Consider the following 72,089-nt stretch of genomic DNA (forward strand, 5'->3'; position numbering starts at 1 on the left):
GGCATTGCTTGTGATAGCAGTAGAAGCGAAACTGGCTAGTTTGTCTAGATTCATGGTAACACTAACAGTGTGTCGAATACGAGGCCAACGGCGAGAGAAGCGCGAGCGCTGAACTATAGAAACGTATTTATTCAGAAAAAGGCTAAATATTTACACGTTAATGCACAAGCAACACAGTGAAGTAAACATGCCAGTATACACAATTACAATTACTTTTACGAAAAATGGAAGGGAATTCGATAGCACAATCAAGAGGACGCGGGAATATTTTAAGATTGCATCGTTAGAGCAGAGTTGTGTGCCTTACAGGTTTTTTCAGGCTTTTACGTCTTTAGTTTTTTTCCCCGTCTTTTGTAAAACGCGTCACCTTATCATATGCGCAAACCTGTATTTCAGTCGACATGATACGCGGTGGTTGTGCTTGTCACTCTAGATATAGCAGAGCAACCCCTGGTAACTGGCAGTGTCTAGGTTTTATGCTTGTGGCTCGTTGCCTTTGGTCTCAGCCTAACGGCTTTGGCATCTTCATCGCTCGTCCCTCCCTTTCTGCTGGGGTACACCTTCCATATTCGAATTATTTCACTTCGCTTGATTCCTTGTCCAGCTGAACTCTCATGACAGCATGTAAACAAATATTCACAGCCACACTTTCAAGCATTCGCTCACGTTTTAAGCGGCAGCGCAACTAACTTCTAACGGCTTTAGACGAAAAATAAGTCGGCTAGATCTTTAGCTCTATGTCGTATACATTCATTTGCAAGGTGAAAAAGTCAAGTGATCCTAAATATGTGGCAACAGGCTATTGAGGATATATGACAAGGCCTTAATTGCGAATTGCGGATGCTATACTCATGAGCCATCTATTGGCTGTATTCTTCAAAACTGGCAATTATATATTTAGGTTATCTTTTCCAATCCGGCCAAGGCTGCTAATCATGCTCATAGTGGGGGATACCTATACCTGTAAAGTTACCGAGCACCATTATTAGGGCATGTTGAAATCGTGTCGAAAGATGGCCTTCTTGGGAAACAAAAGAACACTATCGTGTAGAAATACGCGCATTCTATTAAGAAAGGCGACATACGCGGCCCTGCACGGACCAGACGTTTTCTCCGTTACGTTAGTTCCTTGGTGTTTGTCGCAAATTAGAAGCCCTTACGTTTTGCTTAAGTATACAATCCCGCCCGCCATTATACAATAAAAATTATACATGCGCACGGAGAGACATTTATGACCGCATATGGGGTGTGAATATAGTGTTTTATTGTTTAATCAGCAATGACAAAACCAGAACAATTATAATTTATGTTTAGTCTTGTCATGTAGAAGAACCTTGTAGGATGGTATGAGATTTTTTTTATATTTGTTAGCACGATAGCTTACAACAAGCTATGTTTTTGCCTTTCTTATACTTGGCGGGATGGTTAATAGTATATGTTTTCCTGCAATAAATGCCTTGTATTGCTGGTAAGAAATTCAGCGCCATTTAAGTATCAGCCTAGTATATTTATACGTTACTAAATCTTAGCCACGATATTGAAAGCAGACACAAATATACCGGCCCCGTGCGATGCAATGATAGGATTGAAGGCGAAAGTAAAAGGGTGAGGTTAATTTCGACAAAATAATACGGTGTAGGTATCATGTACGCATTGTTCTACCTGCTGATCAGTGAACTAAGGGCGTGTTATAAGCAACAAAGTAGATGTATAGTAACACAGCCCTAACCACACAAATTGCAATGCTGGATAAACTTAATCTGCTGTAATTCTACCGAAGTTATTAGTATGCATCAACTACAGACACGCCATCATACTCTCGTCCTCAGCTACTGCGAAACATCAGCAAACTGCGTGACTCAATTTATCCTCTCTCTTATCTAATACACTGTCTTTCTTCGACAAAAGTTCGCGCGGGATCGCAACACCTACAAATTTACCGCAAATAAGGCTGCCTTTCCTATTTGCTATGCTCTTCTACACCTGCCGCAAAATATATTTCGATCACCCATTGTTGTCCTCGCACGCCGAGAAAGAGATAAAACACTCTTTTTTAATAAAGTGGTTTACTTTCCAGGGCAATCCAGTCCAGAGCTTCGCTAGTAAATTTTGTCAGGGCCGACTGTATAAAGTACACCAGATTCTCGTGGTCTCCCGGTATGGTAGCTTAAGCCAATCACCTGGATCTCAAGGGTAGGGTGAGGTTGGAAGTTGGGAGAAGGCGTGCTAGATATTGCAATTGTTCCCTCTACAACGGTTTTATATATCTTTATTGAATACTCGCATTCTGGTGTGCGGCGCTCACGAAAAAGGTGAAGAACTCCATGACTGTTATCCAGCTTTTCACATTGGCCGGTCAAGATTTCTTGTCCTCTTCATCTTTTCCTGCAGGAGAATTACGCATATCCGCTTATATTACGGGCAAACTTAGGAATTCTAAATATAAAGATGTTTTACAGTCAAGAAAATGGAACACTATGTGCAAGCTGATGAGGCCACGATTTCGCATCATGTCATTCCTTGAATAGGATGCCATACGTATGCAAGTTCGTGCTCTTAAAGTTGCTTTCATTTCCTTATTTAAAACCACGAAGCGAAAGATCATAGCGCACAAACTGTTTGTTCACCTTTCTATGAGGCCATGGGCTGTAGAATTGTACTAAAAGACCATGAAATCGTATTTGAGCAAGAAGGCAATTATCAAAGCAGCTAAATATTTATTAGTCACCTCAGTTATCTAGGTCTCCAGCGTATCAGAACACTGCTGCGATGTTTGCAATAAATTTCTACGCTTTAATTGGCAATTTGATGTAACAAATGCACCATAGCAAGAATGATAGACTGGGTGTTCAGACGTTAATAAACTTTTCGACTCGTATTTATAGTTCTCTCGGTGGTATTTAAAAGTATTCTGAACCATTGCAACTTGAAGTGTACAATTTCACGTCGTTTAGCTAGTGGAGATATTGCGGTGGCAGGAGGTACACCATTGATACACGTCCTTATTCCTTGATTACTTATAGGTAGATGAAGTAACCTGAGCTACAAAAGAAGAATCATGTCTCAGCACACAAATGGTGTAGAAAAAAAATCTTTTTACTCGTTCTGCCAGCAATTGCTGTCTCTTGACACTAACCTCGTAAGCTGAGAGAAATAGTTGTTTTGTACTTGCCTTTCGACTGACCACGCATGTAGCGTTCAAATTTCGTTACAGTAGAACCAGATCGGCCTCTTCACCACAAGAGAGCTCTCGCCCGATGCGTTCCATTTATTTGCGTGACGATGAGGAGCAACTTCGCAGTACACACGCACACAAAACATGGCCTTCGAGATTGCGGCCCGACGCGATTTGCGGGACCGCCGTTTTGTAGCGCTGTCTTTAGATCGACTTCATGCCGCTCTTATCGTCCACCGATCACGGCCGGCTGATCGCATCTGTATCGCAGGCGGAGCGTCGTTCTGACTACTCGTGAACCTCGAAATTGGCGAAGAGGAATGGCATCGGAAAAAGCATCGCTTCAATATCGCGGCCCAGCTGCGACCGGGTGTAATCTCGGAGTCCGCGCAAAACTTGATGTACACTCAGAACTTTGCATTTTTGTTATAAACGACGGGTAAAGAGACACTAAAAACTAACCATAAATTGAATAAGTGCAGCTCAAAATTTTTGAGAACCTAATTTTCGGAGACAGTTTGACTACAGTTTAGCTGAAAGAGCTAGAGTTTAGCTAGAGTTTAGCTGAAAAAAAATTAAGAGCAATGTTTCTCACCTAAGTTTCTCGCAACGATGCTGGTGCACCATTCTCGAGTTTCATCACTCCCTTTCGCACAGAAAGTAAAAGGTGGTTGAGTGGAGCCAGTGTTGTTAAAAATTGAATATAAGCTTAGAACGAGAGAAAGTTGAGCTAGTTGGTAAGGATTCGTTATGCGAAAAGGTGAGGCGTGCAGACAGGACACAAGAGAAGAGAAATGGACAACACGTGTTGTCCACTTCTCCTCTCTTGTGTCCTGTCTGCACGCCTCAACTTTTCGCATTATGAATATAAGCCTTCTTTATATCGATACTCCCGAGCAGATGCTCTCGTAGTCCATACGGCCCGAACAGTCGCGGATTCAGGTATTTTTCAAAGGACTTTGGGGTGACAATTGGTAATGATTATGAGGATGATTTATCATTAGTTTATTGTGTGCTCTGCGGTGTTCTTCACTAATCAATAAACGTTTTTAGTCTCTGCGGGACAAAATAACAATAGCAGCTGTGTAGAAGGACTTCCTGAATTTGTCCCGTGCCGTACGCTGGCGCTGCGCACAAAATTGTTATGAGGGAGGCGGTGGGCAGGATATCTATACCTCCCCCCTTGTTCCGTACACGGGCGCGATGAGCACAGTGTGAGATTGCAAAATGGCATCGCCAACTATGTTTTGTTTCTAGGCCTTTATTTGCTTACGAAGCCTTCATTCACAGAAAAGTTGTCACTTGTGGCTTTACAGAAGAACAAATCAGAAATGCAGTTGCATTTTGTATTCATCTTTAGTATGCCTGTAATAAAAATAAGGCCTTATATCACGTCTTCGACAAGTGACTAGCATGCGAAAGTCATGGTGAAGTAAGAACCATCCTTATGTTTATTTCTCTCGCTTCGAGGTCGCGGGATCGAATCCCGGCCACGGCGGCCGCATTTCGATGGGGGCGAAATGCGAAAACACCCGTGTGCTTAGATTTAGGTGCACGTTAAAGAACCCCAGGTGGTCGAAATTTCCGGAGTCCTCCACTACGGCGTGCCTCATAATCAGAAAGTGGTTTTGGCACGTAAAACCCCAAATATTATTATTTCTCTCGCTTCTCGAAAATCAGTCTCCTTGCTTCGACTTCACCAAATGAGCCTTTGCTGAAGTTTGCTTTCTGCACACTACCTATAGCTATTACAGGCGAGTGCCGGGAGTTCTCCGCAAGTTATGCAGGCTACGTCCTAGATACGATCTTCAGCCACCAATCTTATAGAAAACAGAGGTTCCACTGTGGCTCGAAAACATACGCAATTCTTTATTGCATGAAAGGCAAAGAAAACGGTAAACAAAAGCTGTCCTTACTATTGCTGGAAATGAAAACGCCAGCAAGGTCAAAGTTGCATACTGCGCAACTTACAGTTGCTGAGGAAGAAAAATCAAAATTTCTCAGGGCCTCATCACCAAGAAATAAAATAAATTCACAAATAACTAACACTCCGTAAAACACCGAGTAGATCTGAGTAGACAGGCTTACTGTCCAAAGTGCACGTTATTTATACGTCCTCGTCGTATGTAACACTACGAAGACAGTCCCTACTTCGCTGCCTGCTTCCATGGAACAGCCAAAGTAACCGACATACCGCGTACTAACCCCACGACTTTCAAGGTGCATTTTGTGGCAACGCTAAACGTAACACCCCCCCCCCCTCCTTCCCCCAATGATCCTAAAGAAAAAATGGTGTTCGTCAATTATTCAGGACAAAAATAAATACAAATCCCTATGAAAGCGCCGCAGCTAGCGTTGACCATGTCGTCTTTGTCTTAAGGCCTTGACCTAGTTAAATGCTCCTCGACAACGTTTTATTTCATTATTTATTTATTTGTATATTTATATTTATTCATTGGTGTATTTGCGTACTGCCTCGTGCAACAGATCAGATTAAAATCGAACAGTCGGAATGAAACACCGTTACGCGCGCTCTCATAATTTAAATAATCTTTATATCAGCCAATAAGCGAGAGATATATAGTTAACGTCGTATAAGTGTTAGGAATTGTCATATATCGACACTTGTCAGATGCGTGATGCTTTATTTACGATTCCTAACTATAGGCCGTCAAATTTTCTACTGCATTGCGATTGTGAATTCACAATACAGTTGTATTAGGATCTCGGTAGTTAGAAGTTACATTGGGAATCATATGGGTAGGATTCAGCATTTTCGGTTTACGATTAAGAAACCTAAAAAGGAACTCCAGATTTTCTGAAAATATAAACTGAAAACGCCATTCCTCGAGCAGCATAGCGCGTGTACTTTCTGTTGGTAAAAATATCAATCCGGAGGCTTAAAGTCAGAAGTCTTTTATAAAGCGCTAGTAGATTATATTGTACTGAAGTAGATGCAACATCGCTGCAGGCTAAAATGGCATGGTATACAGTGTTGGACTTACGCATCGTCGTCTGAGATTCGCCTGCTTTCTCGAAGATTAGTCCGGATGCGTAAAGCAATAGCAGTTAGCTTGCAAAAAACGTTTAGGCGGAAGAGTGGCATTTCCAGCATTTTCTCGACTATATTGAAAAAGTCTTTTCCTCAGCGCCGTTATGAAGGGTACTGAGAACAGGTAGAAGTGCTTGAATAAGGTTGTTGTAACGTCTCTTTGCGCAAAATTACTTAGCTGTTCGAGAGAAAATCTGACTAAGTTTGATGGAAAGACAGCAATAATTTGTGCTCATAATTAGCTAGCTACGTGGCACATTTTCGTTTAGTTTGCCTTCACATGGTTTTCCTTTTCATTTATACTGGAAAGGGAACGGACGTTCTAATAGTGCCACAAGAACAAAGTTGGAACTGCCACTGTGTAGTTTCTTTTAATTTATTTAGGCCGAACATGTTTACCACGACCACTCTTTCCATGCTTGTAATATCAGTTAATTCATTCGCGCATATATTCGATACAAATCCATAACTGAAGTTCGCCCCATGGTACCTGCTATATTCAAATTCCCAAAATGAGGGCCGTTTTCAAGTCTGCAACTCAATTACAAGTATCGACAAGCAAAGGTGATTAAGTTCAGTAGTTTATCTGGTTAATACCTCATTTTATCGGACAGGTATAGTTTTTACTTCATGCAGTCCAAATAAACCGGCTATCCCGATGGAAATTCTCATTACGTTCAAGGCGCAATCTACAAGTATCTAGCACTCAACATAAATTTATTTGCTCTGCGTTGCGTCTGTAAATCAAGAAGGGATTACATGCTCCTCCAATGGCCACAATATGTGGAAAAACTGATGCAGAAAGCAAATGTTTAAGAATTGGCGAAATTATTGTTTTCTCCCAGACTTTCATCAAAATAAGAGTTTCATTCTAACATGTGTGAAAGTTATCAGTTGGATCTGGCCTATAGTGTGCTGTAACTTAAAAATTGCAGTAGCTTTGATTCTCTATTTCAATGTACATTTCTTTACTTATATTCATCTTCCCGTCAGAGGTAGCCCAGGCAGAGCTGTGAACCATGTACTACTCCAAATTTATGCTTCCTTTGACAATGGTTACCTACTTTTCTTTATATAATGATGCATTTTGATTCTTAGGGAAAATCTTCTGCCCACACAATTACGCTGCGTCAATGCAGATTGAAGCCAGAAGAAAGGTAACAAAAGACATACGCACCTGTGCCAGTTGCTCCTATTTACCGCTTCGCTGTGTTCCATTCCTAGGTTTTGTTGTTCTAGGATCTCCTTTGACGGCATTTCGCCTCACAAGCATTCTTGCGGCACTTGCCCCAGGACATCCGAATGCTATAGCTGATAACGGATCCGTATTTTCTCTTCTTGGCATAAAAAAGGCAAATATTGCCAAGGCGATCAAAATGGTTAAGCTGGAAACCTTCTTCATCGCTAACAAATTTAGGTTTGGCGATGTCGAATCTAGCCCCGACACATTTATGCTAGTGCATCAACAATGAAAATAAAAAAGTTCTACCTTACACCTTTCTAGCAGCTGTGTTTGCTTTGTTCGACAAGTTTCGCATACTTCTGGTGTGTTCATTCACATTTGTTATTTGTTTTTTATGTAGCGCAGTTTCTTAGTAGGAAGGTTGCAACCCATAGCCCTATTGTATTGCTGAAGAAAAAAATGCAAGCAACGCTGTGACGCGATAGCTGGCTCAAAATTATACGCGGTTTGCCTTGCATGGTTTTGCCAGCTGTCGGATGGAGCAACGTTTTAACAGGTGCATAATGAATCTCCTTTCCAAAAGAACGAATTTTTTTTTCTATGGGGACTGGAGGCCATGTAGCCATATGTGTAGGTAGCGCTCCCCGGGTGTGAAGACTAGAATGGGCACACAATTTATTCTTTTCTTTTTCTTTGCTGCTTTCTCATTTTACATGCTGCTTTAGTTTGAATCATTTCTGCTCAGTACTTGACAATACACTGACAATGGAGCATCGCCTCGTCCAATCATAGCAGCTGGCGACGCGACGATGTTCAGCTGCCGTATTCTTCTTCTCTGCTTACCATAAGCATAGACATACTCTTAACCGTCGCAAGTGTTAAAAAAAGTGTGGTGTTTTACGTGCCAAAACCACGATCTGATTATGATGCACGACGTAGTTGGGGACTCCGGAAATTTGGACGCCCTGGAGTTCATTAACGTGGACCTAAATCTAAGTGCGCTAGTGTTCGGCATTTCGCCCCCATAAAAATGCGGCCGCTGTGGCCGAGATTCGATCCAGCGACCTCGTCGTCGTAAGTGTTGTTGCACTGTTTCGTGCCGGATCTCGTGAAGTGAAAAAAAAAATGCAGATGCGTGCCAGACAATATTTTGTGGTTAAAAGAAGAAATCATCATCCCCCTACGACTCTAGTTCGAGTACTCTTCCTTTGTATAGGTGACGTACCTCGGCGGTGAAGTGTAAAGTCACAGCGAGTTGATCGGCCCCTTCTCTGTCATATTTTATCCTGCCCTATCGCTCGCTTTTTAAGCCAGCTTTCTTTGCCTCGCCCACCGTGGTTTGAAGTCTGTCGATCGCTTTCTTCAAGCAAAAGCTGCGAAAACGACGACGACGACACAGATAGACCAAGCTTTGCTGCAAAGAATTGCTTAGTTCTGCGGAAGCCTGGAAAAAATTCAGAGCCGGCCCGCGACCCCTGCCGACCACTAAACCAAGAGTGGTTGGGAAGGGGTTCCTCAGGACCCAATAAAGTTCTTTCCTCCTCCATTCCACTCTGTCAAGGTGGATGACCAGAGTAGTTGTATGTGTGGTGATACATGTGTTCATAGTAAATGTGTTGATTGAAAATAAACGACACGTACCACAATGAATTGGGTTTCTCACAATTTGTTGCTGTTTTATTAAGTTGCATAGTCGATCCCTTTCTTTATTTTAACCTTCTTTTGTTTGCTTTTTTTTAGATTTATCATTTGGTTACCAAGGTGACTATTGCTTAGGATCGCTATTAAATACGGCCAGTGGCTCCGTGGCGACACTGGAAAGGTGCTTGGCCAATGCGAGGTCAATAGACAGCCGATGGCGCATCGTGGGCACAATGGTGTTTGTGTAACACTGAATGCCGAACTTTTCCAATAGAAACGCCACGAACCCCTTTCCGGCTGGCCGAGACACGTTTATTTTGAAATCGCAGAATATTACGATGCATGTTGAGTCGGTAGGGGTGATACTACTAAAGGTGCATGCGCTTGGCGTTTGCGGCACTATCTTGGTCCTTATTATGTGCCGCCCGCCGTCGCGGCGCACATTCCCGCTTATGTGCACGACGGTGTTCTTTCTTAGGCGCACTGTTCTTCCGCAGTCCTACCTGCACGCGTCCTACCCATTGCACGGGTGGAAAGGATTTGACATAAGTTCACGTGGTTTGCCAATAGAGCCAGTGACGTCAAACCGCAGTACATACTAAACAGCGTCTATTCAGGTTTTACCTTTTTTTTTATTTTTCCCGGCCGCGGCGGCCGCATTTCGATGGGAGCGAAATGCGAAAACACCCGTGTACTTAGATTTAGGTGCACGTTAAAGAAACCCAGGCGGTCGAAATTTCCGGAGTCCTCCACTACGGCGTGCCTCATAATCAGAAAGTGGTTTTGGCACGTAAAACCCCATAATTTTTATTTTTACCTTTTTTATTACAATATTTCTTTTATCACAATATGCTTTGATGCTTCTCGCGATTAAACGTAGCTGGAGCATACCCTGCGATATGCTTTTGCTGTATGCTTTAGCTCTTTTAGCCGGGCGGTGGCCGCCATCTTTTGTGCCTATGCACACAAACGGCCAGGACCTATCGTATAACGTCTCCGCTGTGAGAACTCTGACATTTATATTCCATCGACTAAAAGCACCGTTAATCGTTGGCGGAATGATGAGTGTATGCGTGATTGATAGGAGCATATGGCACGAGATTGGCGGCGTGGCATGGGACGAGGCACACTCATGAATATTGCTGCAGGTGATGTACAGTGAAACCCTGAGCCAGGCTTACGTCGCAGCTTCGTTTTGTCACGCTCATCTTCAATCATATAAATATTTGACAAAAAATGTGAGAATATTTCAAGAAAATTTTGAGAATATCTCCATTTTTCCTCTATTAGGGATTCACTAAACGTACGAAAGCGGTGCCATTCGTCACACAACTACCAAAATATACCATACACTTGTACTATATAATAAAGGGAAAATGAGACGTCCATCCAGTCGTAGCAAATGCTGCAAAGGGAACCCCTACGGGTTCCTCGAAAAAACAAAAAGCCTCGCAGTTGAAGAAAAATTCGTCCTGATCCGCGACTCGAGCCCGGGACCACTGTCTTTTCGGGGCAGCCGCTATACCATCTGAGCTGACTAGGCGGCTAACATGCAGAGTCATGTGACCCGTGATCGGGTGGACGTCTCATTTTACCTTTATTAATTACTGCTCTCCACCTTGCGGGTTTCCGCAGAACTATCGCGTCACACTTATACTAACTTCATAAAATATTGAAAGAGAATGGTAAATTCAAATCACAAGTCCACACGCTCGCTGTTAGTATCAAAGAAAGACACTTATACTTCAAGCAAAAAATTCGCCTACGATTACGGTACTCCCTAATGGGAAATCTGCACGCGTTTTCATTTCGCGATATATTCGCTGGCGCGGACGATCTTTCTCGTGCAACACACTGCAAACGGAGCGAAGTGTGGCGCTACTGCCCCGCTAATGGGGAGATCGCGAGATGCAGCGCGTGGGTGACGCGTAGGCGCGATTCACAGCAGCCGCCGCAAACAGACCTCCACTGATGTAGTGCTTTGTTTCCATAATGGTGTCGGTGGATGCGGTCGCCGCATGCGATCGATGAACAGACGATGGCGCACTACTCTGACGCCATCTCGTTGCGGTCGTTGCCGCAGAACCCGTCTTGAACCGTGCTACGCTTTTCTTCTGACGCTTTCGCCATACCCTCCTGCTCCGCTTTCCGCCTCATGCTTCCGCTGCATCCTTCTCCTCTACTTTTCCCCTCACGCTCTCTTCGCTATCGCTGTGTTTGATCCCCCCTGCACTCCGCGTTCGCTCTTTCATCCTTCGCTGTGCTCGTTCGCTCGGTTACGCCGAGGGACGCCGACGCTCAACGCAGGAACGTACGCCTATGAGCTGCGTTCTAAAAGCAAATACATTATGAGTAATACCGGGAAGGAAATAGTTTTAAAACGGAGGAAACAATAAAAAGATAAAATTACACAAAAGCTGCCACTGAACTGAGAAAAAAAGAAAAAAATAACTGTATTGTTTCAGAACATACTAACCCGGGCGGTATGGCTAAAGGGGGCGGGGCGGGGTAGGTTATAAAGTTTGTCTTCTTCATAAAGATTCCTCGTGAAGCCATAAAGGGGTGAACACGAGACACCTAGACAAGAAGTAAAGAAGGATAAGAACTCACACACAAGGCTAAGAAGACAAAGGCAAGGCAAGACCAAGAAAATGCAGGAGTGAGAAAAACAAGATTAAAAATCAACGAGGCTATATTAATAGCAAGAATCCAATCTATATTTGTACCACTAACTCCTGCAGCCCATGCGCTTTCCCAAACAACGGTATCGGTGTATTTTCATTTACCTCATTTACCTTTCCTCACTCCCTTACCCTTCCCTTCAAAATTGTTATTTGGCTATGCCCAGTTCGTTTTATTTGTTGTTGGCAACACCTGATATATCCTTACCGTGTGGCAGAGGCTTTTATTTTTATTATTTTATGCCTCACAATAACAAATGTTTGCCGGGAGCAATTGTTTTTCGGTTCGCGACGCGGCTATGCCTCCATGGCGAGCTAGAGGGTTTGTGCGACGCGTGAAGTGTACGTTTGTTGACATCGTAGGGACTGCATGTGCAACCTTCTACAAAGGCCATATATTGCCTTGTTACATTTTGTTTGTTCCCAGCTGTGCTTCCACCTCCTCGCTTGCGCCACAGCAGATTCTTGTCATGACCTTTGTCTTGCTTATATAGATCAATGCGAGTGGATCTTGTTTGTGGTGCTCGCTATATCTATCTCCTTTACAACTCCTCTAAGAATCGTGTGAGAGGCTTGCCCGACGCTCTACAAGAAAACATAAAAGAAAGCGACCAAGATATAGTCAGTGGTGAGGTCGAATTGAACTGGTTAAGCTATTTAATGAACCGGTCAATATATCTCTGTTATTTCTGGCGAGATGATTCTGACGTTTTGTATTACGACAAAGACATAACGACGTTAGAACGACGAATGATGGATTGGCGAAGGCGGTATGACGACAGTGGATCAACTTTTATTTTTCCTAAATTATGATGCTATGACGATGGCTCGGCTACAACCGGATGACAAGGCTGTAATGACGACCATAGAACGACCGCGTTACCATCAAGACAACGGTAAAACCACGAATAGATGACAACGATGGTGCGATGGCGACGCCATGATAACGCTGGCATGACAATGGCGATTTGATCCCGATGAGCGACGACATGATTATTACAGCGACATAAAGACAACCGTAAGATGACGATAAAATGACGACGATCAACACACTGCGATAAAATGATGATGACCAAGTGATTACGACATGACAACGCAGGGTCGGTGAGAGAATTAAGACGGAAGAATGATGACGACGACATTACAGTGAAAGGAGAAGCACAATGGAGTGAAGCTGATGAAATGACGACACTGGAAGGACAACGACGGCATGCTTATGTTTGAACTGACGTCCAGGTTTGCGTACGTCACCAGTCCCTCTGGGCTGCCTTGGCTCGCACTAGAACCGATCCAGCACTGTGCCAACACCGGGCAATCTTGCAAAACCACATTTTTGCGTTTATATTCCCCAATATATCCGCTGAAAAATCGGCTGACCCAGTAGCATACAGAAGCCATCGGTCATGCTACACAGTAGAAAACATACTTTAAAACAGCTCACTGTAAAAGCACCTAATGCATGCACGTTGATTCTTCGTTTAAGCGGTAATATTACTGGAAACCCATAATTAGGTTTCCAAAATCAGTCAATTTGCGGACACTCGCTGCGGCAACATATATATATATATATATATATATATATATATTTATTTATATATGTGTGTGTGTGTGTGTGTGTGTGTGTGTGTGTGTGTGTGTGTGTGTGTGTGTGTGTGTGTGTGTGTGTGTGTGTGTGTGTGTGTGTGTGTGTGTGTGTGTGTGTGCACGCGCGCACGCGCGCGCACGCACACACACACACACGTGGATTTCCTGTTAACTGTAATATATACAGTTAACAGGAAAGGGAAGGCGAGGAGCAGGCTGGCAACTGCCACCGGAAGGGGCACAACGCCTGCCTACTCTTCTGAAGGGAGGTGACAGCAACACAGAAATGGAAGATAGGAAGGAAGGGAGGAAAGAGGAAAGGAAGCGCAACAGGACAAATCTAAAGACTAAAGTAGAACACAGTACACTAGCTCGTTGTTCCGCCGAGTTTCCACTCTGCAGCCGGAATCAAAGTGACGCCGCATCGAACAGCCTCCACAATTATCAATCACATCCATGGCTAGTTTGCTACGCGGCTAATTGAACACCTTGTAGTGTATATTGTGAACCGACTACCAGTGAAACGGTGATTGCGTGCAGCTATACTTGGCGTCTCATCGTGGTGCGTATGTATAGGAGGCTCAGAAATGATGCATCGCGTGCTGACAGTGTTGCATGGCGTTTTCTCGTTCAGCAGCGTTTACGAGGTGTTAAAGATTTTCTGAGGACACACAAATACGTAATTCCGCACACCTAAATGAAGACGAGTGTCAGCACCCTTCTAGGTGCAGCGCAAACATTCGAAGATCCATAAACATTTTGTGGGGAGAAACCTTGGCAATAGAAGAAAAATTCTGCTTCACGCGTCGTTTCCCGGAGTCAGATGCTGATCCTGAGTTTTTGGATACCACAAATGGAAACAAATTTTCCCTCGAGCGAAAAATTTAATTAGCAAAGAGCGGGGTCGTTATCAGCGGTCTCAAAATAAGCAAATGGCCTTCCGTTGTCAAATTACATTAGGACGGTATGGCATAAAAAATGCGCATTCCTTTGATGGAAAACAACATAAATTCGAGATTGGCGTAGAGAAAGATTTGCAAGACATGAGACTACTAATCTGCGCTAAAAATCGTCGTATGCATGTACTTGGCACTTTATAATCTGTCGACTGGTCCTTTTATATGTAGTCTATTTTATTTACTACTTCTAGTAAACTATCCCTTGAAAAATAGAGCTGATTTAGTTTTTGCGATTTGAGCAGATTTTCACTTCAATTCTAAACTCTACAATACCACTATCAAAACGCATTGTGCTAGTTGTCTTCGGGAATGGTTTGGTGCACCGAACTGACCGAACATTTTACATGCGCAGACCACCACCGTACCTAAACAGTTTGTGTCAAAGAGAACTGACTATTTTATCTATCGAGAAGCTTTTAGAACGCGTTTTAGAGCTCATCCACCTCCATGCGCACCTTTGGGAATGTTCGTGTATGACCGCAGTGGGCGTGGCAAAATAAACATGCAGGCATACAGTACACGCATAAACCATGTCCTGCATACTGGCACACATAAAGTTTTGCCATCTGTTTGCCTCCTGTTTTCTCGTTGGGCAGCGTTTACTTAATGGCCCAGCTTTTGCAACTTAGGCGGTTTCTCTAACGTTTCTAAAACCGCCAAGAATGGTCGTTGTATACTTGCTTTGATGTTATATTTCATGCCAATACCTATAACATCGGTTCTTCCTACGACATTTCAAGAACATAGCAAGGAATGTTTACTAAACACGGTTTCGACTATATGTATTGTGTATGCGATCGCATATGTGCAGTGGGTTTGTTGTGATGTGTGCTTGAGTGTGTGCCCTTTCCTCGTTACACCCATTGTTGCGTAGAAGTCTTCATAGCGTGGAAATTCCAATGTAAGCTAACACATCAATTCATTTCCTTCATCTGGGCAGCTTGCCAAAAACGACAGCACAATACTCCTTCCAACAACGCAGTATGTGAAAAGTTCGAAGGTAATAATACATATTGAGAAGAGACAAAATGTTTGCCTTTTTTTCCAGAGCGGCTTTGCTCATGCAGCGATCAGAGAAGCACGTGAGCTGCAGCGGAATGTTGCTTCGCTTCAGCCAACATAAGCTGTGATTACGTTATAAAGAATTCCATTATTTAACCATTCTAGGGGGAAATGTTAAGATTCTGTTACATAAGAGCCAATTGGTCTTGGCTGATTAATTTCACTAATTATATGTTCCCGTGATACGTCCTTACAAATTGCATCCCTATAAACGTCACTTTGTCAACACGAACGTTCATTTTTCGTCAATATTTTTTTTCGCGACTTTACTCTAAAGACTTTAATTGTATATCTTCTCCCATTTTGTCAATATCTCGCCTTCCGCAGTGTCTAAGCTGATTACACGTACAACGCCAATATTATCGAACAATCCCGGATGTACGTGAGCACCAGTGATACCTCGGAAATTAGGACGGCACACGTGTAAGAAATGTACATACACCGAGGCTATAGTGCCACGTTCATTGATGACGAATCACTTCTCAGTTTAATGTAGTTTGCTTTATGGAGTCAAGTGCGCTCTAATTTATTTAATTGTTAATAAGAATTGTGTGCTCTCAACGGACCTTGCTTTCAAAAACAGTGAAGCACGTCATTTTTGTTTGACGCCAGCACGCACTTGAACCAAAGGCACTGCTGACTTGCTATTTGAAATTTTGAATTGAACCCTAATTAATGACTTACTATTGGAAACAGTCATAATTACATTCCACCTACGGAACCATTCGTTCATTACTTAAATTCTTGCATGACTTGCCGTTTTACTCCCGACTGCAGGAAGTCCATCTAAGGAACTGTTTATTCGCACCTTCTGTTCACATCATCGTCACTCAAAACCCTCTTCATCTTCCATACCCTTATCCCAGCGTATTCTGTGATTATAAGGCAGCTCTTCACAGTATCAAGTCTGCATTACACCGCAGAACTTACGAGCAGATGATATCTGACGTCAGGCAAGTGCACCACGGTGCTCTGGAAAGAGAGCACAACATTACATTTCAGTGTACCCCTACTCACTGTGGCATCGTCGGCCACAACCTGACAAAGCTGCCCGGTCTGCTCACGAAGATACCCAGACGCGTCCAACTCCTTTGGCGAGGTCGGACGCCGCCAGGAACTTAACCTACTTGCACGCAAAAGTCACAAGATCTCAGAGTTCAAGTGCCTTTAATTGCTGATTACATAAACTGGGCCCCCACGCTACGGCTACCACTGCCATCTAGCCTTTCCTGCGGCGAAACAACCTTGCTGTGCCCCTTGTGGCAGGGAGTGGCGTTCACGAACTCATACTCCTATCGTTTGGAAGTGGCCGAGAGCCCGATGTGCGACTCCTGTGGGTGCTAGGAAACCATCGAGCACCTATCGTGTACCTGCCCTCGCTGCGATGTACAACGCCTCTCTCTGCGGGCAACTTTACGCCGACTGAACTCAAGACCGTTCACCGAGTCAAAGATACTCGGACCGTGGCCGCGCCCGTCACTGGCACTAAAAGCAATTCGTGAACTAGTACGATATTTGAAGTGCACCGGCTTAAGAGACCGTTTATAGTGTCCCTGTGTATAGTATCCCATCCACACGCACTCAGTGCTTACTCTCTCCTTTTTTTTCTCTTTCTATACCCCTTTGCCCCATCCCCAGTGTAGGGTAGCAAACCGGGTGCTCTTCTGGTTGACCTCCCTGTCTTTCTTGTCCTTCCTTTCGATCTCTCTCTCCAACCCGGCTAGATAAGTGGGCTAGAGGAGCCCAACTCAAATCAGTGTTTGTGCCACTTAAAAGATAAATTTCAGCCCTCTATTTCTGGCAGTGATTCTGCCTCTGAAGCATATTTTTAACATGTTTGACACTCGCATCACCTCCTTAGACGCGTTCACGCTTCACCTCAACTCATGTGTGACAGCCAATCTATGTCCGATCTGAGGGACACTGCTCCCAAGGCTCACGCATCTATGAATGCCAAAATACGCGATCCAGCTTGCTCTTGCGCTAAGGTGACGTAAAGATGTCGCAGTGTGGACACACGTCAGGCAGCGAAGTTAAAGAGACCGTCCAATCCGACATCGATAGTATGCTATGCAATGCATAAATCAGCAACTGGGGTGAATCCAGAGTACTAAGTAAAACGCCTCATGAATTATATGAATGGCAGAAATCCCGAGAAAACCGCCTTCCCGCACTGTGCCTTCTAATACCGATAAGATAAGTTAAGATACCGTTACTAATAAGCTATAGCTTATACAGCAGCAGCCGCAGATGCATCTGCAAATAAGAGTGCAACAGAAAGAATAAATGGGGCAGTACAGCCAGCAGACAACTAGATCAGATGGTCGCACAGGCTCGGGTGTTTGACGGTATCGTCTGGTGTCCCCGGCACGAAGGCCTGCGGGCCAACGAAGAGGCGGACTGCGCAGCTCGAGGTCTCACTAGCCGAGCGGCAGACCACACCGTTCTTCATCCCCCGACAGACCTACGAGCGACGCACGAGTTATTAACGACAGGTCAACAAATACTACAGGACTAACGTCTCGGAAGAACAAACTACGCTCCCCCACACAAAGCTCTGCATAAACTCCAGGCAAGGGATGGGCGCCGCCTGCAAACTAACAACTTGTCTCGTCTACACGCAATCTCCCCAGACAGTTATACGTCCCGGACATGTCCCTGGTGTGGCAACCACACAGCGTCACTCGCGCACATAACACACGAATGCACCGACCGTCAGGGCGACGCAATTTCGCCACGAGTCACAGCACACACACTCACTACGTGGTCTTTTGGAGGCGAGAATCTCGGAACTGGACCTGGGAAGCCAACTGGCGACCTTCTACCAGGCCCGGCGAGCCGCAATCGCCAGTGGAGCCCTGTCAGAGGCAACCACCCAGGAATAAACCGCGCAACGGTTTCTGCAATAATAAAATTCCTCCTCCCCCTCCTCCTCCTCTCTATTAGCGAGCAGACCCCAGCCGGCAACAACCGTACCCCGTTGCTGCGGACAAGGTACAGCCCAGGGTTCAGTCATAGTGAGCACCCTTCCGATCTTTTGGGGGAGAATTGTGGCTCGCGGTGCTGGCAGTACGACACAGCTGACTTAAATCTAGGGCCTATATGAAAGGCTGACGGCATTTTAACTGCGGGAGAATTGGCGAACTAAAATTCAGGTGTCTTGTCTTGTCCAGGATTAGAGATGAACCAACATGAAGCTTGAGAGACAGGTCTGAAATCAACGAAACGTAGGCTGCAGCTTTCGTACATGAGGACCTCGCACAGACGCAGATTATCGCTATTGTGATACTTTCCAAGAGTCCGCTTCACAGTCGGCCGCTGTCATGTGGGCCTTGCTTCGTACTACCTGGCTTGACCCGGACCCAGCTAGCTCTTCACGTGGCAGCCGTGCTGGCTGGGTCGGTTTTTAATGGCTGCAGCATTTTCAACAGCGCGACCTACAAAACCCCCTCCCTGATCGTGGCGGGGGACTTGGTAGACACAATGCAGGATCGGGGTACGCTAAAGCGTACACTGAAGGTAGGCGGTTTCAGGGGGCAGAAAGGATGTCATACATGGTACTCACAAACTACAAAGACTAGCTGATGCGCCACAGGCTGTACAGTAGTCAGCATGGCACAACTCGATAGTTTAATTAGAATTCGTGCTTGGTGAGTGACTGCTGGTGCGGATCAGACGCCACGGGTTTTGAGCATCATTCTATGTGGCTGTTGCAGTTGACCTGTTGCAAAACTGCACGTGCGCCTTCACCTCGGACCGTCCAATGCGATGCTTTTCGGGTAGCAGTGGTGGCATGCGAGAAGGTGGTTCCCGTGACTCCGTAAATACTCGGGGCGGATGGAGGCAGCTGCGCGATATGTCAATGCGAATAAGTGTAACCACGTTCCGGATAAAAACGTATTACACATGTCGGAGGTCCGCGCGAGCGTCGGCACCGCGTCTATCATGCCGATGACACGTGTTTAAAAGATCTACCGCATGCTCGCAACGAGACGCCACAGGCCCGCCCCTAAGGCCTAGTGACTGGCCTGTTCGAGATAGTTCGACCATTGCTCTAGCTTTGACGAGTGAAATGGCACCCGCTAACTGAGGTACAAACCTACAAGGGCAATAAAATGCTACAGGGCGCGTCGGCCATCTAGCTTGCTACAAAATGCTCTGCAGGGTACAATCAGTGGCATGATAGTTATTGAACCGTTCCACGAAAGCTTCGATTTTTAGATTTGAATGTGTGTGTTGGATCTGTATAATTTTTGTTATCGCAAAGATCATGGCCTAGGCCTGGCACAGGCGGCAAAGAAGAGGAATCTACTGGTGTGTTTTGCTTGGTCTTGTTTTTTTTTTCATTGTCACTTGTTTAGATAGAATTTAGCTGTCATACTTTCATTCTCACAATGACAGCTTTTAATATTTATTGTACTTTTTGAATGTCCTGAGTAGTTGCTTACATGTAGTAAGTCAAGTAGTTGGGCAACCGCTTCGGGGGTGTAAAGCGCAGGAATCCTAATTTAAAAGGAAGCAAATGGTCCTGTTTTCCTCAACTTGTGAAAAAAATAAACTGGTCATTTCAAGTACCAATGAAGCACGTGATAACACCTATCTACAGATTCGGCTTAACTACCTGCGAACTTCCGGTCTTTAGAGAAGCCTGCTGTTAAAGGATCACTGTTTACAAAGCAAGAGGATTGTGACCGGATAAATTAAGACAATGCGCGTGTCATCAGGAACAGCTCGTTTAAACAAGCCGCCATGTCATTAGGGAATAGACTCCTGGCAAAGAAAATGGTGATGGCAAGCGTACTTTAAACAGGAAACCGTATTAAAACAGCAAGATAGGTGATTTCTTATCTTAACATCTTTGAAAAAAAAAAGCTGTGCGACATGGACGATGAAGAAAATTGATACAAGGCCAGTGCTGGAAGGTGTTCCTGAGGTAATCGTACGGTGCGCAGGCAGCCAAGTTCTGCAGGAAATATTTCGAAGAAGCGTGGTTCGAAACAGCCAAGCTGTTGTAAATAAATAATTTGACTTTATCACTGACTGCAACATTGAGTGCCGCACCGTGTTATTAAAATTTCCTTGTTCAGGCAATAAAGATTAAATATATTTTATAAAATACATTGCGCTGTAATGCTCTAGACTATATAAGGTTCTACGCTATTAAAGTTCCGGCAAGGCATACGTATTTAGTTAAGCTTGTGCAGCTTGGTGTACAATACGTTCCCAGAAGACGTCTTGAACCTCGAAACCAAACTTTGGTTTTCGTGGATCGCAATAACAATAACACTTAATAGCGCAATAACAAAAACAAGAGTCACTTTGAGTAGAACAATTGTACTTATTCCTCGCCAAGACGCTTGTCTGCGGCCGTATAATAACAACAGACTTTAGGCGACATCTTTTGGTTGACGCATGAACTAACAAAAAAATAAAGATCATCCAATAGGCATTAGCTGTATTTGGTATTAAGTGCCTATACCGACAACCTTTACCCATAAAGTGTTACTGATATTGTGCAGCACTCATGCTCTATAAAGGCTAACCATGTTCGCCTATCACAGGCGCAAGACCTCTTCGCTGTTGCAAGAATGAAGAGCGACAATGGAATAATTTACTTCGCCTAATTACAGATAGGAGACAACGTACATTGACGTGGCACTCTTGCCATAGAAGTTGGCATAAGTTAAAATTTATTAGTGAGGAATAGGATCTCTAGTTTGTTTTAACAGTTCAGATTGACAATATAACCTGATTTTATTGTAAGCTTATAAAGGAAGGAACGCTGATCCTTTACCAAAATCTCGTGGTGAAAAATTCCTTGGAAACCTAGTTCGAGTCCCGCACAGAAACCATTGATAACACTAAATATCCGCCGATGCCAGCCGAGAAACGGTTGTAAGCAAAAATGTATCTGATGGCTACTGAAGTATCTCGAGTTCTTTCCTTCTGTGTAGCTCAACGCTACCCATCTGATACCCGCTCAGGTTTCATTTCGTTCACTTGGCTTCTTCTATCTCTATACTCGGCTGCTTCTGTGCACGACTTCTCTTTATTTCTCTGTAGCAGGGCATTTTCATACCTAATCTCGGTAATCCGTTAAGAATGTGCGTACGCACAGTGGCCCAAGTTGTTTATTTCGACAAGTATATGGCGGCACACGCCAATTAGCATATGTCAAGTATAGCCCAAAAATGGTATATTAGGCCAGATACGTAAGTGACAAATACCCTGCGTCAAAGTTGTTGTATGATATGAAACAGAGCAGCAGCTAGCACTCGCAAAATGGGGAGAATCTTACTCCTTGATTCTTTTGGTTGTGCGAACGTGATAAAAACACCCACTCGAGTCACGTGCCTGTCTGAATCCCTTATCGACTTATTTATTACGAACAGCCCAATGCTAGATATCAATGCTGGTACCATTGCCGCCGATCTAGGTGACCACTTGCCGATATACATGTTTTCTAAACGAAATAACACACTTAAAGCGAGCCGAAACCAATGTAAATATTTCGTCATGCAGGAAATAAATCCAAGAACAATGACTGACTTTCGAAACCAACTTCGAAGTTCAAACTGGGCACCAGTATTCGAGTGTAACGATGCAGATACGGCCTATGATACGCTCATGCACATCATTAAAAATGCGTACACTAGTTGTTTTAAATTAAAAAACGTAAAAACACCAAGGAAGATACGGAAACCTTGGTTAACAAATGAGTGTTTAAAGCTAATTCGTAAAAAAAACCAATTGTACTCTCACTTTGTGCAGTCTAGAAGCCCTGATGATCTTTTTGCATTTATGAAATACAGAAACTTCGTAACAAAGTTTCTTCGAGATGCAAAAAAAGAGTATCTGGAAAAGCTATTTAGTGATGCTGATACCAAAGGCGACCTAGTTTGGCGTGTGCTTAATAAGCTCCTAAATCGCGACAGAAGTCGTTAGGAAGAGCTCGAGATTACAGAGAATGGGAAGCAGCTAAAGGGTATAGAATTAGCAAATCGTCTCAATGAACACTTGACAAATTTAGTTATTAGCGCTCACAATATAGATGCTCTCAATTACTTGGGTGCGCCTAGTGTAAATAGAGCGTTTTTTGAGCCTACAACACCGGACGAGATTTACTCTGTTTTTATATTTATAAAGAACAGTAAGGCACGTGACATCGATGGTCTCCAGATTAAACCAATTAAATTTGCAATAGACTTGTTAGTGCCCGCTTTCATCCACGTATTCAATGTTTGCTTGTCTACTGGTGTTTTCCCTAAAAAAATGCAACAGGCAAAGGTTACTGCTCTGTTCAAATCAGGGGACAGAAATGACATGTCAAATTCTCGGCCGGTGTCAGTGCTCCCTGTCATATCAAAAGGCTTAGAGAAGGTTATCTGTAAAAGGGTTATGTCGTTTTGTGAAAAATATCAGTTATTATCTCCGCATCAATTTGGGTTTCGTAAGGGCCGATCGACCGAATTAGCTCTGTTAACACAGAAGGATTTAATCTTGAACGGCTATGAAGAAAAAAAATTAACATTAGGTGTATTTATCGATTTTTCCATAGCCTTTGACAGGATCAATCATATTACTCTACTAAAAAAACTCGAACATTACGGATTCCGTGGATTACCCCTGGACATTCTAAAGTCATACTTAACCCATAGGAAACAATGCGTTTAAATCTCAGGAGAATACTCAGACCCCTTGAATTTAGAAGCTGGTGTTCCCCAAGGGAGCATATTAGGACCTATATTGTTTAACATCTATATAAATGATTTAACAAACATCAGTAACCTACCACACTATATAATATACGCAGATGACACCAGTCTTTTCTTCCAATCATGCAATGCTGATAACTTATCACAACTAGCAAACACCGTCCTTGATAAACTATATTGGTGGAGCAAGGCAAATTCTTTACAGATTAACTCTAAAAAAACCAAAGCTGTTCTTTTTGCACCCGCCCAAAAAATGTAAATCGTAATCTAAACATATTCTATCGATCAGAACGAATTGACGCCACCGCGGACGTGAAAACACTGGGAGTGATTTTTGATCAGCATTTAAGTTGGGACAAACACGCAGAACGCGTGGGAACAAGTATGGCAAAAGCATGCGGTGCGCTTTGTAGGCTTCGAGATGTTCTTCCGTTAAAACTACGGCTATTGCTGTATAACACCATATTTATTTCTCATGCACATTATTGTAGTCTTGTATGGGGGACAACGTCACAAAAAAATATTCAGACATTATCTCTTTTACAAAAGAAAAAGCATTGCACCATGTTGCTTGTATTTCTTACGGCAGTCATACAAGTACATTCTTTTCTAAGTTTCATGTTCTTCCATTTCATTACAATTATCAGTTTAATCTTGCTATGAAATATAAAGAAAGCGTAAAACGAGGCCACACGGGACTTACTGGTCTTTGCAATCTAAGCAAACCTCCTCACCTCAACTACGACATTCGGGAGCAACAAACTTGGGCCGTGCCCTTTTCACGAACTAATCATGGAAAGGACAGACTACCGTGCCGCATATCGATATTACTGAACAGTCTTGAAAAAGAAAACATGGATCTTAGGACTGTTTCACGTCGAATTTTGAAGGAATATTTCATTAGCCGTGCGACTGCATGTGATTAGTCTGTTGTATTTGCATTTCCTTTTCTTGGTTGTAACTTAAGTATGGAATTCTTTTTGTATTTGTCTTGTGTGCGAAAGGGCTTTTATATATTGTTATGTAATTGGAAAAATGTGTTGTTTCACCACGTTACATAAATCTGTATTTCTCTGTTAAGAGAAGGCATGTATTGCTGGTAAAAAAACAATGTTGGTTATAGTGCGTTTTCAAAAACGCATGTTATCATTCCCTTAGACATGTTTTTCAATATATATTTTATGTACCGGTGTATTGTTGCGTGAAAAGTGTTCACAAACTGTCTGCTGCCAAATACTGTAGGGGCAGGGGCCTTTGTCAAGCCGCTTAAAATAGCGGCTTTTTGCTCCTGTCCTAGCATTTGTACATTTAAAGTTGAATGCTGAAATAAAGGAATGGAATGGAATGGAATGGAAAGAGGCAAAGAAAGCTTAGCTTTAAAGAGATGACGCCAACCAGCGAGCCTGAGTTCACTTGAGCAATCGTATCATTTCTTTTGCGTAGGCAGCCGCAGACTTGCGTTGTTCCATTTCAACCGTTTTGCGATTGTCCTTGCTGTTAAGAATTGATCATGTAGCCGTTGCGTGCCATCTTCGAGTGCATTGTGGTGCAATCCGGTGTCGTGCTTCGTGTTTTGAACGTATTTATCAAATGGGTTTGGGTCGACTTTCGTTTTTTTTTTCATACTGACTCTCTTTCTTTCTTTTTTTTTTTGCACCTCTTTCCATGTTGCGGCTTCCACATATGTGCAAGAAATTGGAGTTATTGCCAGGTATTGTCTAAGCCACAACCGCTAAGCATTGAGCTGAAGCGTGTTGTTCACCTATGCGAGATGGCACAGAAATATTCAAAATTGCGTCATAAAATGATTCAATAAAAAAATAATAGGCACAAGAACATTGTGCACCCGGATGTACTGCTGTCTGATAGCTAAAAATGCACTTGAATACTATAAAATGACCGTGTATGCTCCAATCAAAAAACTTTGGCAGGGATATCATGGACATCAACCAGATAAGCTCATGCACTAAGAATATTTGAAAGTAAAATTCTATGAGAACATTCAGCATTCACAAAAGAAGACATGGAAAGTAAAAAGTAAAATATATATTAGCATATTAGGCTGAGTTTGTTGGTAATTGTTGGTGGATTACGCAATTGTCTGCCATCTTTTTTTCTGTGTGTTTTAGTTCTCGTTCATAATAAAAGAATAAACCGAATTGAATTAATTTACACTATTTCACATGTAAGCAAAAATGCAAACTTGCAATAATATGAATTTCAATGCGAACCCATTTTTCAATGTAGCTAACTTCTTTGAGGTGCCACCCATAGGAGGTAACGAAACTTAAACTTCGATTCTCTCTTAAAGACATTATTGCACTTTTGTGTTTCGGAATTGGTCGCGAAGCATAAGAAATCGGCCGTTTCCCCTGAAGGACTTAAGCATTGAAAGTGATAGCAAGGTTTCGCGTCACGCTCCAGGTAACGACGGCGGCCCCATGATGGTAACGCGATTACCATATTGGAATGACGAAGAGGGAAAGACGGTGATGACTGCATCAGAAGGCACTGACGATGATGGCGCGTCGACGATTACCTGATTATGGTGAAATGGCGACTAACCCATCAAGACACATGGATGTTTGCGACAAAATGACGATGTTGAAATAAGCATGATGACATGAAAATGTATTCAGTAAATGCAATAAAAAGCCCAGTCTGCTTGCGTTTACGCAAATACCGGACATTCAAACACTCTCGTAGTGATCGTTTTGCCGGATGGGTTAAAACATCAACCACTTCTTGTTGTGTGCACGATTTATCGACGTGTTTTAGTGTTTGAGGCATGTTTTCTTCAATGCATACGGTGACCTTCCCAGGTTTTTCTGTTGAGAAACTTCCTTGCTCATTTAGCAGGGAATGGGTATGGTAAAAATTAAATGGGGGATCGCACAGAGTTTATTCAACTCCTGTAGCAGCAGCGATCACACATTAGGTTTGCTCAACTGTATTTTTGACTCTAGTTTTTCTACTTTGTTAGAAAGACCACGGCATTTCCATTATAGAATGGCAGGATGCTGCTTAGGTGTAAGTTTAGCCACGATGAATATTTCTTCGTATTAGTTTTGTGAGTTTGTTCAGGTTGTCAAGTACTAGCGGCCACATGGCCGAATCGGTGGACGACTCCTTTTGCACGGGCGAGAATGGCAAGGTAGGCGTGGCAATAGCAGGCGGCAACGTCGCTTTGAGTTCCTTCCACCAGGTAAATACCCGTGCTTTACTTTCGGGCTACAGTTGCAGTTGCCGTGGCAGTAGCAGTGTCGTGGTCTTCAGCTACCTCGGCCTTACTGAGTGCGTTCCCAACAGGGTGAGCAACTTATATGGCCAATTTTTTAAAGTTTTTAGCGCCTTCGAATACGACGGGCCTGCTTGGGTGGTTATCTCTGGATCTGGCTGAATGTCGTCCGCCGGTGGCAATTCCTGGAAGTGACTATAAAGCAAGACAGGCTCCGCTGTGTCCCGCGTAACGCTTTGCATCCGGCCGTGAGCTGAGGCACACCGCATGGCAGAGCATATCAGGGATGTGATGTCATGCTCATATGACTTGCAAAGGACGCATCGACAGTAGTGCTTTCCCTCCGGTGCCGTTCGTTCGGGTTCAGTAGATATTGGTGGACAATACTCTTGCAGGTGTCAAATTTTAATGCTTGCAGCAGCACACGACGAGTAGTTTATACTGTTCGAGGCGCACTATGCAGGGATCGTAATAAAATTTTCCTTTAGAGGCCTTGGGAACTTGTCTCGTGACAAAGTAAGGGCTGCCTGTTACCGAGACATCGAAGAGCGAGTAGATTATGGGACGCAGATTGCAGCTCCTGAATAATTTCTGCAGAACTGTCCTTCGGGTCCAGGCCGCAAACGAGGCATCGCTTCAAGTTAGGTCTTGTCTCAGATTATGCCTGCACTCACACATATTCATCAGTTGCCACTGCTCTTCTTTCTATATCGCATATCTCCTGCGCGTCGTCGTGAGAGGCAAGGTGGACTATTACATAGTTCGAAGTTTTATGTACGGCTAACTTTTGGTATCCATGGGTTCTGAGACACTGATAAAAAACATGCTGAATTACTCTTCGACGAGGGGGGATGTAACTGATATCAAACCGAACGGCTGGCATCATATGGACACAGAAAATTCGGTCAGAAGATGTAATAATAATAATAATATTTGGGGTTTTACGTGCCAAAACCACTTTCTGATTATGAGGCACGCCGTAGTGGAGGACTCCGGAAATTTTGACCACCTGGGGTTCTTTAACGTGCACCTAAATCTAAGCACACGGGTGTTTTCGCATTTCGCCCCCATCGAAACGCGGCCGCCGTGGCCGGGATTCTATCCCGCGACCTCGTGCTCAGCAGCCCAACACCATAGCCACTGAGCAACCACGGCGGGTATCAGATGTAGTTGGATAAGAAATTGTGAAGACTTCACACATGAGAGCATACAATGGTTATAAGCAATAACAATGATGCACATTTCGCCTCCAACTGCAGAAGCTACGAGTGGTTACGGCATTCCGATCTAGTCTAAGGTCATGGCAAGATCACGTGATAAGGAAAGAAGAGATCATATTGAAACGTTTGGAGTCAAATGCATGAGCACGCCCTGAATCTTACTTTTGGACAGGGAAGTTGCCCTTTTCCGTTATCATGTAAGAGGTTTCACGCTTTTTGTGTCACCTTTCTACATGCTATTTTGATCATCACCTGCTCTTCGCTTTTATTCGCGTCGGTTCTTTTTGTTGTTGTTATCATAACTGCCACCTTTGTGGTTTTTTGTTTTGATTATGTCGAATGAGTTTGGTAACGTTTTTTGTTCTTGCTTATTTTGCTGTTGTTTTATGTATTGACCGTACCATAAGGTTTCCCTGTTCCTACCGGGTACTTTTTTTGCTTGTGAAAGAAAAAGAGTACGCATCTGCTGGCGAGGATTTCAGAAAGGAAAGTTTAGCACTCGTGTAGTTGTAATGCAGATTGTAGCTTAGGAAATACTGCTGATTTTCATTGCTCAGCGTGTAGCGTATACAGAATTAAGCATGTGATGGTTAGAACGACAGAAAGCTGAGTTAGTTGGTAAGGATTCATTATGCAAAATTCGTGTTGGCCACTTCTCTACTCTTGTGTCCTGTCTGCACGCCTCACTTCTATTTTGCATAATGAAGCATGTGATGCCCGCAGGAAGAACTGTGGACTATATTTATGCCGTCCAGTTTTTTGGCGACTCCACTTTTCGTTGTGCAGACGAACTAGCCGATGACAGCTCATGTAAACATTTCAATAGGTGAGCGATAGTCTGTCTCCCGGAAATTTAGTTTAGCTCTCACACCTTCTTACTATGATGCTTTCAATTAAGTTTAAGTGACGAGAAAGACACTGATCTGGTCCAACGTGCCATGAAAAGAGAAACGCTTTGCGAAGCTATAGCGATATATACAAAAAGTACTGAGGCAACAGTTCTCGAGAACAGTTCATGGGTTGTGATCTAGGAGTAGCTATTGCACCATGCAGCAAATTTTGTGCATCCAATGTGTGTGGCAGCAGCTGTCACAAACGTTCGTGCAAACGTGCAGTCTATGAGTACTCTGCCACCAAGAAAAGTTATCTTTGAATAAAACGTGGCAAATGTCTTCTTGTTTTGGTGGCTATTTTTGGACTCGGAGAATCCCCACGCACACCGACAGGTTACGGAAAATTATTACTGTCTACTGGAATTCAAGGGACGACGATTCCCTAAACATAAATTTTCTTTACCCATACGACTGTAGCGCAAAGCTACACAAGAATCATATGCGACCTACTCGAAAACAAATCTCTGCTCTCGAAAAATGTGTCCTTGCCCTAGAATTCAACTTGGGACGAGAATTTGGCATGAGCAGAACAAAGTACTGTTCAACTGCAACGCTATCTCTTTGAGAACCTTATATGCGTTTCCGACGTTGCTTTGTGCTATACCATCTGCTTTATTAAATAAAAGCTTTCCTTGCTCCCAACAAACAATTTTATTACAAAGCTTAACGCTTAAACGAACAAGCTCATTGGTGACTTCGTATGTCCCAATGTCTACCCACAGGCCAATATCTCCTCTAATACTATACGAATGCGGTACAGTGTAGAAGCTGCTATCGCCTCAATTTCAGTAAGATTGTACGTATCAATAATAATAATAATAATAATAATAATAATAATAATAATAATAATAATAATAATAATAATAATAATTACTATAAAGTATTTTAGTCACAAAGAGAGGACCAGATGTCCCTGACTGGAGGAGGGAGTACAGGGTACGGTAAATAGCGTACCCACTAGATGGCACGTGCCAGGTCACTGGGGATGCCTTAGAACACGCACTTATAAAGCGAGATATAAGACGGAAGAAGCATGTGCTTGCTGCGGTACAGCTAGGGAGACTATGGAGCATGTTTTATTGGAATGTAAAGACGTCTACCCAGCGGTCGATTTAGGCGCCACTGGCCTCCTTGAAGCACTTGGGTTCGGCAAAAGCAGCGTAAAAGCAAACCTGTCCGCAATAGGCATTAGTAAGAGGTGATTGGAGGATTGGTGGAATAAAAGTATGGAAACGACAAAAAAAACGGAGACGTACAAAAGCACAGTTCAAAATAGGAGATCAGAAAATTTGGGTGGGTAGTTCATAGTATTTTTTTTCTCTTTTTTATTGTTTAACCTAGGTAGGACATTAGGCAGTATAATAGCAAGAGCTTGTTGGCGCAACCCACCGCCGCCCCGTTCCAAAGGGGACGCTCATAAGACCCATTCATCCATCCAGATACAATGAAGCGTGCTAGCGTACCAAGGTGCTGCGTGTTAGCCATATTGCTTGCCTGAGATGCTTCAATATTGGTGCGTTAGAAAATGTTGATGTTGTTTAGTTAGTTTTGGAATGCTGAGTGAGCACTGCTAAATCAGATAAAACATCATGGCATTCCTTGAGCCGTCATGTCCACTCAGCAACAAAATTGCAGCGTTGTTTAATTTCGCACCACTCAACATATGCGGCATTCTCCCTGGGTGGGGCGTATCGCATTCCCCTCTCCTGTGGCCGATGCTACATTGGTGAAACGAGGAGATGCATCAAGAACTGAGCAAGAGAACATGCCTCTTTCCTGAACGGAACGCTACCTGAACGCCTGAAACGCAGCAGTGAATGCATCCTCCAGCTGCCCAGCCCTAAGATAGTAGCAAAAACACATAACGAACTAGACATATTCGAAGTTCCGGCAATAGACGAGCATATTTTGACGTTACATCAGCACAAGTTAGGTGGTGTCGAGCAACAATACGAAAGCTTTCTACGGTTCGCAACACGAACTGCACAGCACTATCGCCCTAATTTTGCCAAATATATATATCACCATAACCTTCTCTCCTGCACCCTCCCCCTCCATACTTCATCCTACGCACATGCGCCTTTAATGTAAAACGAAAATCAGTCGACATTCAGTATTGCGTCCTATCTTGACACCTTTGATTCTGCTGATTTCTTCTTTTCTCTATAGACTTTTGTTATTCTCATTCGTTTCGTATAACGCATGGGGTGCACGGCCGACATTGTAAGTTGCCAATACGGTTCGCCAAAGCTGCTTCTTCAATTACTACTTCTCTTAAGCTTTTTTTTTTCTTTCCTGCATGGCATATTTGGGCGCCTGCGACCGTAAGCAACCTAGTCTCAACACGCACCATTTTAGAAGAATCCAGTTGAGTGTCTAGACAGAAAACAGTAAGACGTTGAAAAATTGCATGTGTAAACGTGAAAAAAAAAATAACATAAAGGGAGTGCAGCGAATATGTTGATATCGTTTAATGGAGTGTTGATTTTGCACTTACGTAAAACAGTGATGAGAATGCCGATTCAGATTGTCGGAACATTTAAACCTTTGCTTAACTGCCGAATTCTTCTTTGACGCCTCTCTTCCTCTTCCGCTGTGGTATAAATGCATTGCATTTAGAAAATATGTTTGAAGGAATCGGATATAAGAGTAGACATCATTTAGGACAATAGCTCACATGGAGCGCAAGTTTCCCAAAATAGCTCTGCTAGGATTTATTTTTGCGGCTTACCAAGTCTGCCAGTTTATCATTCTGGGAAAGATTGCTTTTTCAACACGATATTCACTGCCTTATATTTCAATTCCGATTGCAGCTGGCCGAAATACTATTTATGTAGCCGTATCCATTTTTGAGTGCCTTTACGTGTACGTCGCTTATTCGCATTCCGCTAATAGCATCACAGATCAGTTATAATTATATATATATATATATATATATATATATATATATATATATATATATATATATATATATATATATATATATATATATATTACGAACTTTGCGCTCATTTGCCCTACTTTCTTATTCATGACCTCAATCCAAGGCACACTCAGTGTATAGCTTACTATACATTGTATTTTTTGTGCAAGACAAAACAAAAGCATTACTAAAAGAGTAGGACTGTCATGTGAACCACATTGAAGGCGGCGAGGGCAGATACAATTCTTCATTAAAAATTTGCAGCATTAAGTGCTATGAAATTATTCACAGTTTCTAAGGTGTGATAATGTCATTCGCCTTGGTTTCAGTGTTTTTTTTTATTTGAATAGGCCACCATCACGACATCGCAGCACTACCGCCAAACATAAAGGGTGAAAATATTTGTAGTGGAGAAAGACATCTGCGCCTCCGTGTCATAAATGAAACATTGTGATTGCGGTAGATCTACGTGGACCGCGTGGACCCGACTGACATTGCGATCCTTTCCTTAAAAAGCAACAGCTGGTGTTGGCATGCTTACTTCTTATAACAGAGACTCTTGGAACATTATTTTGCGTAAGATTTCTCCTGTCTAAATGTATACCGTAGTTGAGCGTCCATACTTGGAGTATGTCTTCAACATAGGCGTCTGACGGAGTGATTGGCACATGTCAGCTAGCCTAGAGGTGTCATGCTAGAGCACGCCTTATTGGTTAGTTGACAGGTGTTGAATACACCAAAGAGGCGCAAAGTTCTGTGCTGTTTTCTCTACATGAATGAAGACTCCTTGACACTTGATGTTGTTAGCAGCACCTGTAGCACCGTGGGAAAAACTGAGCTTGGCGAGAGTAATATCTCGGTGTAGCAAACGTTCTTGCATAGGCGCATCATTATTTTTTGGTTTGGGTTAATTGTTTACGCCTAAGCGTTGTTTGTAAAACAAGCCACACAAGTGGCTACCACGTGATAACTACTGAGAAGGCATGATTCACCAGTGAAGCTTTTAAACGATTTCAAAATGTAGAACGAAAGCAGTAATGCACGCAGGCGAGTTATTTCTTGTGGTTGCATAAGTGATAACGTAAAAATATATTGTGAAATGAGGCGCTTTCCTCCATCCTCGTGTTGCGCGAATTACCAGTATGGCAACGAGGCTATTATAAGTGAGATTAGTTCGTGCGTGCCGCGCTAGGCGTTAAAATGCCGCCCACATTTAAGTCAACACTAACTGTTTTGAAGGCGTCGAAGCGCTTTACAATCATCATCGACAGGATTACCATTTTGATATGCACTGTAGGATGTGAAGTAAGTGCACAATTAGGCAAGGAAAAGACATTATTAGATTAGTGGTTATACCGGCTCTAAACAGGTTGAAACTGCTTACAGCAAACGGTCTACCTGCATGTAGCACCAAGCGCAAAATAAATATAAATTATTTACTTACGGCTCCGTACGCGCCGGGTGCGTGCTCCGGCACTCTTATTTACATTATCTCGCTTCTTTTCTTGATGTGTTGTCAGATGAGCACCTGTAAAAACATTTTCATTTGCGCTATCATGAATAGTCGTCACCATGGGGACATATGAAGAAAGATAACACCAGCAATGTCAACCAGAATAATGGTAAGTTGATGTCTTATTGCTCAACGGATAGGAATACACTAAAGTTTTCTGTTCGCTTCGGTAGAAGACAACATTCATGTAGCGACAAAATGTGCGAAACAAACGATAAGGTCACAGTTTCGCCCGAAAGGCGAAGCATCAATTGCGATAACAAATGAGTATATAGTTAATGAAGTAAAGATAGTAGTTTTATCTGCCGTTAAACTTGGAAACATTCGCTTACTAACTGAATTACGAAGCATGATGTGAGCGCGCACAAGCAAACATGAACACATCACACTCGGTGAGCGCGGACCCTCGCTGTGAAAAGGCTGGTGTGAGCAAGCGCGGCAGTAACGGCGAGTGAAATGACTTTCGTGCTGTCTATCGCTTCAACTAAAGAGCGGCGAGAACGCGGCGCGCACAAAGGTACGAGCCGTCTGAAGATCCCTGTCAATATACGGCGCACGCGACCGCGCGCAACAGCGCAAATGCGCACTTGTTGGCGAAGTCAAGCCGCGTCCCCTCCCCCTCTTTCTCCTCCGTATATGGCGCGCGAGACTGAGCCGCGATCGTCGGTTTCCCTCGCGTGAAAGTTCAGTCACCCATGCAGCATGCGGCGCGCGGCGATGGTTTTATCGCCTTTGGACTTTATGCGGAACATCACAGGGACGGCGACGGCAAAAATGCTCCCGGAGCGTCCATCTAGGTCCTATTGGAAGAAAAGGTGTTCTATAATTCAGGTATGTCAAATATCCACAAAAATTTTCCTACACTTGAACGTCATGGTGCTCTATTACCGGATGCATGAGTATCTAGACAAACCAGCTGCGGTAGCCACTAGCTATGACATTGCACTGCTGTGCTCGAGGGTGAGATTTTAATCGTGGCTGCGGTGTCATTTTTCGATGGAGGGGAAATACAAAAGTGCTAGAGTCCATCTATTCAACGGCACGCTTGAGAACCCTGGGGGGTCAAAACTATTCCAGTGGCCCCAGCCACGGCGTATCATATTGTGGTTTTTGCATTTAAAACCTCACAATTTTTATTTAGTTCGTTGTATATGCTCACTGCGACCAAATCTGCGACGTTTCGGGCAGTTTTGGTCCTGCCTGTTTGATCCGCCGCCTATTGAAGAGAGTAGGACTCGGTGTATACACAACTCACACCTCCCCAATTTTAAATTTAGCATGCCTTTCACGTATACGTGCTAAATTCGTGCTTCTGTCATTCTGGTGGGTCTCAAGCTTTAGGCCAAATTATATCACGAAATATTTTGAGCCTGATGTATAAATATCTGAAATTTCCGGACAATAAACTGTAGAAGTTAGGGCGTCGTGGTGTCTGGGTCTCCCGTTTGTACTTCTTCGCCGCACAACTGTTTTCCAAATTCGCCTAACAACGCGCCCAACACACCGCGGTGCTGCGAAATAGCGAGGTTTCGTACTTTCTGGGGGTCCTTTGTCGTTAACTGTTAAAACAATTTGCGTAAAAAAGAAGAATAGAGGTCTAACGCAACTGCTTTCTGCGGAAAATTTTTCGAGCTAACAAAGAACAAGAAAAGAAAGCATCAGTGGAGCGGCATTTGAATGCCCGCATCCCAGTCATACGTTTCTTGTCTCGCACGTAACTGATGACGTCAGTATACCTTCTGCCTTTATTTTACACTGGCGCTCTTTCGGAGATCACATACATGGTCTGACTCACAAAACTGGATTTGGCTGCGCCAAGAGTAGCTATTGCATGAAACATCTGCCTTGGCTCCATGGACTGCATGCAATGCTGCTACACTAGTGAGGTCTTACATCTGCTGTGCACGGCTAAATTGAGTCAGAACCATGTGTTTGAAGTTACTCTAAAAAGCATACTCTATCTGGCAGGCCTTTATGACCTGCCTGATAATCAAATGATGGTTTTGGGCACGTAAAACTCTAGAATTGAGCGCTACGTGGCTTCCGGTCTATAGAGTCCAAGCGTATACGATGGAAGCTTGTTGACATTTTGCAACAACATGTTGTTGTTGAACCAAAGAGCAGTGCATAGAAATGAACGAGCATTGGGCTGTCGGAGCTCTCGTTGGCCTATTGCTTGCTATACACGAGTATCCTACTGATGCTTATTTCCACGAAAGTCAGAAGGGGGGCCGCTACTGTATAACCCTCGTTAGAATTGTTTTGGCGGAAATTCTGACCGCAGAACATGATTACAAAGGACTTTTTTTGTTGTCGGACGGTATAAGGCATTATAGATATATAGGGCATATATATAAATACAGCCGACATCTGTATGACGCAGTCTGCAACTGCAAGCCTGGTGTAACGTCCAACTATGGCGTATTTTTCTTGGAGGCTTCTTTCTTGCATTAGCACACCAACCAGTTCATCTTGCGTGAACTAAAATACCTAGCCAGATGTTTTCTTGGCTTATTTTACACTTATTACGGATCACTCGAATAACTTGCAACGGCGCGCCTAATATAAGGCTGCAATCGTGTGGTCAAAAGAATGTCTTCGTAAGGTTTTTTTCTAAAACACTGCTTGCTTTGAACAATGCCCTGCTAATCTTTTCCTATAATCTAATTAATATTTTAGTTGCAATATTTTATAGTAGTTTCGTCATTTCTGTGCAGCAGTGGTGTTAGACGCGCCATACCTCTGTGAACTACAGGCAACCAACGCATTCCTGTAGACTTGCCAAATGTGGTCAAGCTCACTGTCTAGTGTTTTAAGTTTAAATCGCTCATTTATTGATTTAAGATATATATTTTTGCTGAACAATTTATTGGCACTGTTGTGAGCGCGGTCCTTCAGTGGAACTTCAAGTGGAGCTACTTGCAGAAGAGGCGTACCTTTATCGGATACCTACATCTTTTGTGTGTGTATGGTAAAATATTGTAGCGTATATCCCCGAGTTCCATGGATTAGTTACACAGAGCGCTTTTTCTCAGATACCTCGATACTGGGTACAAGTGCTGGGGAACGCTGACAAAACTGCCTTCCTTGTCGAGCAAATTATTTAAAAAAACAAGCCCTTCGCATATATGTTTGATACTATCTTGTTGTGCATATATATATATATTGTTCTGCAGCGAACACGCGCAAAACCGAGGCCTTTTGTGTGGCTGACACCATGTTTGTGCTATGAACAACTTCGTGAAGAAGCATCCGGTATTTCTGTTTTCTATTCTAAATAATGCTGTGATTAGTGGTAAATGTCACCTAAATTTTCCTGAACTTATGATTGATTTGGTAAAGTGAGGTTTTAGCGTATTTTGGAAACACAGCTTTCAGTTACTTATGACGAACTGCCTTCTACGCGGTTCGTTTTCTCGCGTTTAGAAAGAGAGTAACGACAGAGAGAGAGAGGGGGATGACAACGAGGTTAACCAGAAGCAAGACACGCATTTCGAAGAAAGCCGCTGTGCCGCACGCACAATTGGCTAGCGGCGGAGCATTTTGAAAGGTTTGGTGGGCTCTTCTTTAAGCGTAGAAATAATTCAGCGTGTCGAAAATAAATTAAAGCGCTGTTTTCAAATGTGCTCTAGAAACTTCCTATTGGCCTCTTTCAAATATAGTCCAAAATAAGAAAATTTCCGTTTTTTTATTCAGTGCCAGATACTGTATCAGCAAACACACAAGAATCTTTACTCATACATTAGGATGTCGCTAAAAGCATACAGTTGGTTTCGTCCGCACGGAAGCCTTCGCTTCCTTTAACGTACTAGTCCATGTTAACTGGCACATTCACCATGGCTACCGACGAACTCAGGGAGGACATTTGCAATTGTTTGGGGTTCTTGCAAACCCGCTTGATCGCTTGCCAGATGACTGGGACAGACCTGCACCTTCTCGCCAGTATACAGCGAAACAGGCCTTCTTGATTATTTTTCTACCGCGACGAAAATAACATTGCTAGTGTCACGAGGAAAAGCCTCCTATATCCCAGAGTCCATGTTTAGACGCTGTAGCCTCAGCAGTGAGTGATATTCTCACTTCAGGAAGTGGTATAAAGATAACTACCATTACAGCGCCTTGCGCCACTGTTTTATAACTATTTTCCTGCTACGTCTTAAGGCGGCTCACTTCGAAAAAAAAAATGTTCTTATGTGCCCCAGGTACTGGGAAGAAGGACAAGATGTCCTTAGCACATCTGAAGCCGGTCACATTGGCCCACCTACATGTTTGTAGAATTATTGAATGCACGCTTGCACTATTTAGACAGAGGGGTTGGTCTTGAGAAGCCGTGGAGCCACTGCTGCTTTTGCAGCTCGTGTGACCATTTACGCGCCCAAAACTCCTTGTGTCACAACATCCATCGGATACAAACTTGCTCCTCTTTTTGCAGCTGTAGAATAAAAGAACGGGCAGGAACCATTTTAGGAAATGCGGAACGGTCTGTACAGCCAAGGGAACGCTTCAAAGCTCGCAAGGTTTTGGTCGTGAAAAATAAAACCGATTATTGTTCAAATTCAACAAAATTTGCAGTCAGACTGCTGATAAAGAGCACAGCCTTTTCAGTGGGTACAAGGTCATTGAGGCCTCATCGGTAAACAGGTGGCCATATTAAGCTGCCCGATATGCCGTCGCTAGAGCGCCGACAACCCTTAAACTACAATGAGCCGGGAGCAATACTGGAGAGAGACTCGCAAACCTGCGCGCAACAACAAAATCCACTGCTGGAATGCTAATGAAAACTGCACTCGTAGCTTACATCTAAAGCCTCTAGCGATGATTATCGACTGCAGATACGTTTGAGTCTCTGACCCTGTGACGCAACATAATTCTTGGTCGTGTCGTTAGATCAGCCGTGTCCAATTCATACGGCCATAGCTTTCGTTTGACTGATGAACATATGTGCGCGTATTACTCATATTCGGACACCATCAAGAGCCTACTGTGCCACGTTCACCGCTTCTGCGCGCTATGAAAGGTTCGCCCATCCAAACACACTAGATGATCTGCTTGCTACCTAAACGAGCATTGTTCTCACGTGGCCTCACTCATCATCCCAGAAACTCGCAAGAGTTAGTGGCGGCAAATAAATCGAACATACTGGGTCGCGCTGCGCTTTGTCTAGTACATATAATTGATCTTAACTACTGCCTTTGCTCTCTCTTTCTTACCCTCTGCGATTCCGTTTCTTAATTTAGGATATCAAATTAGACCGTCTCATTAGCCTCCCTCAGGAATTTTGTCATTGATGAAATTTCCATGTCAGCCGTTGACAATAGCGTTGTGAGTGCTAACAAAACAATTGCCAGTCTTGTGTATCAGAACATTTATGTGCAAAGCCTTTGTGAATATCGAAATAAAACATCAATTTCTGCTACGTTCGTGATTGAATATTTGCGTTCAGTGCAGTTCTGGCAGAAAAAGTATGCAATGCTGAGAGACCAATTTCTGCAACAATTTATTGCGTTTTAATAATTTCAGCCCATGTTTACGTGCGCTACCATGTGCAGGGAGAAGTATTGCATGCTCACTTTGATGGGCGCATTACTCTAACGTTGGCGTCATACGAGAAGGAAATATTACATTGTTTTAGCTATAATTTGCTTACAAAATATTAAAATAAAATAATACGTACCACTTTGCATGGACTTATGCTGTTGATGCGAATGACTGCTCGACAGTTCGCCAGTGCTACCTAGCTGACTTTTCCGATTTCGCTTTAAGGCGTTACTCCGTAAACCACATAGCACAGGATGGGTACCTGCTTGCGCGGATGAGGGGCCTTCAGCTTGTATGGCGCACAGAAGCACAAATGCAGCGATAGCAATTAGAGTACTAGCGCTTGAAATCTTCGGCATTATTATCGTTCGTACATATGAGGGAAAATGCTGCTTCCTGGCCGCAATTTCTTGCGCTTGTGTCCAGACAATGAACAATGGCAAAATACGTGTAGCGCTGGAAGTTGTCGCATTTCCTATAAATCATTTCTTTCCCGTTCCGTGCTAAGATCTAAAAGTAAAAGCGCAAACCCACACAAGTACTGAAGATGCGAGGCACACAAACACTTGTGCATTTTTTCTGGTTGTCTTGGGTCGAGCTGTTAAACTTTCGCCACGTTTCAACACGACCACTCTAATCCCGCCAAATTAAGTATGGCATGCATTGCTTGACGGTGCAGTTGCATTTTCTGCACACAAAATGTTTTATTAAAGATTGGATCATATATGCAATGTCTTGGCATTAGTTATTTTGCATCGGCTAAAAACACGTCTCGTGAATGATTTCATGAGCAGAGAAATCTCAACCAGCCGCTAATAGTAAACCTAAAAGCGCGCTACTAAAAACGTGAGTCATTATCTCCTATTTGAGAAAGGGCATTTCTGTTCAATACATATTAATAACCAACGTTGATAGGCTTTCAGACCCATGTAAACATACCAACGGTATGCATGTTGCTTCGCGAGGGCTAAAGATGATTGTTTGACGCTACGACAAGAAATTTCCAGATATGGCTTCCAGGAGTCAAAACGGATAAGAGCACAGGGCAAAGCAAGATGACGGATGGCAAAGGGCTGCATCGATGACCTTGTTTCCTGGAGCTTCAATTTCCATGGTCCATGAGCGCTACACTTTCTCAACGAAGGCTTTCTTTTCTAGAAGCTCGGGACAATTTTTTCGCGAAGAATTTGATTTATTGTGAGCGCGGACTGTTTGTGATGCGAAGAGAGTTACTTCGCAGGTCCCCTTTCTGCGTTTGCATTCATATAATGCTATAGAATTCCCTCATTGTATATACCAACTGACCAATTGACCAACAACATTAACCCAACCAACATTAACCCAACATTAACCCAACCATTAACAACATTAACAACATTAACAACCATTAACAACATTAACCCAACCAACTGACCAACTGACCAATATACCAATTGACCAACAACATTAGCAAGAAAGCAAGAGAAACAAAGAAGGAAATGAAGGAGGTCAACAAAGCAGTTTACGCAGTTTGCTACCGCACACGTGAGAAGGGGATGGGGAAGGGGAACAAAGAGAGAGATAAGGTACAAGTGTAAATCCTTCACACGCACTAAGCTAAATGCCGCGGATCTGTAGCCGTGCACGCAAGTCTCTTGCCTCATTTAGTTTTGAAGAGCTCATGTGGCTTTCTGGTATGAGCAGCTCTGAGGTCATGCTGCCAGAACCTATTTTGCAAAATGACAATTTCCAGTCTACTCAAAGCACACTGGAGAGTCTCACGTTATTAATGCGATTAGAATTTTTTGTCCACTCCAGGTATTTTGAGCCTTCTACCTTGCCTCTTACGCCGACACAATGGCGAAAGTTGTATAGCAGCACGAGGAACCGGTTGTGCTCCTGGTCCTTCCATCATCATCACCATCCCAGCTTCGTGACCTCAATCTCGTCATGCCCTCCTCGTCGCACCTTCTATGACGACCCAGTGGTTATTATTGTCTAATTGCTCACCAGTTATGTGATCGCGGTCGTTACTCGGACGTGGTCCTTGTGTCATCGTCATTCCACCTTTCTCATCCTACTCATGTCATGCCATCGTCAACACATGTTTGTCGTCATATAGCCATCGTCGCATCGTCGTCACGCTGCAGTCGAGTCGCGGTCGTTCTCTGACAGTGTCCTTCGTCGTCGTTCCTATAGCTACGTCTTCCGACTGTTGTCATGCAGTCGTCATCTGGTCTTTGTCGTCATACAGGTCTTGCGATGCGGTCTTCGTCCCGCTATTGTCCTCATACCCTCGTCGTCATTCCGCTGTCCTCATACCACTGTCATTCCATCGTAGCTGCTCTGTAGTCGTCAAACAATCATCGTTACGCATTCGTTTTCGTACCATTCTTGGTATGCCGACGCGGTCGCTCCATTGTTACCATTCTAACTTCGTCATCTGACGCTCGTCGTGCCAACGTCGTCACACAGTCATCGTCATCGAGCTTTCGTCGTTCCACGGATGTCAATACGCCTTCGTCACTCCAGCTTAATGAAGCGGTCGTCATTTAATCTTCATTTTATCGCAGTTGTCATGCAAACGTCGTCATACAGTCATCGTGACACGTTCGTTGTCTTAACGTCGTCGTGTTGCCATCACGACTGTTCCATCATCGTCATTACAACTTCATCATCACATTCTCGCCATGCCGCCGCCATCACACAGTCTTCGCCCGGCCTTCGATGGGGGCGAAATGCGAAAACACCCGTGTGCTTACATTTAGGTGCACGTTAAAGAACCCCAGGTGGTCCAAATATCCGGAGTCCTCCAGTACGGCCTGCGTCATAATCAGAAAGTGGTTTTGGTACGTAAAACCCCATAATTAATTTTTTTAATCGCCCGGCCGTTGTCGTCATTGTTTCGTCATCGTACAGTCTTATCTATGCGTTGATTGTAATACTACATTCGCAACCCGCCGTGGTTGCTCAGTGACTATGGTGTTAGGCTGCTGTGCACGAGGTCGCGGGATTAAATCCCGGCCACGGCGGCTGCATTTTTAGGGGGACGAAATGTGAAAACACCCGTGTAATTAGATTTAGGTGCACGTTAAAGAACCCCAGGTGGTGGAAATTTCCGGATTCCCCCACTAAAGCGTGCTTCATAATCATAAAGTGGTTTTAGCACGTAAAACACCATAATTAAAAAAATACTGCCTTCACGATATCATTGCGACAGTTCCATCGTCGTCATTATTAGACAAATGACTCTCCGCGGTCATCGTCATGCCGACACGGTCGTTCCGTTACCGTCATTCTTGCTTTGACACCCAACTCTCGCATGGCGTCGTTGTCATGCCATCATCTACATGCACTCGTCGCACACCATTGACGTCATGCCCATCATCGCCGTGCTGTCGTTTTATGATAGTAATCACTTCACTAAAGTAGTCCCATTGTCGTCATGCCATCGTCGTCACACTCTCGTCGTTCTATCATGATGGTCATTTAGGCACTGTCATCTTATCGTCATGCCATCGTCGTCATACCTCCTTTCCTCTTTCACAAACGCCATTCCGTCTTCGTCACTCGTCACTGAATTGGCGTCGTACAGTCGTCCGCCCGCCACACCCATGGGTGACCTTGGGTGTGGCGGGCGGACGACTTAGCTGTGTGGAACGATAGTAGATTATGCCACCTACAGCCCCAAGCTACGGAAGTGTCAGAATAAACACCATGGGTAAGAAATAAACACGGCTTCGGAAATATGGTGTGTAGCTACATAGCTCGAATAATAATATGAGCTACGTATAAATACAGCTATGATAATATGGCACCCGTAATATTCTTTGTGTTCTTCATCCTCTTTTAATTTGCGCCGAAAAGTTTGGTTTAATCAAGGATAATCTCATACCCGTCGACAGTCATCGGGGGATGAGTTCTGACGCGAATAGTTTTTGTCGAAACAAGAGCAGTGACACAGCACATGATGCATGGTCCTTTCACATTTACACTGAAGGCACAGAGGGGGAGTGCACAATTTCAGTGTGATAGGTGTGTGAGTTGATTAGAGAAACCTACTCCAATCTACACCCGACACAATAGCGTTGCACCCCATTATGAAACATTTGTTGGTAACTGCAGCCGTAATTACTGTCCGAGGCTGCATACGCTACAGTTCGAGTTCTGTAGACCATTCTGATGTCTTAATGTATCGAAATCCACGTAAACTCAAATTCCGTTCTCTGTCAGCAATGCAATGGCAATTTTTATTATTGAGCATGTAATACTTTTAGCTCCGGTGACCTTAAGTGACCTTAAGCCCAAAGCCAGAGCCGTGCCGTTGACAGATGGGAAGAGGACTTGGCACCCGGAGGTGCCGCGTCCAAGAGCTTACATGTACTCATCAACCCAACATCATTCGGTACATTGACACCGGCACTCCCCCTCTGCCCGGCCTGACTGGGTGGGGGGTGGGGGGGAGCTTTGGTTTGGGCCAACGGTCCTTCCCGGACAAGGGAGCTGCTGTGATGCAGCGCAACTGAGTTGCTGCACTCAACACACAAACAGCCATGTCGGTCTTACAGGACAGAAGCCTGACTGACCCTTGGACTGCCTTGACACAAAAGAGGTCAAGGCATACAACCAAACAAAGCCCCGTAGATCGACGGGCACGCATGGCAGAGTCGAGCGACCTTAGGGACATGCATCATAATTTAATGGAGAACTTTCCATCTAATTTATCAAAAATGACGGCAGGATGAGCCCACACTTCGAGAAACTTCTTGTCGCCCAAGCGATGCCGCTCCCGTTGAGGTGGAACCAGACTTCCTTCTGTGCTTTCGCAAACACCTCGTGAAGGCCCGGCGCCCGTCCCCCGAAAATTGCATCACAGCGTGCGAACCAAAATTGGTATGAACACTCGGCGAGAAGGAGCATGAACTGGTTGATCGCCTGATTAGGCAAAGGGTGCAAGAAACGAAACGTCTGATAAGGAACACCTGGGAGCTTAGAGAGACTAGCAATCTTTTGGAGAAGAGCTGCAGGAAGCAAACACTTCGTACAGATATGAACCGAGTCATCACGACCGCCACAAAAACGGCACACTCCTCAAGCCGGGACGGCTGTGAAAGGCCTGTAACTCATCTGCAGGCACCCTCGCGCTAGGCGGTACATGAGCGTAGCTCGCCTAGCGTCAAGGAAGCTGGCCGTAATGAGCTTCCAGTTTGGCCTGTGGATGGACAGATCGTACTTTTGGCAACGCGGAGGGAGGCCTGTGGTGAGGATATCGACTAGTTCTTGGATTGGAGTTGAAACTACGTCGATGCCGGGGTGAACCTTGCGGAGGCTTACCAGAAAACTGGCAGCCACCGCATAAATGGCGGACAGGGAACCTGGGCGAGGCACACAGTGGGAAAATGTGCTCTGCAAAAGTAAGCGCAGTCGGGTGCTAAGAAAAAAAGGAAGTTAAGATTCGAGCTAGGAGCATATCCAAGTTCAGAGCGACCTGGGTCCGCCTGACGTGTAATGCAGTAGCCACGATGCCAAGGTCGGGAATTCCGAGTGCTCCCTTATCCCTAGGAAACTTGAGCACCTGCCTAGCTACACAACCAGTTGTCCCCTTCCAAAGGAAGCGAAAGGGGACCCTCTCCAAGATAAGCTTGGTCCTCAGGACACTTAAACGAGAACAATCGGACAACCAGTCAAAACTTATAAAAAAGGGGGTCTCTGGCCCCCAACTCTTCGTACAAGACCACATTACATACGCTAGTCACTTCCCAAACAGCTTTAAAAAATATTGCTGCCGAACTTTTCCTAATGTTTCTTAACAAGATCACTCAAGCTGTAACCTTTACTACGCTGAAGTTTTATCTGTCATTTTTAATAGCGACGTTCAAAAAGCAGATACAGGGCACCATAGATCTGATTGTCATCTTTTGGCGCTGCCTGTTCAACGACAGCGGTATGTGAGTTCTGCGGCTCGAGAGATGGCACCACGCTACGTGACCAAGCCGGCAGCGTCCGGTGCGTCGCGGATGGCTGTTTGGCCGAGACGACACCTGCAATGAGGTTCAGTTCAAAACATGTTCTTGTGCTATGGTGTGGTGTGGTGTGGTATGGTGTGGTGAGGTGTGCCGTTGCGAACATACGCTATACCTACTTCAAAATTGTGACTAGGATCATCTCAACCAGTCTGCATTGCCAGTAGCTATTTCATGCTTACATCTGCTCTCGATTGCAGGGAAGCCATTATCAAGTTCGCGCGAGTTCAAGGGCTCTCTTAGAGTCACAAGATATTGCTGATTCTCGTTTTGGTTCTTTTTAAGTATACTCAACAGTGGCGCTAAACGAAGAGCAGGGAGTTCGGAACCTCTAGATGAAACGACGTGTTATGTCTTCATATTTATGACAAGCGATTTAAATGACGTAACGGAGGCGCTAGTGGAGCTTCCCCAGACCAAACCGGCCGTGTAACCATGAATTTAGCTAGTTTATAAAGTGCGTATCAGCTCCAATATGATCTGCTCTGCTTGAAAGCCGCAGATGACAAGCTTGCCTTCTTTATGGAACTGTCAAATATGCAGGAGGCTTTTTCAAGCCTCACAAAAGCGTTGCCATTGCGGGTGAGTACGTTAACGACATAGAGTTCTCGTTAATCACTACTGCTCTGGAAAACGTTACCTTTGGTTCTGAACTCCTGACATCCCAATAACCTTCCTTATCTGTGTGTAGTTATTGGCAGATGAGTGGTTACCAGATGTGAACGTCGTTATATCGGTAATATTATTTAGGTTTTCGGTTCTAAGTGCCAAAACCACGATATGAATATGAAGCACGCCGTAATGGGGGGCTCTGGATTAATTTTCAACACCACGGTTTCATTTAAGCACTCCCAATGCATAGTACACGAGAGATTTTTCATTTCGCCCACATCAAAATGCGCTGGGATTCGACCCCGAGCCTTCGTTCTTACTGTAACATTATGTCTTATTGCATCGACAACATAAATGTAATAAGCCGGGAGGAAATTAAGGCAAAGAAGTTAAGTAGTCAACTAAACTTTGCAGAGTTGGCTACCCCACAGGCGCTGAGGGAAATGGGAGAGTGAAAAGAGAGAGAGTACATGAGCTTAGATTAGGACATTCAAACGCACCAAGCAAGGTGAAGCGCATATAGGCTGGGGCACGCAAACATGTCGTCTTCACGTACTGTATTTTTTGGGCTGATGAGCTCTCAGGCCCGGCTCCCAAGAGCCTTGCTTGTGAAGAAGGCCATCGTCTAGTTTACACAAGGCACACTAGAGAATCTGACGTTGTTTGTAGAGGCGAAAACACTGCCGCAGAATATATATTCGATGGTTCCGTCACTGTGCACTTAGCGCACATAGGTGAATCAGCAATATCAATGAGATAACCGTACGACAAATCTAAGGCTACCATGATCACAGCCGACAGCACCGGTACAACTACAGCAATGGTGACAGCATCGCCCGCCATACCGAAGGAACAGGGTTTGAAAGCGACCGTCCAGCTTTTTTAGGACGAGAGCAGCTCGCCAGAAGTGGATCAGAAATGGCCAAACGCTGGCAGGAATTTGTACCAGCTTTATCCCAACTCTGGCACTTGAGCATAGCGCTACGGAGTCCAATTTAGGCCCAGTATTAAAGCCAGGATTGGGCTAACATCGTGACAGTACAGCAGCCAATGTGCAACTAGCATTGCACCTGTGCTAGGTTGTATTGTTACCTTTATGAACGTCCACATCGGGGGCCAGTGCCCGCTGTAAGACGAATGCTTCAAATGCTCAGGTTTGAGAGGGCTCCGCCGATATTACCACCAACCTATTACCAGTGGCATTTGTTTTATTCACTTACCCTGGGGGCCCATACGGGCATTACAAGCTTTTTTTTTCTGCATATGGGAACTAAGCCCATCAGGACGTAAACGGAGGAAGGGGTTGTGCTGGGCGGCGTCAGCTGGCGCCAGCTTACCTTCATCACGCCTCCCTCACGGGCGTCGCGGCTTGACTGCTGTCAACCCCAGCATACAACAAACGGCACCGCGTGTACGGACCCCGCTTACGCTTTTACCTGGAACTTCTTGTGTTGCGTCTGCTTTTTTAGACGAACTGGTGGCCCTCGAAAACATCGCACTCGTTAGCGGAAGCCCTTATAACACAATCTTTCCAGTGGCTATTGGCATAAATCCTTGTCTTTACTCTCTTTCTTTCACACACACTTTTCTTAATTCCATTATGCCCACTCTTTCTGCCCATTTTGTTTCCAGTCTTGAGAGACATGGGTCTCCGGCTGAAGCGTCGACGATGAACAGTTGTTTTTCAATAAGTGCACCAGCCTAGTCTTGCATGCCTACTTTGTCGGACAAACAGAAAACGAACTTTTAAATTTTCCAACGCCTTTATTTTTTCACCGACAGAAAGGGCTGTGTATTTTTCTCAAACACTGCCGACTGTGTGCTCAAAATAAATGGCGTGCGCTGAAACACACTGTACATAATAAAAGTATGGCCTGGAACACGACTTTTCAGCATTCTCACCGAAAACTTTTATTGGTGTTCCGGAGCAAAAATTTGCAGGTATGGATCACTTTGTTCTCCTATTCATGCAGTGGAGTGGACGTCCCAGGTGAAATTATCCCTTGCCACATGCTGCTGTAAAAGAACATTCAGCCATCAAATTCTAGTGATATTAAAATCTCAGGTCTCATGAGCAACAAACAGAATACACAAGTGGAGACATATATTTGCGGTAGACCGCTATTTGCTAGGCAGAATGGCGCCATATATTGCATTGCGATTGCGTTGAGGATATAGCACACCTAAATAAATTGTAGAAGGCTCACAGAAAAAAAAACGCTTTAGGCTGTCTTCGCTTGCCCAACGTATTCCATGTAATAGCAGCCGCAGTCTCAAGTAGTGATGGAAATATCAGTGCAGAATGCTACATACTTCAAGAGCAGTACACAGTATGCACAGAAATATAAAATGAGCTGACGTTTAAAACACGAAATCGCGAAAGGTTTTGTGGTTTAATTTTGTTATAGTAAGCCTATACTCCAAGAAGGCGTCTTTACCGACATCGAAAATCCGGTACTTATCTTACTAAACTGAACTTCGCTAATCTCGTTTCATTCCTTTCATATTATTTACTACATTATTTTCACCAATTTTCAATTAATTCTTGATTGTCCAGTCCTTGGCCCGCCACTGGAGACGCCAAACCGGCCATCTACCCAAAAGAACACTGCCCAAGCGTATTCGAAGCGATAATCAGCGAATAACTTTACTTACATTAATGGGCAATTATTATATGCCGCATTACGCGAAAATCTGTCTGTGCAGTCGTCGGGACCTAAAGATGGTACCAAAAATGTTCGGCGGGCCGGGCGAAGAGTAAAAACACATAAAAAATGCTCGTGTTGGCGTCAAATTTCTCAGGGAGGTTCCTGCAAGAAAAGTAAATCGTCTTCGTTCAAAAGAACATTTCCTAACTTTCAGTCCGGGTGAGAGTCGAAGCCGGGTTTGCGGGGTGCAAGACAAGCATGCTTCCCCGACGACAAGCCAGCTCCACGGTTCTCGTTGGCTAAAGGTGCGCCTAGTGCGTGCGTCATATGCCACGTGACGGCACCGGCAATGGGAGGATGTGGCGCTGGGTCATTAGTGTATAAAACGGGCATCTAAAATAAAAAGCATTCATTTCCGTTTGAACGCCGATGAGCGGTCCTTGGAGTTATGAACTCGTTGCGGCCAAGCGAGAGCGTTGAGACGTTTGGCTCATTTTGATTTGGCCCTAGAAAGGCGCAGTTAGAAAGCAATCAAGAGCTTGCGCGTACGAGGAATGCATGGTAAGAAACATTTCGCAAAAGTGACTCTGATACTTTTGCATTCCCACACGCAAGCAGTCTCAAATCTCTATGCCGACACATATTTGCGACAAATCAAAAAGCAGTTGGTGCGAACTGACACGCAACTAGCCGAACTGTAATTTTTTTTTGGTGGAGAAAAGATAATTTTCACCAAAGATATCAATACATGGTAGGTCTGACCAATAAAAAGAATAATCATGTTAACTATAGTGTTACAGATATTGCGCCTGTCTGTATAGACCGAATTGATTTTCAACGCTCTGTGGTCGAATGAAGTGCCACTAAGTATCGCTTCTTAACAAGAAGCCCTCACCATGAGCGTCTCGTCATTTTCCCGAGCGCCAACGTTCATAACGACATGCTAGTGCTATCTTGCTGTAACCGCGCAATTCATGGTGTTTTGGTGCATAGTAAGTGCTAATACACATATCTACACGCGAAAAACTTTTCACAACCATGCTTCTGCGGTGTTCAGGCACTTCTAGAAAGTGAATACGTATAATGACGGGCTAGTAATATCTCGAAAAGTTTGCATTTTGGCTCATAAAAAAAGACAAGAAAATGTACGTAGAGCATGTGAACACACCGTTGTATATATGTGTAACGTGCGCCGTGTCGGGCTCCTGCGCTTTTCTCGTGCTGCTAATCGCTTTTGATTTGAATTTTCAAAGTTCTATATTTATGGCCTAATAAAAACGCTCACTCATCAAGGGGATGGACCATAAACGTTACTTCTTGGCACTTCAAAAAGCACTAAATGTTGTACTTTGCTCTTATTGGGGAGGTAAAGAGGACTGGGAGGAATTTTAACTCGAAAATTTTGATAATAAAAATTATTTCGCCATAGGAAAGAGAAATGAACTGCGCAGATGCAACGCCTATGTTGTAATCGCGGGAAGAGATCCTTTCGCGAAGCGGTTACCTAATTTGAGGCGAAACGCAAAAAAGCACGACGACAACAGAAGGGAACGAAAACACAGCTATACTGACAACCGTCGTCTTCGTTCCCTTCTGCTGTCTTCGTGCTTTTTTGAGCTCTACCTCAAGTCATGCAGTACCAACTAGTCCACCAGTCTGTTCTCTTGAAGTTATCTAATCATAAGAAACTAAATATGATGCCTAAAATTGCCTTTATTGTCACCCGCAGCAACGTGTAATCTCACGCATCTTCGGTGTTTAAGCGCTACTTTGTTCAAAAGCCATAGCAAAACGCACAGAGCATTTCGTGTGAATGCACACTTCATGACGCCAGTGCGGTACCTACAGAGGATGAATGCGATGCCTAATGTTTGTCAACAGAATAATGGTGAAGAGAAGTTTATGCAGACAAATATGTGACACAAAAGAAAGCGGTAGTTATGGCTATATTATTAAATAGGAAGACGCATTCCATTCCAGCGCCTGCGGCCTAACCGAGACGTGCACGTGCAGAAAGTTTATCGTGAACATCCGCATTTCCCCATGCTACGCTGTGTAACATACACGCCAATCGCCTGAAATAACTACTTAGCGTTGTTGCAAAAGAAGTCTACGCGCATGGTTAGCGGGTGATTGCGGCACAGTGTTGCTGCAACCGAATCGGACAAGGCAGAGTGAGCTCCGCAAGTGCTTGTATGTCCTCTGAAGCTGCGGCCTATGTTTCGTGCAGTTCGCCCAGTCCTCGCTAACGACATCTGCCGAAACAGAGGTTTGCTGAGTGGCACTGGCGTCATGCCCATCTATTGTAAGCCCGGATGCAGCTGAGCAAAGCAACGGACACGTCACCACATCATCAAACGTGACGGTGCCAACGCTAAAACCGTCAAAACGCTATACACGGCACTTTCTTAAAGAAACAGCATCAGCACCTTGTTTTCAAATGTATTTCACTTCAGCAGGTGAACACAAGCCACGTACCTGGGCGTCTCCTAGTTGTGGTTGGTCGTGTAGGGTGGTAGTAGATCCTTTGCGGTTGCCTATTAGGGACGGTATCTCTGCGTGTAGGATGTTTGGGACTAATCGCTGGGTTTCCCGCGAGAACGTAGGGGGGCATGTTTCCCTGTAGCCTGACAAGAAGGCAAACTGCAGTAAAAGTGACCAGTATGCTTAATCTGAAAGCCTTTGCCATAGTCCACAGGCGGAAGAATACGTAAGTCGCAGCTTGTGCGCTTATACGCATGCTAGACAATGGAAAACAAAATGAAATACTCACCTTTCTTCTCTTTGCTGCTCCATTGTTAGTCTCCTGCTGTTCAGTACAACTTTGGTCATCCCGCTTATGTGTTGTTCAGCGCATGTTAACCATCAATCAGAAAACTTTCAGAAACTACTCAGAAAGCTTTCAAATAAGCAGAAACGACTCTTCCGGGCAGCAAAACATTCGGCTAGCGCTTTGCGTTGGGGAAGGCAGTTCTCTTGTCTTCGCGATTACAGAAAACTTTTGGGATGCGCAAAAAGAAAATTTTATCATCTGGATGTACAGGACATCATTCGCTCCAATCCAAACGAATTCTGGAAACTTTTAACTCCCGCCATTAAGTCATCACATAATATCTCATTGGTTAGCAATAACGGTTCTGAAGTTCCACCAAACAAATGCAGTGATGTAATGAATTCTTACTTTTCCTCAGTTTTTACTAATGAACCGACCTTAGATATCCTTCCCCTATCTAAGTTTCCGTTTTCACAGATTCCTCCCGTTATCATCACTACACATGGTATCATAAAACTTATTGAAAGGCTTAATGTTTCAAGCACCCCGGGACTGGATAATATATCATCTAAGATGCTGAAATGCACCAAGGACCCTATCAAGCCAGTTTCTGCAAATAATATCCGTGCAGTCGATTGCTGCCGGCTCACTTCCAGAAGACAAACGCGACCCGCATCAAACATATAACCACCGCCCCTAATGCACAGCACCACACTGCCGCGGTACCTGAAATATCACGGCAGGTACACAAGGCTATTAACTTTGTTCAAATTTATTACAAATAGCTGCCATAAAGCAATTAATACGTTTACGCAAGGCCATGAAAACTGCTTCACGGTCGCTTTCAAAAGCAACGTAGTGTGCGACAGTGTGCTTTGGCCTTTTCGTCTTCTTTCTTGAGGAAGCCGCATTGAAATAAAACAGCGAAAGTGAAACGTAGGTGCTATGTAGCACTATAACATGTTTATTATTTGCAATAAAGAGGTCAGAAGAGATTCGGTAGCTTTATTTATTTTTTTGCTTCCACTTCACGTGGCATCGCACAGGAGCCCGTCTTCAAAATTTTCACTATGGTCATAAAGCAGTCTCTCAAAGCCTGAACAGCGCTTGAGACATTTTCCTTGTTGTAGGGGCTGCAATAGAAGCATCTTGAATTATTCGAACATCTGCAGAAAAGTGGGTAAATTCAGATTGGGCTGAATAAAAAACAAACATGGCAAGAACGTGAACTGCCCTGAATATTTAGACTACAATAAATCGTAAATGATCTTTGCCGCGAATGGTCATGATATTCATAAAGTTGTTGAAATAATAAATATAATTAAAGGCTAAGCGATAAGTTGGAATGTGTATTCCGGTGGGGAATTTTAATCACAGGCGCAGAATATCCCGGTGACCGGGAGTAAACCGGCATTCCAACCGTGCGTCACATAGCCGTTGCATAGACAGCCAAGGGTATCAGATGCGACGACAATCAATGAGCGCTCCAATACGTTACGAGCCCTGCATTTAATACAGGCAGATTCGCTTATCCACGCTTCGGTATTCGGATAAATCTTTGGGAGACATTCGGACAAGTCAGGCACTCCTCAAATCAATTCTCTTTCCCCTCCCGTTTTAATGCGAAAACATTAAATGGCTCTCGAGGTGGAAAATTCGGCGTTGGCAGCGTGACCACACGGGACTACTAGAAAGCTACGAACCCTCGTCCTTCAGTCGGAGTCGAACCAACGACATTTGGTCCTAATTATGGTGAAAGGAATTATGATGCAGTTAAGAAAGAGTTAGGACACTAGAAGCAACAAGCTTTAGCGGGAGTCGAAGCCACGAGCTTTGGTGTTAATTAGGGCGAAGTTTTTTACGGCACACTGAATTGAGATAGAGCTAATTAGGGCACTAGAACCCATGAACTTTGGTGGGAGTCGAACTCACGAGATTTGCCGTTAATTAAGGCAATGGTAGTGAAGACACAGTTAATCAAGCTGGATTTAATTAAGGCGCTAGAACCCACGACCTTTGGTGACAGTCCAACCCACGACGTTTGGTGTTAATTAAGGAAAAGGTAACCTAGGCACAGTGAATTAAGTTAGAGTTAATTAAGGTGCTAGAACCTCCGACCTTTGGTGGAAGTCGAACCCACGGCCGTTAGTGGTAATTAAGGCAGAGGTAATGAAGGTACAGTGAATTAAGGTAATGTTGATTAAGGCATTAGAACTCAGAACCTTTGGTGGACGAACCCACGACATTTCGTGTTAGGTAAGTAAAAGCTAATGAAGGCACAGTGAAGCTGGAGTTAATCAAGGCACTAGAGCCTATGACTTTTCGTGTGAATTCAACCCAAGAAATTTGGTGTTACTTAGGCAAAGGTTGTGCAGGCACAGTGAATTAAGATAGAGTTAATTAAGGCACTGGAACCCACGAGCATTGGTGGAAGTTGAACCCTTGACATTTGGCGGTAATAAGGGCAAAGGTAATGAATCCACAGTGAATTAAGATAGAGTTGAGTAAGATGCTCTAAACCCCTCCCTTTGGTGTGGGCCTAACGAAAACTGTTTGCGACATTCCAAATATGGCACGTAGAAGGCATCGCATGACAGCGCTCGAAAACATTGTTTATCTCAAATGCGTGCCAACCGGCCCTTAAGCCAGAACACAAACTGTCAGGGCACAGGCTAAACTTATTCGGTAGGTCGCAAATTCGCAAAACCCGGGTCAAATTCATTAATGCTCCGCGTTTTTATGAAATCTCGATAATCGCATGGAATGTTCGATATTTATCACAAAGTATCTTGGAGCCAGAATGTGCGCACATCACCTAAGAACTCCTGGGCCGAAACCGCCGTGCCTCTTAAACTCATAAGCGTTCAAAAAAAATGATCTATTGGAGAAAAAATGCCGTCAGTTTATTGCAGTCATATTGACACGCGTTATCGAAGAATGACACGATATGGTTCGCACACAAATGTGTTTTATATCGCTAAAGCGAAAACTGACTGCATTTCGTCTTACTCAAACAGAGTACCAGCCAGACGAAGCAATTATAACGGACGCTAAAATTCCCAATGACGCCTCGAACATAGCATTTTAGTGCTAACAATTGATGAATAGGTGGCCTAAATGCATACAATTATGTCGAAGGAAGGACGTTAGGATCACGCATGAACGCAATAACCAACTCAGCTTGAGATTGCTGTAATGTTGCCTGAGTGTACCAAAAGACGGCTGCACAACTTTCTCGGGCAACTTTCGGCCAGCAGCAAATATCAGAAATATTTGCGATTAAAAAGTGAGCAACTTTACGCTATGCTTGTCTTATTTACGAAATTTCGGTTTTATTGACTGGCCATAGAAAAATTACGTCAAGTCTAAAAAATTGATTCTTGCTAGTGTTATGTTAATTGAATTTCTGGTTTAGCACCCTACGACATAAAAAAACGATGCTTTTTAGGCGTCGCCAGTACAACATTACATTGGCTCGAGCAAATAAGACGATGTATGCAATGCTTAGAGAGAAACAACGCGAGAAATTGCGCACCTCCATAAACCGCTTGATTTGAAAATCCACCTGGTCCCCGTCTACATGAAGGCTGACGTCTAGTAGTAGTAGGACGTGTAGTAGGACGTGTAGTTCGATAACCGGACTTGAAAAGAGGTTCAGCATGGGCAAATTGTGGAAACAGCCTTTCCACTGTCGAAATGATAACGACTGCAGCGGCCAAGACGAACACAGCGCGCGAACTGAAAAACTTTTTCATATTGAAGTATCTTGCACTTCAGAAAGCTGTGGTTAGCGCCAGCAGCTACACTTATATCTATATTCAAACAATGCTCCTACAACGCATATTCTCTCTTCTTGGTTTCATTTCAGTTTATCTCTGAGTTTCGTATTGCGCGATGCTTTTGCGTCATTTCTATGCCTAAGTCTGCCACGTTATCACTTACCCGCTAAAGACGTTCCCACCTTTTGATGCAATATCAGGATGCCGTATTATTCTATACAATGTTCGCATAGCAGCACGCAATAACTGCGGGAAAGACGGCTCACTATACGGAAACTACGGAGTGGGCATGGAAGTACAAGCAGGATGACAGCCTCATACCGTATCTTCCTATTTGTGCAGTTTCTGGCGATGCTCACCGAATCCGGTAGGAATCCTGGAGCCCCCGACGTTGTCTTCAGCAGCATTTCTTCGATGAATACAGTTTCCAGGCGCGTCAACGGGGTGCAATCGCACCCACCTATCCGTCAGCATCTTGGCTTTGACACTTGGAGCGCGCCTGACGCCCTTCCCGGACACTACCAGCACTGCCACCTAGGCAGAGTGACGTCAACCCTGATATCGCCAAGCATAAAAGCCGACAGCTCCCGTGTCGTCACCAGTGGGCATGGAAGTACAAGCAGGATGACAGCCTTATACCGTATCTTCCTATTTGTGCAGGTCGGTCATTTTTCTATGCTGCCTACTAAATGTTTCAGGTCTGAAGACCGCTTTATAATTGTGCTTCCATGCCCAGAAGCAGTGTGTGGTTCTTTTTTGCAAATTACTGTTGTTGTTGAGTGGCGACATAGAGCAAAACCCTGGTCCCGATGATAACGTTATGGCTGAATTGCTTAAAACTGTAAAAGAAACAAACACGCGTTGTATTCGCATTGAAACAAACCAAACCAGTATGTCACAGGCGATAGAAGAGCTTAAACTCTCACACCAGTCCATCACACTTAGCATCCCCGATATGAATGAACGCCTACAAGCTCTAGAATGTGTGACTACTCGCTTTGAGACGTTGCAACAAGAAATGAGTGACACGTGTCAAAATATAAAACACGTGCAGCGAGAAACCGCCACACTTCGTGGGCGACTTAACGATGCCGAAGACAGGTCACGACGAGAAAATCTTATATTCTTCGGGATACCCGATGGCCCGTCTGAGAATGCGCGTCAATGCGAAGAAACAATTATCTCCATCGCCTCAGACAAACTGGATATACGTTTACCACCTGATAGTATAGAGCGTTCACATCGAATCGGGAAATTTGCCAGCGGCAAGAATCGGCCTCTAGTGGTGAAGTTTACCACATTCAAGACAAAAGAGCTGGTGTTTTCCAAACGGTCGTCTTTCGCGGGAACAGGTATCAGCGTAAGCGAAGACTTTTGCGAAGCCACACGTCACGCCCGGAAGAAACTTTTGGAATTCGGTAGAGGCTTGAACACTAACTTCAAATTAAACTACAAAAGACTATTTTCGGAAGGAAAGTGCTACATGTTCAATGCCGACGAAAATTCCGTCATTGAAGTGAACACTGGCAGTTAAACGAGGAATGCTGTGGCCATCTCCCCAGGAGCAACGCGTTCTGGACGTGTCTATGTGGGAAATAAATAGGCTCACGCGAGGGGTGGAGGCCCATCGGCAACAGCATCCGTAATCTTTACTAATATTCGGAGCGTTTTTCCTAAAAGAGATGCTTTGAACAGTTTAATTAACGATACTGGAGCTGATGTTGTTGTACTAACGGAAACCTGGCTCTCTGACAAAATAGAGACACGCGAGCTCTTTCAATGCAACAAGAAATTTACTGTATATCGGCTAGACCGCACCGATAGAATAGGCGGTGGTGTTTTAATTGCTATTAACGCTAGTTTTGAATCATTCCTTTCGAATGTAACCACTAATTTGGAATTACTCTGGTGCTGCCTATCTATTAATTTCAAAAAAATAATCATAGGGGTGTGTTATCGTCCCCCTAATCCCGATAGTGCTTTTGCAGACAAAATTCATGACACTCTAAGCGAAATATCCGTTCGATTTCCTAGATCACCTATGTTTCTTTTAGGAGACTTTAATTTCCCCACTATCGACTGGTCGCGTTCCTGCCCCTTTTCTAATCCAACATCTGCACAGGCTACAGGATTTCTTAACGTTTGTGCAGATTTTAACCTTGCACAGCTCGTTATCAAACCAACACGTGTCACATCTACTACAAGTTCGTTGCTCGACTTGATTCTGACCACTCATGCTGATAAGGTTTCACCAGTAACCCACGTGCCTGGCTTAAGCGACCATGACATCTTACACTTTAACATTTCCATCCCGCCTACAAAAGTAAAGAAACACACCAAGTATATTAGGGATTACAAAAAGGCTAACTTTAACGCTATAAACTCTGAGCTATCATCCTTTCTTGACTACTTCCTTCTAACACATGTAGGCCTATCAGTTCAAGAAATGTGGTTGTCTTTTAAAACTACAGTAATGCATCTTATCTACAAATATATTCCACTTAGAATAATTCATCAATCTTCTAACGCCCCCTGGTACAATAACCATCTGAAAAGATTATCCAACAAAAAATCCAGACTTTTTCGTTCCGCCAAAAGGTCATTAAACGCTGATCGATGGCTAGCATATACATCCGCTGCGAAAACCTACACAAGCGCTTTAAAGACGTCCAAATTTAACTTATTTAACTCAACCCTACCGTCTCTGTTAAAAACTAACCCAAAACGTTTTTGGAACGTTATGAAATGTACCAAAGGTAGCGCTTTAAGTCTCGTAAACGATTCAGGCGATCAAGTTCCGAATCATCTTTGCGCTTCTGTACTAAACAACACGTTTGCCCAATCATTCTGCACAGAAAATTTAAGTAACTATCCCCCTTTTACATCCCCTAACATTCCGGCGATGGATCCCATTACCCTGGACCCAGCAGGTATCCGAGCCAGAATTTTCACGATAAAGCGGTCATCATCATGTGGTATTGACGGTATTAATTCCAAGTTTCTCCAAAACACTGCAGAATACAGCTCCATCATACTTACATTTATTTTTACTAGATCACTTAACGACAGTGCCCTACCCATTGATTGGAAAACCGGTAAGGTTACCCCACTTTTTAAATCGGGAAACCCACATCACCCTTTGAATTACAGACCCATCTCATTAACTTCGGTACCCTGCAAAATTTTTGAGCACATAATTTTCACTCACCTTGTAAACTTTCTTGAATCGAACAATTTTTTAGCCCTTATCAGCACGGTTTCAGAAAATCTTTTTCTTGTGAAACACAACTAATAACATTCACTAAAGACTTGCATGCGTTCTTGGACTCAGGTTTTGCGACGGACTGTATTTTTTAGACTTTTCTAAAGCCTTCGATAAAGTTAATCACGAATTACTTATCTATAAGCTAAGCCTTCTAAATATTGACCCTTTAATATTCAAATGGATTTGCAGCTTTCTTTCTAATCGTACCCAATATGTAACCATCAATGACAATGACTCACCAGAGGTGCCAGTAGAATCGGGTGTACCCCAAGGCTCTGTGTTGGCGCCTTTACTTTTCCTCATTTATATTAACGACCTGCCTAATCAAATCACTAGCTCTATTTGTTTGTTTGCCGACGATTGCGTAATTTACCGAAAAATAACTAATGATTCTGATATGGTTACATTACAATCAGACCTTGATAACGTTACAACCTGGTGCTCCCGCTGGCACATGAATCTTAACACTTCAAAATGCAAATTCATGAGAATCTCACGCAGCCAAGTATCTTTTTATAACTACCATCTTAACAACATCCCACTTGAATCAGTATCTTGTTATAAATATCTCGGAGTGCACATTACAAATAATCTCTCATGGAAACGACATATCGAACACATTACATCAAAAGCTAACCGCATGCTGGGCTATCTTAAACGAAATTTTTCACTCGCACCTTCTTCCCTGAAAAAACAGCTATATGTCACCTACATTCGGCCTAATCTAGAGTATGCATCCTCAATATGGGACCCTCATCAATTAACCTTAACTAACAGCTTAGAAGCTGTGCAGAATCGGTCCGTTCGTTTTATTCTCAACAATTACCAGCGCACAGCAAGCGTAACTAGCATCAGACTTGCCCTCAACATACCTCTCCTTTCCAAACGCAGAAAAATCGCTCGCCTTTGTCTGTTTCATAAAATATACCACTTAATTCCTACACTCAAATCACGCTTTATCGAACCAGCCCATTTTACTTCCGCACGCTTGGACCATCGTCATAAGGTGAACATCCCATTCCACAAAACGTCTACCTATGGTAATTCATTTCTTCCAAAATCATGCCAGGAATGGAATCACCTACCGGATCCACTAGTCTGTATAACTAACACAGATAACTTCCGTAAGGCACTTACTAATATTATCTAGTATGCCTTGATGTGAATGTATAAGGAAGCAATTCCGCTTTCTCCTGAATATTATTGTTGATAAGCTTTCTTTTTTATTATCTACCTAATCTGCAAACATTGTGTATTGTATTATGCTTTATTTTCTATCATTCTGTGCTTATTGTCTCACTCTAACCTGTCCTATATACCATGTATTTATATTTAATCTGTATTACTGAAGTTTTCCGTTTTTCTTTGTATAATTATATTTTTACCGCATTATGCTTTTTTGTTTTTTGTGTCGCTCTCGAGTTATTTTTACGTTGTACCATGCATTGTCATCTAATTAGTATTCGTGTTTCCTTTCTCCTTTCTTGCATACTTATCTGTATTTATTAGCCCCTCCCCTCTATAATGCTTCATGGTAAGCCCTGAGGGTACTATAAATAAAAAATAAATAAATGGGCTGCTCATGCTATATTTGAAAGAGATATGTGCAGTGCCTTCTTTGGTGTCTCTACACGCGACACGTTTGCGTATAACTTTCCACGTTTGCAGTCAATGTCCGCTGCACGCATTTTGTCGATATGCGTGATTTCGCCAATTGCGCGCTCACAATACCTTTGCTTAACCAGCTCCCATAGCGCATGATATCCAGACGTTCTTAAGTAAGAATGTCCCTGGGAGCATCTCGCCTCCATAGAGTAAATGAGCGAAGAAGAAATCAGCTGTACGCATCCGTTTTCATGTGATTAGCGTCACACTGTCGAGATTCCTTTCTATGCATGGTGTCAAGTCTCGTATAATGCCGACTACAAAGCTAGACTTAAGACGTAATTCAAGAAGTATTTAAGTTATAACAAAGAAGTAACCTTTCTGCTCACTCTTGAGATTTGCTCAAATTTGTTACACAGCTAAATTGGAAAAACAACACACTATTAATACCATCAGTAAAATTATTTTCAGTATATAACATATTCCGCACCAACAGTATAATCACTGTGCCTCCGAACGACATCGAACCGCAGAAAGCACGGCTTGTTTGCCCATTGACACAAAGCGCTACTCGCAAACACTTTCATTGAGAAATACGTAAGAGTGGTAGACATTTGTCTTTTTGATCCAGAAAAAAGAAAACAGTAATACACTCTTTCACGTGCTTTTTCTTCACGCACAGGCCCCATGACGTATATATAGGTTTCATCCAACCCAGCCCGAGAAAAATTTTAAAAGTTTCTTTTTTTTTTCGTTCGGAGAGATCAAGACACGTAGATGGTCGCAGAGTGCTGAAGCGAGAAGTAGCTCAAGAAAGTTAACCACCATAAGCCAGAACCACAGACGGCCGCCTCATATTTATAGGAAATGCAATACCTTTTCGATTATGTGCCTATAGTGTGGGCGAATCATCATGAAGAAGCAAGGACCATCGGGTGCACAGATATCACGCGACAACATAGAATTCCGAAAACACATTGATGATATCATTGCTTTGGTTATGCAATAACTCGAGCTTGGGGAAAATAAACAACAAACCACTGCATGAGAGGGGGTAACAAAGCGAAACAAACACATCAGGCGTCAAGAAAACTCTAGTGCAACATTAAGGATGTCATTGCCGGGTGATTTTGCATACAGTAGTTATTTATTGCTAACAGGAGAAGTAATTCACTGCACCCGTAGTGCCCTTACACTGAGCTAGTGCTTGATTTGGGAACATTTAGATGTAAATAAAAGAGGATAAGTAAAACATTGACAACCCGCAGTGGCGTCTGCGTCAGCAGGCGTTCGGTTTATTGCGAGAGCGCGTACCGGCGCACATAAGGGCCGGACCCTCCCGCGCTCTGCAGTGCGTGGCTTAGCACTGTCCAGGTAAACGGTGATCCTGGTGGTTGAGCTGAGGCCCATTGTTTCGACCTATATGGCCCCTTGTCGGAGGCAACGAGCCTCTTTCGCCTCAGCTTCACGCAGACGCCACTCCCGAACTGACTCACCTAGAGGAAAGCTGTAGTTGCCCTTTCCTGTCTCTCCATCCAACATTTGTCGTTCTTTCTCGTTGTCAACCTCTCCCATCTTTTCTTTTACATCCATTGTTGTGAGTAATAAGGGTTAACCTTGCCTTTAATAACAAACCTTGATTGTACGTGTTTGGTGCGAACGCAAAATTAGCGTCAACGGAACTCTTTCATACAAGTTTCTTACAAATTTGGCTCCACTGTACGCGGCGGTCGTTAATGCCGAAATTGGTATTTATACTTACTGCCAGTTCTTTTGCTAATTTCCTTGATCGCCATCAGAAACAACGGCGCACAAAAGAAGCCTTTCAATTTTTTTTTTTTTGTAACCAAAACCAATGGTTCCAGCGGGTTCATGGAATACATTCTGCTGAACCAGGAAAAGTGGTGAGGGCAATCTAACCATTCCTTGTTTGGTTATTTGACCGAAGCTCTTGGCGCAGACTACAAAAATATATGACCGAAAATATCTGACTGAAGTTTCTTCACGCAGACTACAGAGCATCGAAGATGGCCAGCAGCGATCTCCTTTTGGAGCTCCGCGATGCTAAAGAACATGACAAGCTGCTTAAGCCTGTGTCTCTCCGAGACATCGCAGTGGCAATATCCCCGGACCGCATGATGAACACAACCTGTGATGTCTCCGATCAAGACCTGATGGAACTCACAGAAGCTGAACTGTTAGAAGGCTGGAACGAGCAAAATATATTCTATGTTCAACGACTTGTGCTTAGGCGCGACGGCAAAGACAATCGAAACCAACCATGTAATACTTACCTTTGGTGGAAGTGGGCTTACCAGAGTATTTAGGCGGGATACATGAAGACATACGTCAAATGATACGTCCCAAACCCTCTGCGAACCTTCAAAAGGCTGCGAATCAGCCACAATTCATAGAAGTGCCGAGGCCATCAAACTTCTGCAAAATGCAGCGCTCATGAGCACTCCTCTGAATTCTGCGAAAGCTCTCTGCATTGTGTAAACTGTGATGGGACCAGTCCACATACTCGCGGGCCTGCCCATCATGGCAAAAATAAAACGAAAACGTCACAGTCAAAATCAAAGAAAATACATCCCTCAATGGGGCCCGCAAGAGGGCATCATAACGGCCAAAGAACAACCTTTGCGAAGTGGCGTGTCACAAGACAACCCCACAATAGCCCCGGGTGGCTGTCCGGCCCAGAGACAGTGAGCCGGTGGGTACGCCATCCGACCCCTCGGCGACTACACCAAGTGCTGCTCCACCGTCCCAGAAGACGGTTCCATCGACCGCCAGGCTGGTGTCCTCAAGGCTCTCGCCCTCGACAATAGCTCTTTACGTCAAACAAACTTCTCGCAAGAGTGCGTGTCCAGCACCTCGGAAGACGCGATGAACGCAACACCGAGCGTGGCGGTGCGGCCAGCACCAAAGGAGTGGCGCGATTCTAACGACCGCTTCACAAAATACAAACCGGGCCCGGAATGAGCCCGGTGAGCTAATTTTATTTCTTCAACACACAGTACAAACACTTGTTTTATTATACTGACACAAATACTGGAATTTAATGTTAGAGAACTTCTCCATAACCTCGACAATATCACGGAACCTCTTCCTGAGTACGATCCAAGGTGCTCTGTGCTCAAGAGACGCACTTGAATTCTACACATACAAAGTTTCTCCAGCAAGATACCACTTTTCGAAAAGATAATGACGACGCTAACACCTCGCCCGATGGTATAGCCATCGCTATTGATAAGTGCGCAGTATGTCGCCTTTCTGTACTTAGGACGCCTCTTGAGGCAGTGGCAGCACAAGCACTCTTATTCAACTAGTTATTTGCCATCTCTCAGTTTATTATACTTGCGGCCTAATCAACAAATCAAAATAAAATTGATTTATATAGTTTGGCGGACCAGCTTCCACAACGCTACATAAACGTAAATGATTTCACTGCCCACAACAGTCTCTGGGGAGATGCCCGGTGTTACTCTAGAGGGCGATGCATCGAAAGTTTCCTTTTAAACTCCGACGCATACCTCCTTAATAAACAAAAAGAACCTTAATAATTGAACTTTAAGGAATAATTGACTCCTCCCTTGATTTGTTCATTGGCTCCGCCTCGCTTATTCATCACCTCTAAAGGAAAGCAATCAGAAATCCATTCAGAAGTGACCATTTCCTCGTAATGTTCACTATATACTTCTGGGAAGATAACATCACCTGGCTCTCAGGTGTTTACGGAATAAACATATTTAACACGAGATTTTATAAATAAATTAAGTATAGAATAGGCAGTAGCTTATTTTGTCGCTATTATCATCGACGATGCAGAAAATTGTTTTCCGCAACAAAGTGAATGTTTATGAAGAACACGAGTTTTTCTAGTGGAATGATGATTTCAAGGAGGCGCGAAAGAAAGAAAGTAAAGCATGAGGGACAACAGGTCAGCACCCAAGAAATCTGATTCAATTCAAAGACATTAAATAACAGGGAAGGCGGGCACGACGTAAAGCAAGAAAAACAAGCCAGGAACGGATTCTCTCGGGCGTAAGTTTATATACGCAAGAAGCAAAAGTATGGAATGCGTCAGAAGGTTAATCGCAAGGCCCTTGGTCAATGAATGAGGAAAGAATCTGAACGACCAAGCTCACGCTTTTGTTTGAACACTTTATAAGTGTATCTAGCTCGATTTATTATTCAAATGCATATCAGAAATATCGACAAATCGCAGAACGTAAAACACTTGATTGTAACTGCAAACCGAATGAACCTTATAACCGTCCTTTTAGGCCTGCGAACTGAAAGCTTCTTTGTCATGCATGGGAGACATGTGCCCCGGGGGCCAAAAGGATAATGTACGGTATCGTTAAATACGCCCACAACCACACACATATCATACTTCTTGCTTTTTTCAGTACTAGTTGGATTGGTGATTAGCTTCCGTGCTTGCAGAGGGAAGCTATTGTGGAGAACCAATAGGAATTATTCAAACCCGCGTTGTAGGAGCCTCACTCGATTCCCATTTGATTATGGTGCCTTGGTATATCCCTCTGCTGCCTCGAGCGCGCTTAATATGCTGGATCCTGTCCGCCATCTAGGTATCCGCATGGACACTGGCGCCTTCAAAACAAGCCTTATTGAATGTTTGTAAGTAGAATCGAATATGTGGTCACGCCATCGAAAAAGACATACATCAGCTTCACACATTTTTACAAAGTGCACTTGAATAATCAACATACATGTTCTAACACCGTTAATCATTTGACATGCGCTACACTTTTCGATAATCTACCCTCTGTAAGACAGCCTCTTTCACTGCGTGTGAAGTAGTTTAGCAAAGAAAGGGTTGTCTCACTCCCCGAATATCCCTTCATGCCTACAATTCGGCTGCTACCATTACGAGAGCGGCAGGTAATATAATGTGATATATATTTTGTAAAAGTCACAATGCAGGCTTCCGAGCTCGCTATTCAAATGCATTTCATTGAACTTAAAACTAAGTGCTCTTGCTCGTAATTCTACACCAACGCATTAAAGTCACATGATGGCGTATCGCATATCTTACGTGGCTGCTGGTACCTCTTCACCTGAATATCATAAATTCTGCCACCAAACAAGCATTTTCCCAGCAGAAGCCTATGCGGAATTTTCTGTGCTGAAGTACATAAAGAAATAAAAACTAGAGAGGGCAATAATATTCACAAACTTCCTAAGCACTATAAAAACTTCAATGCCTTTAAAAAAGCAAGAAGACCTCTTCTGTTGAGCATTATTTACTCTTGCGCAATATTTATTCATTTCAGAGACATGTGATAATACGCTGGGTTCCTTGGCATACAGGAATCGAGGGTAATGATTTTGTAGGCGAAATCGTCACATCAATTGTATTTCAAGGTATTAATCTTACCACTGCTGACGTAGATCTGTAGTCTATCATATGAAAGAAACTGCGAAGCCACTGGCAGAGCTTGTGAGACACAGAACTGAACAATAAGATTCAAGTGAGTAAGCTGTTGTAAGGATTTTTGGCCCTCCGCAACCAAAATACGACAAAATGATGTCCTATCCTGTCGACTCAGAATAGGACACATGTGTACCGTTTGGCGCCGTAGGGCCATCCTGACAATCCGAGGGTAACGGGAAGAATGATGTCATGTTTATTGCGCAAGGCTTTATATACATGCATGGATCAGGAGAGGGCAACACAAAGATCACTTGTTATGATCGACACGTGTAGTGCACGCCGTAGCGATATCATCCGATACAACACATATGGCATTCAAAATTTTCTATTGACTGTTAATCAACCTCCAACCTGTCGTAGATAGGGTGAGAGGCTGACCGTCCTCCACGTCCTCCCGGAGTGTCGGGAAGCAGAATCTGAGAGAAAGAAACACCTTCCTCTAGTATAGCGCCAGCACATCCCTCTTCGTCCGGTAATATCATTTGGTGCAGAATCGTTTTTTGACACCAAAGGAGCCTTAGCATTTTTTAATGATGTTTACTTCCATGTTATTAGTTCAAGAACTTCTGCTGCGATGGCTGTTTTTCATAGCACATGCCTGAAGATCCTTGGGTTTCAATGGCCATGTTCAGGTAGTAGCGTTTTCTGACAGGCGAGTACCTCAGTAGATCATGGCATCCTTCCATAGGGACTCTCTTGGGCTCATACACGTCATTAGTTATTGGCATTATCATATCACAAATTCATTTCACGCACTTTACAGAGAATGTCTCAAGGCCTCTATACGGCCACGTCACATCTTGCTCTCGTAGTTCATCGATACATTTCGAGCTCATTAAGACTAGCCTAGCGCTCTTTGGCCATACCAGACCTTTGCGCCACAAAACAGCATATATCATCATCAAACAGTGAAAAACATAAATGAAACATTAGGTTATGATTCAAGAGGAAGCTTTAGCTCGTGTGCGCTATCTAAATACATGTAAAAGGAGAATTTGTTTTTCTCGGCAACCACGGCACCAAATTTGACGAGGTTTGTTGGACCTAAAAGATAAACTTAAAATCTAGGGACCTTTGGTACCGAATAATCGATTTACGTCCTAAATTTTTTATTAAAAATTGTCTAAAATGAAAATTTTTCAGAAAACAAAATATCAAGTTTACAACTCTAATTAACTCAGCAACGAAAAATGATAATACAATTTTGTAAATTGCATGTAATAGTACATCTAAAGCGGACAAATTTTTTATGGTACTCGTGAATTAAAAAAATTTGTAATGTGGAAATTCAGCTTTTGCAGAACCCTTGTAAACAACGTAACAAATTCATGTAAGATGTAAAATGACACTCCGAATTTGTCCGCTTTCAATGTTCTAATAGATGCCGTTTACAGAACCGCGATATCTGTTCTTGATGCAGATCTATGAATTTTTGAACTTCGTGCTTTTATTTCTTTCAAGCTTCCGAATTTTGAAAAGCCTTGTAACAAAACTTAGGACCTAAATTGAAATTCCGTTTGCAATAGTCACTAGAATTTAACTTTCTGTCTCAAATGCAACGAATTTCATTAAAATTAGACCAGGGGTTATCGAAGAAAAGCGTTTTTGCGTTTTACATGTATTTGAATAGGCCGCGTCGGAGTTGGGCCCGAGCTGAAGCTTCCGCTTAAAACAAGAAATGCGAAAACCTTTGGATCTATCAATCATAATACCAATTTATTACCATAAAGCGCTTGGGTTTATTATAAACGCTGTGCCTACTGGAGCGAGTTGGAGATATTTCAACCTCAATGTGTTTTTTTTCACCCAGCACTATCAGTAAAGCACAGTCGCAGCTAAAATGACTTTATCTACTTTTTACATATACCGAATTGCGAGTTCAGCATTGTCTATTGCATACACATGCCAGACTTATTTTCTACAGTAGTGACGCACGAGTTGCTTCAGTTCTCTAGCTTGGCGCATTTTGGCAGTAATACTCAACAGGGCGCGTTTTGAACCCACTTGTACATTGTGCATTGTTATCAAGGGCGGGCAGCACTTTGCAATCGATGTCTTGAACATTTTCGTGGAAACTTTTAAATTATTTCCTCTAATGTACTAAATACGAGAGCTTGCGTTGAACATACCAAGACAATTTAGCAACTTGCCAATCAAGAATCCTGATTATTTTGACATTTATTGTGTAGCTATTAGGAAGTACAAGGGTTCTGAGCTTGACTGGTTAATTTATGCTCACTACGGCAAAACAGCGAATACGATGGGATGGTTGGAGCAGAAATACAGTGGGCTAAATATTAGGTGATTTTTACAGCGAAGCAGTATACCTCTACCCCCCATTGCATTTGTCGTATCCGCGGGAAAAAAATTGGGACATTCCCGAAGGCAGTGTGATACCTAGCCTACCCGCGGCGGCGGTGAAGCAGACTTCAAGCACTCCGCTCCTTATAATAATAACAAATAATATTGAACAAAAATATAAATCAAGATTTTCCTGTTTTCTTTTGTCTGTGTGTTTGTGCATCAATAAAGAAAGTGAGAATGGGCCAATCCCGGAGATACTTCAATGCTGTTATTTAATTGTAATAATAATAATAATGATGATGTTACAATAAATCAATCAAGATTCATCGTTTCAAGTCGATTGGTATAGTGGAATCGCTTCTGAACAGTACATGGACTTATGAGCAGGAGGCTTTGCCATGTACGCAAAAGACCAAATCTATGTAGAAGCATACAGCCTTGACTCGTAAGACACCACCGATTCGACAATGCCACCGGCTGTGGGGATGTCTGTGCCGTAAGAAAAAATAACGGAACTGTGATATCCACTGTGCATATACCTCCAAGCATATGCAAGTATGATATCGAGAAGTTCATGACCACCCCCTTTGCATTGATAAGCCGCGACGACAGTACCCCGATGATCGTCGCTGGCGACTTCAATGTGGGTGTTTCAAAACCAGAAAAAAATGGTTCCCTTAGTTTGAGCTTGAAGAGTTTGGTTTGAACTGCCATACCAATCCAAGTCACTAAACTACTCAACAACGGTTGTACGTAGATTTAACTTTGGCCAAGATTCTGTCTGAGGTTGTAACCGAACGAATCAGTGCATGTCACAGTAATCACAGGACCATTGTCGGTACTACTACCAAATGACGAAAATAAATGCATGGCCTCTATGTGATGTGCTACAGCTTCGTTGATCCTTCACTTTCACAGAGTGCAATGACGTCTGATTTTTTTTCGGCGACATGTAGAATACCGAGCACGTTAGAGATAACATGCGAAATTATCTAGCAGTGACAGGTCTGGCTGACACGGAAATATACTGAGCCAAAGCCAAAGAGCAAGTCACACGTGATAAAAAAAGGTTTTTTAGCAGGTATAAAGTTATAAACAGGCGAAGGACGGCCGCAATGAATGTAAAGGATTACAACACGAATCAACAGAAAAGCTTCTCGTCTCGGCGGCCACCCGCTGACTTCTTGGCACTGCCACTAGATGGCGCAGCGTATCGCGAAAGAAGCGTGAGAAAAGAGCCCGGTTGTCGCATGATGCATCTCTCAGCACTCGTACGCCCCAGCGCGCCATGTATTTCGGAGGCCATGCGCAGGCTTCGTGAAGGTAGCACAAGATGGCGCCGAGTGTTCATAGGGAATGGCGAAAGAGGAGTCCTTGCAGTACACGCCTCATACATAAGTCGTTTCGACGGTGGCAATACGTTGCGTCGCTATATTGACTCAAAGCTAACGCATTACCGGCGACATTCATCGTGAGATGGCTCCTGCAGCATTCTTGTTACACTGTGAGGTACGCTACCTGGGGCACCTGCTGACTGCCCGAAGGCCTGTGCGTGGAGCCGCAGCGTGCACAAGATATTCGTGAAATGCCGGCACCTATAAAATTAAGAAACTTCCATGTCTGTCTAGGCGCAATAAATTTTGTACAGGTTTAACCACACGATTAACGCAGACAACATCACCATCTGGTGCCCCAGCGGATGTGAGGGTCAGATCGAGGGTGCTTTGCAAGAGGCCATCGATGTGATGGAGCGGTATCTTATCCTCACCGGGCTAAGGTGCTCGCCCGCTAAATTCGAGCTCTTGCTCTACAAGAAGAGGCCCAGAGGCGGTTCTCACCGGTCCTGGAAGCAAGCAACAGAGAGCCACAATACGTTATTCACCGGTAAGGGCTCCCATACCGCGGGTAGACACTATCAGGGTCCTAGGAATGTTTATCGAGTCGAAGGAGGCCAATAGAGCCGCGCTCAAACGCATTTGTTCCAAGACCGAAAGCGCCCTCGGCCTGATCCGAAGAATCGCCAACAAGTACCGCGGAATCAGGGAGGACAACTTGATCCGGATCATCCACGCCTTCGTGCTATGCCACCTCTCTTATTCAGGGGCTGTGCACAACTGGCTCGTGTCGGAGCGCTACAAGATCGATGCCCTATTCAGAAGAGTCTTCAAGCTTGCCCTCGGCCTTCCCGTCCGAACGCACACAAGAGGCCTCCTCAATTTGGGAATGCATAACACGTTTGAAGAAATCATTGAAGCCCAAACGTTTTCCCAATTTGTCAGACTCTCCGGTACCCCAGCGAGCCGAGCCAAACTTGGCAAGCTGGGACGTAACCCCACGGTCATCAGTCCCGACGCCATGAAGCTGCCCACGACGTAAGATCCAAGATTTACATACACCGGATGCCACACGATATACACCCCACCTACAACGAAGGACGAAGACGAGCCAGGGGTAAAGCTCTACTCGCCAGAGCCCGCTTGAACAAGGACCGATCATGCTTCGTAGACGCTTCTTCGTACGTTCAAAAAGAAGCCTTCTCCTCAGTGATCATCGGCTGTGATTCTAAAGTGCTTAGCGCTACCATTCGCACTTCTAGTTCCAGCGTTTCAACATTGCTCTTGCATTGACGGACAGTGTACATGACAAGATTTATTCAGATTTCAAGGCCACTATCAGGACCTTTCAGATGGGAATGATGGGTTCCCAGGCACTACGTATCATCCAAAGTGCTAAACACGTCAAGCATCCCTCTTTAACCTGGTTCCCTGCGTACGTTCGAACCATTGAGGGTGCCTCTATCAACCCCAATGAGGAGGCGCACTGGGCTGCACGAGGTTTGAGTGACCGCGCACTGGGTAACGGGTCCTCTCCTGGGCGACCTGAGCCTCTCTGCTCGTACAACGAGATCTGCAAACATAATTATCTGTCAAGAAGACTCCTGCATTTGCCGCACTCTTCACTGTGCAAGGTCCAGGCAATCACTCTCAGACTTCTGCAAACAAGCACTTACCTGAGCCCCTCGGCGCTGCACACAAGGTACCCCGAACGGTTCCGAAGCCAGGACTGCCCTCTGTGTAGTAATTATGCGGACTTCGAGCATGTCCTGTGGAGCTGCGCCTCTGCCGGTCCCCCTTTCACCCAAGAGGAAATTATGAAGCCCATTAGGGCCCAGGACCAGACCTCTCAAATCCTGGCAGTCCAGAGGGCTCGCGAGAGGGCTGTCAGGTTTCACCTGATGGTCCCCGACTGGGCCTAGCCAGGCGACGTTGAGTTTGCTCGCGTCTATTGTGGGCCAAATAAAGTGGTCTCACTCAGTTACTCACTCACTCACTGCATTTCACTCCAAACATGCCCATAGGAACCACCCCACTACGCGCTTTGTTGCGCTATGTAATCGGATCGGTCTGGAGAGAAAAGCCGCAAGAAAGCTTCAAGAACTTCAGTGAGGCTCCGATAACAGCACCGATACTCGCTAATTTGGCTCGAACACAGCAGTTACTTTATCTGTTGACGCAAGCCAGCTGGGAGTAGGGGCTATTCATATGCAGGATGCGCACCCCGTCGCGTTTTCGTCAAGGTCACCAGCAGATGATCAGTAAAAATATGCTCAGAATAAGAAAAAAAACTCTAGCCATAGTTCATGGCGGCACCAAATTTCATGATTACATGTTCGGACAGCATGCGATAACAGTTGAGACAGACCATCGCCCTTTGGTAGTAATATCCAGTAGGCCGCTACAGCGGTGTCCGCTATGTTTGCTACGCATGCGACTGAGATTGCTGTGCTACCCCATCCTGGTGACATAGAAACCTGGAAAAGAGCTGTTCCTAGACGATACCTTATCGCGTTTTCTCAATGAGACGTGCATGCTAGAACACGAGCAATTTCAGGTCAACGTTCTTGATTGTGTTTCAGCCTCGCCCTCCTGTCTGAAAGACTTGCTTGCGGCCACCAGTGACGTTGACACCATGACAAAGCTACGCAAGTACGCGCGGACAACGTGCCCACGCACAATCGGGAAATTCTAGAGCATGCGCAGGACGGCATCATATCTCTTAGCAACAAAAGAATGGTACTACAGTCGAAAAGTTTGGAAATTATGCGTCTCCTTCACCTCGGCGTGTGCAGGAGCGGATAAATCAAAAGCAAGGGCAAAGAACATGATGCTCTTACCCTATAGGCCAAGTGACATTCAGCACTTCTTCAAAGGTTTCATGCTGCGCCTGAATCATGAACGGCGAAATGCCAAAATATACATCATCAACATCAATGCATCAACAGACGTCATCAGTAGCAGCGAACGGCTCCCTGTTTTCACGAACGTCTGCGGCGCAGTTTGCAATCAATAAGTAGGCTTAAGACATCGTCCGTCTTCAAGCAGCTTTCCCAATCTGCAAATCGCTAAATATGTTTGCCAAAATTAATGCCACTTCTTACCTTATGATGTGCTACGTGATCCCAAAGAAACGCCTTTTGCGCAAGTTCTATGCAAGCATGTGTTTTTTTAGGAATCCTTTTTAGAAATGGGTAAGTAATGACCAATCTAAAATAAAAAGTAAAATACTGCTCAATTGCTCCGTACAGATGCCTAACCAGCGAAGCTGAAACATGTGGCCCCAGTGTTTGTCACTGGGTTCATCCCAACGGTTCGATAAACGACAGCTTGGTAGGCTGCAGGATCTTTGGTATGCCGTTGCTGCTTGCGCTCGGCTGCAGAAGCCTGTTCTTGAGCTCGAGCTGCAGCAATGGCACGGCGTAGACACTCTCATTCCCGGTTCTGCTCGCACCGTTGCTGAGTGAAAGGCGGAAAGCAGCCTGCTCCTAAGCAATGCGTAGGGCGCTTGGCCTACCCATTTCGAAGCCAGAGAGAAACTGCTGCGCGGCTGTAATGGAGAGCAACGACGTCACTACTGGCGCAGCAAATCGCGCACCTCTCTTTCCCTTTTTTTTGTTTGTTCGTGCATGCGCACGGGTTTCCCCGGAGGAGTTTTCGGCCTACAAGCGACAGACGGACGGACGAATGAATTGGCTAGCTATATACAGCTTCGCTGTAAAATATATACGTACCGCTTCCTGGAACCACACCCTTTGTCAATGGGCTTTGGTCACAACGAGAAGAATTATGCTGATTCGAAATATGGTGATTATTATACGAAAGTACACCCATATGCAAAGCATGTGCACGTCTTTCATTAGGTATGTTCAGACAGCAAGTGGTAGGTTCAGAAGCGAGGGCAGATGTTGGACTCTCATTGCCCCTTG

General features: G+C 44.0%; 1 long non-coding RNA gene across 2 annotated transcripts; it reads right to left on the minus strand.

Annotated features, from left to right (window-relative positions):
- Positions 1–11,508: 11,508 nt before the first annotated feature.
- On the minus strand, positions 11,509–38,806 carry LOC142589691 (uncharacterized). 2 transcript variants are annotated; one of them, XR_012829911.1, is made up of 4 exons: positions 38,514–38,806; positions 32,771–32,854; positions 30,901–30,996; positions 11,509–11,628 (listed from the first exon to the last, which is right to left on the minus strand). It is a non-coding gene; the product is annotated as an uncharacterized LOC142589691 (long non-coding RNA). The 2 variants fall into 2 exon arrangements; XR_012829912.1 differs by lacking the exon at positions 11,509–11,628 and adding an exon at positions 16,024–16,309.
- Positions 38,807–72,089: the final 33,283 nt, after the last annotated feature.

Source organism: Dermacentor variabilis, chromosome 8 (assembly GCF_050947875.1).
Source record: "Dermacentor variabilis isolate Ectoservices chromosome 8, ASM5094787v1, whole genome shotgun sequence".
In the NCBI taxonomy this organism is placed as follows: Eukaryota; Metazoa; Arthropoda; class Arachnida; order Ixodida; family Ixodidae; genus Dermacentor; species Dermacentor variabilis.